Genomic DNA, 62095 nt, shown 5'->3' on the forward strand with positions numbered 1-62095 from the left:
GCATACCAGATTTGAATCAGATTGGTCATCTTGATTTTTAATGATTTTTTGCATTTCCCCCCTTAAACCCATTTCCTGGTATGCAAAGGATCTTAGGAGCGCTGCCTATTAGCTGATTTAGCTAATAACAACAACAACGGCGACAGCTTAGCGCTGTAGGGGATAATTCGAGGGAAACAGGTACGTGGGATGAAGCTATGTGAGAGGAATTTGCTCAAGTCCATCTAGAAAGCTCATAACCTGGCTATGCCGGGATTAACTCTATCATACTCACATTTGGTTCAGGACTGCAGTGATGCTATTAAATTTCTGAAAGAACTCTACTCTTCTTATCATCCCCAGCTAACAAGGAGACAACTATCAAAGTGTAAACCTAGTCTACGGCTTTGGAATCAGTGAATATGGATAGCAAAACCAAAACCCACCGGTGTAACTTATCAGATCGTACCATTATGTCCCCTCTAAGCTATCACCCAAAGCAGGCAGGTAAACTCCCCAGATCTGTTTTTGAACAGTTCTTATCAAAAAGCAAAGTCATAAACCATGAAATAAGCTGCATCTGTTTGCAAAGTGCAATAGTCAATTTATTTAGCAACTAGTCACATTGAGAATGTTGTCCCACTGAATTGCTCTCTCAGAGTAGGGTAACCATAAGAAAAAGAGGACAGGGCTCCTGTATCTTTAACTGTTGTGATGAAGAGGGAATTTCACCAGGTGCTGCATGCGTACAAATGACACCTGTAGAAATTTCCTTTTCAGTACTACTGTTAAAGATACAGGAGCCCTGTCCTCCTTTTCATATGCTCATCCTAGAGGGTCTCTCACTCTCTTAACTGTTTCCCTACTGTATTCCCAATCCAAATAAAAGCCTGTTAACTTATCTTCATACTTTAAAAAATAAAAAGTGCTGCTTTAGTAGTAGTAGTAGTATTCATTATGATGCAGGTCTTTTTCAAGCTAGCATATATCATTTTGGTAACAAAAATTAGAGAAGTATTCCGTATGCTGTATTTTGGATATTATTATATAATAAACAGACAATAAAATAATCCATTATGCAAACAATGAAAAAAATGAAGTCTTGGTTTTTATTTTTGGTATAACGTATATCTTCTTCAGCACTTTGTCTTTCAAATATTGCATGGCTTTCTCCCTAAATGTTTACAGTGCATGTTTATTCAGAGCTGAATCTCACTGTGCTTGATGGGGCTCACTCCCTGGCATAGGCATGCACAAGGGGTGTTACGGGTGTGCCCAGCCACAACTTAATGTCTCAAGCAATAAGCGCCGAATTAAGAAGGGCTGCCTCCAAGACAATATTGTTGCTCCCGGCAGAAGGAGTGAAAAGGAATCACTCTGCTGGGAGCCTTTTTGCTGGGAGCTGCACCCCTCAGCCATTAGGCCTCTGCTGGAGTGGTTGTGCTGACTGACCTCGCACCAACAGATGAGACCAGATGCACAATGTGCCGAAATGTCACTCCAGCAGCAGGAACGGCCCTCCAGCTGCTCCACTGCCACCGCCCCTGACAGCAGGAGCAAAAAGGACTCACTCTGCTAGGAGCCTGTCTGCCTGGAGCCGCATATCAGAATCCAGGAAGAGGTCCCCCGAAGGCCAATATCGCCTTGTAAGACCCTCCTCTGGCCAGTGGCCCCATAAAGCCCCACCTATGCTGGGTGTTGAGGAGCATCTCATCATCCACCCACACCACACCTGCAACAGCCCTCCCGTGGTTTGGCAAGCTGAATGCGGAGTAGGGTATCAGTGTCTACAGTGTTTAATAAATAAATGAATAAAAATAGTGTATTCAATAAATAAATAAAATTCCCTGGGTGCACACTCTAATGAAATTTGCTACACACACCTATGCTCCCTGGCAAGTGGGTATAGGATTGCTGTCCTAGAAGTGGTTTACTGTCATTTTGAAGAAGATCAATATGTCCCCTATGCATTCCTAAGATTTAAAATTAATGCCTGCATCTTTTCTTTATTTCTGCACTGCAGTCACATTTTCTCCCCATTCATGTTTGCTAGTAGTTGAAAGTAAAGTATCACTTCAAAATCTATAGAAGATATGGGCACAGGAATAGAGAAAATGGAGGTTAATTGGGATGTTTGTCCTGCTGGTTTTAAGCCAAGTGACCACTTTGAGGTCCCGCTTTCTTTTTGTTTAACCTCAACAGACAATTTTCATGTATAAAATGAGCAATGACATAGCTTCCTTTTCACTCCAGGATGTTGGCAACCTTGTGTCTTATCATTACAGCTATAGTAGTTCACTGATTTACAGCTTGAATGTTTTTATTTAGTATTTATTTAAAATATTTCTAGGCTGCCTTTCAGGAAAGAAGCCCGCCCAAGGCAGCTTACCACATTAAAATCCACATAAATAAATAAATAAATAAATAGCCCCAACAATACAGTGACAAGGCAGCAAACGTTCATAAAACACCACCAACAAAATGTTACTCAAAGCCTGCAACATAATTGCAGCTATAAAGCAGAACAGTCCAATAAAATATTGTCAGGGGAAAGCTAGAGTAAACAAGTGGGTCTTCAGGGCCTGCCTAAAATCCTGCAATAATGGGGCCTGATGAACTGTGGATGGCAACCTATTCTAGAGGTGTCGGGCCACTGCAGTCAAGGCCTGGCAAGTGATCTTTCAGGCTATGAAGTGGCATTTTTCGTCCAGTTGGACAGATTGCCCAAACATAACCATCTCTTAGATCACTGTTCTTCAACTGGTCCAGACCCGGGGCCCACTTCGGACTCCCAACCTGCAAGATGGCAGCCCTTTCACAATTATCTCCATGCCATGCCCAGCATGGCAACAGCAGCTTTCCCTTGACCCATCTGGACTGATCTCGTGACTCATTGTTGAAGACCACTGTCTTAAATCATCAACAGGGCTGTTGAATTTATACTTTGTGTATAGCACAGAAGCAACATCTAATAGTAACACTTTCTGGCATTCAGCCACAGTATTTTTGTAAGATCAGAGTAAGTTTTTACACAGATATTATGTATCTTCTACAACCTTTATCCAGGAAATACTTCTAAGTAGGAAAAGTATAATGAAAACATTGCTGATAAATTGGGTAACGTACTGGATGGTATCCAACTTGTTTCACTCCACCAAGGAAAGGAATCTGTCAGCAGAACAGGGAGGTTTTTGGTGATTCGCTCTACCTCTTTACATCCCCCCCTCCAAATCTGCTCCATAGTGTCCCTCAACCCTCCAGATCATATGGGAGAGGGGGTGGCACAGGGAAGTGCTGGGAGCAGGAAAAATGGCTGAAAACTGCCCCCTCCCCATTTCACTGACAGATGCCTTCCTTTAGCAAAGCAACACTAGTTGGATAGCAACCCATCATTTAATTTTCTCTTGGAACATAGATTTATGGAGGGGTGTGTGGATTCTGCTATTACCATAATGTTCATTTCTGCAAAAAGAAAAACCAAACAAGCACATTGCATGATCAAAATAAAATAAAAAAGCTGCTCCTTTTACTCTGGACTGGTTCTTGACATGTTTGCCTCTCCAAGTGAATTACAGGGTCTAGTCCAAGGTATTTTGTTGTGCCAAATGGTTTCAGTTCAGAATCTAAGTCAGGTAACCCACAATGTCCTGCAGTATCAGATTATCTGCAGCCACCGGTAGGGAAGAAGCTGTGTCACAGAAGTAGAGCACATGCTGTGCATGGAGAAGGTCCCAGGTTCAATGCCCAGCATTCCCAGGAAAACACTCTTGTCTAATGCCCTGGAAAGCCATTGCCAATCCGCGTAGTCTAGACAATACTGAGCTAAATGGACCAATGGTCAGACTCAAGAGATCCTGGCACACACCTCTCAGGTTGTATCGTGTTTCACTGTCCCCCTTAAAAATACTGCAAAACCAAAAAACCACTTGGGCTGCTTGTGCAGTGGATAGCCCAGAATGCATTTTAAATTATTGTTGCAGTGGCACAGATGTGGGGAAACGTTTACAAGACCATTGTAAACAGGTTGGTCATCGTGTGTGTGTGTGTGCTGGGATTCATTAGCAGTGTGCTAGGTTCTTGCCATCTCGTGCTTCATGGAAACCTCTCAGAAAAAATATGAGACTAGTCACTTCTAAAATGTGTTTTCCATTTATATACTTCCATGGGGACATTTGAAACAACCTCCCTCAGAAACAAGTAGCTCACCTCTCGCATAGGACCAACCTGTATGTAAAAGTGGAGCAAGTGGAAGAGAATAAGAGATGGAAGAACCAGCAAGGATTGAGCTGGTTGAGGTTCTCTGAGTTGTATCTCGAAACTTGGTCTGCCTCATATTTTATTGTGAACCATTTCTTGTTGTGTTTAAACAGGAAAAATGCACACTTCAGAACACATTTTTGAAAGTGCACACCCAAATGCACAATTCCTCATTACAATAAAGCTTGAAAATGTGTATTTTTTAAAAAAAAACTTTTTAAATTGCATGCTTTTAATGCATGTTTCGGAACATGTGAGCTTTTCCTGAAGAAGAAGAAAAAAAAAGAACTCGTGGTTATATCCAGAGGTGTGTAAAGGGCAAATTCAAGTTAAAAATGGAACATAATGAAATTCTCTAAAGAGAATTTGGTGGGCCCCCACAGGCAACTCATCATCAAACTTTGGGCATGAACGGAGTTAAATCCTTCACTTATGTAAACAGCAAAACTGTAGTCCTATGCACACACAGCAGGATGTAATCCCTATTTAATTAAGTAGGATTTGACTTCCAAGACCTTTCTATTCTCCCAGACTTTAAAAATTTATAGGCCACTGCAAGGTTTTATTTGCTCTTCCATCTTGGGCAATTTTCGCTTTACAGGCTTTTTAAAGAGGGCACTTAAGAGGAGGAGGGAGGGAGGCTCAGGATATCCCATATCCTGGTCCCCTTCCCTCCCTCCTGGAATGCCCCCTTCCTCCTCCTCTAAGGTCACTTTTCCAACCTTGGAGGAGCAGCCACAGTTCTCTCTGGCCTGGTTCAGACAACACGCTATGCTGCTTAACCACAAAATGGTTAACGGACCATTTTGCGGTTAAGCAGCATGGTTTAGCGTGTTTTCTGAACCAGGCCATAGTGAGGGATATGAGGGGCTGAGGGTCAGTTCTTTGACTCTCCAAGGCTGGAGCACTATATCCGACCTCGATGGGGTTTTCGTAGCTGTCCTATTATCCCTGGGACGCTCACCCAGGGACCATAGGATTGCTCATGCACTTGTGTTCTGAAGGTCGTACAGGAGAGATTTATCCATGTTTAGACAGAAAAGAAGTCCTTGTTGCTCAGAGATCTTCGGCTATGGGGAAGTATAGAAATAAATGATAATACAATTCCCAAGAATTGCATGACTTTTTCTCTCTCTTTAAACATGCGTAGGATCGAGCCCTTAGTCAACATCGTAAGATAAAATTCCAGATAAAGGTGGCTTTACACAGAAACACGCCCTTGCTCCACATTTCTGAGCCGGTTATAACTGGATTACGGCTGCAGACTCTACAGTTACTTGGGAGTAAGCCACGCCGGTTAGAGCCATGCGATTTAATCCCTCTTCCTCTTTTCCCCCAAACTAGCCGCAAAAACGTCCACCGCCTCATGCGCACGCGCAGGAGGAGAGAATCGACATTCCATCTGCGAAACCAGTGGGAGGGTCCAAACCCTGCGTAGAAAACCACACCCGCCGATATACACCACTCAGTCCCACCCCCTTTCTCCTTCTGTCTCTTCCATTGGTAGCCTTGACTTGACTGGCGGAAGTGGGTGCAGGCGCAGAGGCGACGTCAAAGGCCCCCTTTCCCCTGGAACGCGACGGAGCGTGAGGCAGAGAGCGGGGGGGCGTGGCTTTGCGCGGCGCTTGCGCAGCAGGTCCCCGGCCGTTCCTCACCTTCCCCACCCCACCCCGCCTCGACCCGCCCCCTTCCCTTGAGCCGGTGGGGTCGGAGCGCCCTAGCTGTGCGCGTCTGTGTGTGTCGATCGCCACGCGCGAGAGAGCGACGTCGCCGCCCCTCCTCCTGCTCATTTCGAACGCGCGCGAGCCGCGCAGTTGAGGCGCCACTCCTGAGGGGAGGTCGCCGCTCCTTCCCTTCTTCGCTTGGCGGCGGCTCTTGAAGAACAGTCTCCCGAGCCCGGGCTATGACCTGCCTCCCGAACTACCTGAGTGGCGGCAATCCCTGCGCCGCCCTCCGCGCCTTGCTCAAATCTTCGCAGCGGCACCACCAGCCTCCGCCGTCGCCGCCGCGGCTCCTCACCGTCTGCATAACGCCGGGCCGCGTCCTCCTGGCCGAATCGGCGCTGGCGGCCGGTCTGCCTTCATCGGCAGTGGCGAAGCGCGGGTCTAAGTCGCCCCCCTGCCCCTCTCCCAGCCCCTCTCCCTCCTCGCAGCGCTGCCGCCTCAGCTCGGGGGTCGACGCCGGGTTCCGCCCAGCCCGGGTGGTGGTGGTCGCCAAGACGACCCGGTACGAGTTCGAGCAGCAGAGGTACAGGTACGCGGGGCTCTCGGAGGAGGACCTCAAGCAGCTGGTGAGTTCGGATCTGCTTCACACACCCGGCGGAATTTTATTTATTTATTTATTATTACATTTTTATACCGCCCAATAGCCGAAGCTCTCTGGGCCGTTCACAAAAATTAAAACCATCATAAAACAACCAACAAGTTAAAAACACAAATACAAAATACAATATAAAAAGCACAACCAGGATAAAACCACGCAGCAAAATTGATAGAAGGTTAAAATACAGAGTTAAAACAGTATAATTTAAATTTAAGTTAAAATTAAGTGTTAAAATACTGAGTGAATAAAAAGGTCTTCAGCTGGCGACGAAAGGAGTACAGTGTAGGCGCCGGCGGACCTCTCTGGGGAGCTCATTCCACAACCGGGTTGCCACAGTGGAGAAAGCCCTCCTCCTAGTAGCCACCTGCCTCACTTCCTTTGGCAGGGGCTCACGGAGTAGGGCCCCTGTAGATGATCTTAAGGTGGTAGAGTCCCGCGGTGGTTGAATAAGCAGTTCCACCCTAGCATCGCCTCTTTCAATGTTCGCGTCTTACTGAAGAAAAAACCCCCGCTCAGTTAAGTGAAGGTCAGGGGTAGAAATCGTTCCCCTGGTATGTTACTTTTCTCCTTGCAGGGAACTCGACAGTGATTTCTCCTTGCAGGGAACTCTACTGTAGGAGCAGGAAAAAAAATAAAGCATCCCACACCGACAACCTAGTCTCAGGACACATGTAACAGTCACCTTGTTGAAGCAGGTCTTGATTTAAGTGCCACCTGAAATCCCATACATATACTGCCTTAAGTTCCCAGAAGATCGAAACGGGGATTTAAATGTATGTTTAAATAGTCCACAGGGATTAACAGAAATCCATAGCAGATTGTTGCATCAAAACCAAAAAGGAGTTTTATGGCACCTTAAAAATTAATACGGGATGATGGGTTAAATCCATTAGTTGCATCTAATGGATTTAGTCTGCAAAAGTTTAGTACAATAATAGACATAAGACACCAAGCACCTTGTTTTGCTGCATGTGTAAATCGTGCTTTGACATACAGTCAACGCAGGGAAGTAATGTTGTAAACCAGGGATAGGCAACCCAATTCCCTCCAGGTGTTTTTGACTACAACTCCCAGCATTCCTAAATTCTGCCCGAAATATTTGGAAGGCACAGGTTGCCTATCCCTGTTGTAGGCAGATACTGCACATGTGAGATAGCCCCATGACTCCACAGAACTGTTCTTGTTGCTCATGGTGATGGCAGTAAACCAGTAGTACCTGAAGATGTTTTCTTGCTGAAGCCCCCCCCCCCCTTACATCTATTATGGCCTATCATTAAACCATAGAACAGTAATTGAATATTATTGGTATGAAATGGGGAAGTATTGAAGTGGGGGACAGCTGGACTGACCCCTGTCCTCCTTATCTTTGTGATTGTGAATATCAGACAGTACATGTGTGAGATGGACTCAGAGCAAGACATCTACATGTTACCCTAGGATCAGTTGAAAATAAAACTGTCTGACCATGTTTAAAAGTGGAAGCATTTAGCAGAGATCACTTTTGAGGCTGACTGGGAGTAAACATTCCAAATGTCTTCCTACCCAGTAACTATTTGGGTGCAATTTTCCGAAATCACCTTGTGACTTACCTGTGGTGAAAGCCAAGACCACAGATGATGATGATGATAATAATAATAAATTTATTTATTACCCACCTCTCCCTCTGGATCGAGGTGGGGTACAACACAAATGCAAACATATAACTAATTAAAACTTTTAAAACTAATAAATTATTAAAAGCACCACATTATTAAAAGGATAGCCCATATTTCCTCCTACAACGGGAAAATGGGTGGGGTGTTTTGAGCAGAAAATCAACTGGCAAGGGGAAGGTTATGGGTTAAATGCATATATGCATTTCTCTCAGTCTCTCTCTCACATACATAGAATCATAGAATAGTAGAGTTGGAAGGGGCCTATAAGGCCATCGAGTCCAACCCCCGGCTCAATGCAGGAATCCCCCCTAAGCATACCTGACAGATGGTTGTCCAGCTGTCTCTTGAATGACTCTAGTGTGGGAGAGCCCACAACACATGTACACGGCACTCTTTGGCTTCCTAAAGCTGCTTTTCAAGTGTTTTTTTAAGTTGGTGTCCACTATTCTTTCCATGGGATATACATTTTTGATAATTCCAAGGATAGGTATTAATATTCATTTTTATTAGTTAACACCTGTATGTTTTAAGTGGTTTGATTCAGCTAATGAACATTAACAGCAGGAAAATGGATGTTCTAATAAATATATACTAGCTAACACTGGAGCTTGTAAGATCATGAATATAATTAATATAATTAATTCAGAGAAGGGGCAGCTATACATATTTGCATGTCCCCAGACCCCACAGGTCAGTGACTGCTAGCACACAGTACCATCAGTCCCTTGATTATTTAGAGGTTTGGTAACTAAACTAATATTTACTCTCTAGGAAAGTACCAACTACAGCTAGCTACTCAACCCCAGCTAGTCCTATGTTCTCTCTAGATATCATTGCAGCACATCTATCCAGCCAATGATAGTATTCACCATATGCAATTACACAATCGCATGCTGCAGACAGTTTCAGAAACATAAGCATATAAGAAGAACCCTGCTGTATTTGAGCAAAAGCCTATCTAGTCCAGCATTCTGGTCCCACAGTGGCCAACTTGGGACAGCAAAAAGCCAAATATTCAGAAGCATGTTTGGGACTGCTACTGGGCTGTGAAACTTTCTCCCAAGGGAGATTTGGTTTGCTCCATCTCTGCTATTAACAGGCAAAAATATTGACAAGAGCGCCCTCCCACTTTTGTTCTCCCTGGCATTGAGAGGCACTTGATCAATACCATGCATAATTGCCTTTTTGATCATTTTGAATGTTGTTTTCTGTACCTTATACATTATCTTTTTTCTCCCTTACTCTCAGTATAACATTTTCCAGGGGCTGGAGGTGCCACTGTGGGGAGCAGAGGGTAATAAAGTCTCTTTTTGCCAAAGCACTTGCACATGCCTAAATCTGGATCCAACCCAGTATCTCATGATTAGTCAGCGTGGATTAAAAATGATGTTTTAATCAATCTTAGAATTTCTCTAAAATAACCTAGTTGAAATTAAATCTGAATACAAGTTTGTTAAACATACTTGCCTCATAAAATTGAATCAGTGGCCCTCTCTTAAACATGCTTGAATTAAAGGCTGCTTTTCTATGTAAATGTAGAGCCATAGGGGGAAAACCGTGAGGTCCAACATGATAAATGTGTTATATGTACTGTGTTGCAGTTATGGGCTTGTTTCTGTGAGCCATGAATTGGCAAGTAATCACCTACATTGGGCTAACTCCAAGGAGGTACTATCCTCTATACATATTTAGTGTGAACAGGACTGCAGACTCATCTGGGAGTAAGCCCCACTGAAGACACAGGATCTTAGTTCTGAATAAACATGCATAGAATTGCACTGTAAGTTGATCATACACTGTGCCCACTTGGGTAAACTGGATACTATTTTTCTGAGCTCTGACTTCTTTATTTCTAAAATTAGGAATCTTTACTCTCTTGTAAACAATGACATTTTATCTTATAAAAGCAAACTGCTGTGCTTAGCAGCACTCTATGATGCTCTGGGCCCTTACAGTGCAATTCTATACATGTCTACTCTGAAGTAAGCCCCATTGAGAACTGTGGGACTTACTCCAAGGCAATTCTTTATAGAAGAGATGTGCAAACAGAGAAGGGCTTTACTAAACAAAAGCCTAGGGTGCCATCCTATACACGTTCAGGCAGAAAAAAAGTTCTACAGTTCCCAGCCAGCACAGCCGGCTGGCAGGATGATGGGAGTTGTAGGACTTTTTTTATGTCTAAACATGAACGGGGTTGCACACTTCATGATTTAAATTAGTCAGTTTTTTAGTTCCAAGTGCACTTAATGTCCCTGGCTGGATCTTCTAGTTCTTGGTAATCCTGAAATTCAAAGCATTTTTCTGGCGTCTTCTTGGCCTTATCAAAATTCTAAGTGAGGCATATGACTTACATATACAAATTGTTTTCTGTAGGCGTGTATTCCCTCCCAATCCAGTTTACTTTTTCCCTGGTACAGTTCCTCAGAGCCATGGGATGCATTGCTTTACAGTTGCTAGACTACTGTTTTTTTCTGAGCTTCAAAACAATTTGTTTCTGCAAAATAAGTGGCTGGCTGTGGAGCAGTACTTTCACACATTGATTGGTTGTTGTGGAGCAGGGCCAAAGTTCTGTGCAGGAAATATGGTGCTTTTAAGCTCTTACTTGTCATTCTAGTCTTGTTTTCTTTTTTTAGATGGTAGGACCAGGAATTAGAGTGGCAGTCCCTTAAAATGGTATACATCTACAGCTTATGTTCTGAACACAGGCTGCTTTGGCTGGGGTGGTTCCTAGTCAGTGATACACATTCCGCTCTGCCAGTTGGCAACATCTCTGTTGCTTTCTTTTCCCACAGCTTTAGAAGCTCTTTGTACTGATGTGAAACACTTTTGTCTATGCAGTACAGATAAAATAGATACTAAAGTAACTTCTTGGAACAGTGTTATAGTCTTTGAATCTTTCAAGTTCCATGTGTGTGGTGTTTCATAACTCATTTTGCATAGTCACCATTCCAAGAAGTTTTATCTCTTCATATTTTCCTTAAACTTCAACGTACTTGCGTATGATCACATATGAGTATTCCTCATAATTAGTTTCCTTAACCATTTGGGCTGTATGTGATTGAGAGAACTATTGCTCTCAATCACATACATAAAATACCTGGTTATTTTAGAAAATGTCAACTCCATGTTAAAAGCCTGTTTTCAATCCTCAGATGGGCTGTTTACTTTGAGTGTTTGGGGGGAGGGTTGCAAGCACCTTCATGGTTAATTCAATCAAACATTTGTTTCTTTGTTGTTTTTAAAGTAGTGCTTCCTCTTTCTGTCTTCCCACAATTAAATCACTTTGGAACGGGCCTGTGGATTTTTGGGACTGACACAATGGCCAGCCAATCAGTACTGTAAATCTGACTGCAAACAACATCCTGGTGCACTATCAGGGGAGGTGCGGTGGCCATAGGGCTTTCTGTGAACTTCTGCTTATTCGTCAACTTATCTAGAGAAAGCAGACCTTGCTGCAATTATTCATACCTTTGTTGCATTTAATTTGTACAATTGTAGTTTATTCTACTTTGGCATTTTGGTTTTGGTATTACATTGATGTTTGGAGTTCTATATATACTGCCCTAAAACACATTTTTTGGCTGAAGGTGCAATATAGAAAACAAATAAATACTTGGGATTATCTTTGAAGGTTGGAAGCTTCAGCTGGTGCAGAATGCAGGTTCTTAGTTACTTGTGGGGGCTAGTTGATCAGTACATATAACACTGATTCTGTACTGTCTATGCAGGTTGCAAGTGTATTTCTGCACTTAATTCAAAGTGTTGGTTGTTAAGTTTAAGGCTCTAAATGGCTTGAGAGCAGGTTATTTGGGGAATCACCTACACCTGTATGAACTCTCCCACAGCTTGCAGTTGGCCACAGAGGCCCTGCTCATATGCCCACTACTAAGAACCATCGGGGTGGTGGGTGTGGGAGCTGGGACCTTTTTAGTCAATGGCCCCAACACTGAGAAATTACCTCTCTTGGGAAGTTGTGTCTGGATGCTTTTAAATGGGGTCTTAAAATCTGGTTATCTGAAACTCCTTTTAATGTGACTTGGTGGAAGAATTTTAATGATAAATACTATTTTATTGCTGCTATTGTTTTTAAATAGTATTTTTGTAATTGTTTTAAAGTTTTGTAAAATCTATTGAGGGGAATTCCTGCTTAGAAAGGTGGTATATTAAATACATAAAATAAATCAAAATAGATACCACATGTTTGGTGCAAACTAAACTTTATTTTTTCATAGAACACTCATCATTGAACTTGTGGATATATGGATGCATCCCAAGCTAGCAATGTAATTTGATAATTGCTGTAAAGTTTTCTTTCTTTTTTTTTAATTACATTTATATCTCCTTTTTTTCTTCTTGCAAGGAACTGAAGGTGGCTTACATGATAGTCTTCCTCTCCATTTTATCCTCACAAATACCTTGTGAGGTAGTGAGTCAGTGACTGGCCCAGAGTCACCCAGTGAGTTTCATGGCTGAGTGAGGACTAGAATCTGGATCTCTAACCATTACACCACACTGGTTCTCTGTCTTCAAATTTTGTTATTTGCCCTTGTTGGGACCTGATTTTACTTCTTTATCTTAAGAGCTTTTATCTTAAATTCATTTTGCTCAAGTGTTCAATTTGTTTCTCCAGACCTCATAAGCAAAGGAAATAGGTAATGTTTTTGAATAAAGCTGAAATTTACTTTGAGCTAAAAACTAGAAATGTGTGTTTTAGATGTAGCGTAGCTATATGGTATTACTATAAAAATTCTACACTAAACTTGCTGGTTCATTTTCTTCTAACTATACCACACATGTTCTCATGTTAGCATTTTAAAAGTAGAACACAGGCTCGGATATAGAAAGACTGGGACTCCTAGATAATTTCTTTTTCTGCAATGTGACTCTGGCAAGATATTCTTGACCCTATGAGATTACTTTTGTTTGCACATCCATAGTTCCTGAAAAAGGTACTGATACTGAGTGTTTACATCATGTTATGAGAGGATAATCCGAAGGCCGGACTTTTTGGACACATCTTCAAGTGATTTTTTTTTTTAACTAAGTACACCACTTTATTTCACAATTGGGTTGAACAACTGATATCTGAAATAGCATTCTAAGGATGGCTATAAACCAGTATCTTTGAGCTATATAGATATCATTGATCTTTAGATTATTTCTGTTGAAATTCTCTTAAAACAAGTCTGACAAGGCCCTGGAAATTTAATTAGCTCTTTGAGTTTCCCAGTAGGCTTGTGGTATCCCTATCACACTTGAAATAATTCAATCACTTTCAGTACAACAAGCTGTAACTACTTGGGTGGCATGCTTGCAAGTAGATCCAGTGTTGATTTGATCTAACTTGTCATTTAAATTGCCCCATCTGCTTAAGGCAATGTTTCAACTTGGGTGTAAGCTTCAGAACTTCCCTACTTTATCATCCCCAACACTGGCTCAGTTCAGACAACATGTTTCTCTACGCAGTGGGAAAACTCCACTCAACGATTGAGTTTTTAGGAAGTATGCACCACACAACATGTTCTAATTCCACCATTGTGTGACTGTGGGCTCCCGTGAAGTTGAGTAAAAGGCAATGTAATGTTTGACAGTTCCTCCACTCTCTCTCCTCCTCCAGTCCTCCTGATGATATCCCATCAGCCATTGCTGCAATACAACAATCCCAACAGCTTTCCTAGAGTGGCACTCACTCTTTTCACTGCTCTTGCCAGAGAACTCTGTAGCCACTGGGAAAAGTCAACACAACGCAACGGAAAACTCCATGAAGCCCTCCACACAACACAATGGTTGTGCAGGAACTCTCCTCTGAACAACGTGGATATTTAGCATGGAATGTTTTCTTAAAAAACTCCACTGTGGGGTGGAGTTTTCCCTCCAGTCAACACATATCTCAGTGATGGTGTAAAAACTCCATTGTGGAGTTCTAAAACCACAGTTGAGAAACATGTTGTCTGAACTGAGCCATTATCTATTTCAAAAGTGAATATATGCAGATTCTCATGCACACTTGTATGCAGGCTCCTGCCACTGCATACAGTGATCTGGGGACTGGAATACTAGTCCAGTACAGATATTAGAAGAGGAACAGAACAGGAAATCTGGTGCTTAAAACCACACATTGGGCATTTTCATAAAAATAAAATAGCTTCCTTCTTTTTTAAATACTTAAGAATAATGCAATCATCTAAATGTCTTCTGCAAGAGGGCATTCAACCCCCTTCCCCCATTTTATCTGCTGGGACCAGGCAGGGGGGAGAAATGGTTAGCACTATTCAAATAAAGTGATAGATTCAGCTTCTTAGATCCTATCCCTCTTCGGAAGATTGAGCTTTCCTTTCAGGTTCCCTGACCCTCTGAAAAGACACCTGCACTACAGTTGAAGAACCACTAGTTTAAGACAACTTGCAGTGCCAGTATTCCTCATAGTGAGGCAGATACCAACTGATCTTTTTCAGAGCGTCTTCTATGCCTGGGGTATACTTCTGAAATGACTTTTGAAGTAGGTGGTGGACATCAGGGTCTGTGGAAATGGATACTTGTCAAATTGGGGTGGAATTCAACATTTTTATAAGTGAAAAGTAAGGATTGGGAGAGTCAGCAAAATGGTTGTTCTTCCAATACATCTGTGATTAAACCACAGTCTTAAAAAGCTGAATATATGATTGTGTTATGTACAAGGTGACTTTTTCAAACAGATTTGAAAACATAGCCCGATTGCAAAAAGCAGTATTACATATTCCAGTTAAATTGGATGAAGGCTTAAGTCAGCCTTCCTCAAGCTGTTGCCCTCCAGATGAATTGTACTACAATCTCTGGCTTCCTAACTATTTGCATGTGTGCTGGGACTGCTGGGAGTTAAAGTCCGAAACATAAGGAGGGAAGCAGATTGGAGAAGGCTGGCCATGAGCTGACTAGAATCAAACTAAGATTTTGCAGGAGTTGTATCATTCTAATTAAGTGGGGATTGTTTTGAAAGTATGTTAAAATAGAAATCAAAGTCATTGGTTTCTACAATAGAGTGATTTTTAACTCTTTTCTTAAAGCACAAAATATTTTAGAATTCACAAGGGCAATAAAATACCTTTTAAAAAAACCAAAGCAATATTCATAATGTATTATCTAAGTTACTTTGGGGATGTTTTTGTGGAAGGATTAATGTGGAGATTTAGTACATTAGTCAAATGGAAGCATTTAATTCTTGTCTATTTATATAATTTACAGCTGTATGGCTTTTTTACTTTTGTGTCCAATAAATATAATCCGGTACATGTGATGGATTTTGGTAGAAAGTACATATGCTGCGAGGCTAGCAGTTAAGTCTATGTCTCATTTTCCATTCCAGTTTCTGTCCTGGCATTTCATTGTACTGACCGGAATACCTACAGAACTAGTATGAAATTTAGTGACAACTATTCATCCAGCTTTCCATAAACTATTCTTTGAGTTAATAAGACATAGCTTATGTGTTAAAAATATAGCTTCCCTTGAGCCTGCAGCATTAGCCGTATTCAGACAATATTCTCTCAATTTAGTCAGATAAGTATTTGTAATTCTGTGCAGCCTTCAAAATGCTTACAGTCAAGTAAACAGGCTGGCCAGCCAAAATTCTGAAGGCTACAGAGAATTACAATGAAGTGTGTTAATTAAAGAGTGTAACATTCGTAATAACAAACATATGGACAGTTATATTTTCCTTTTCTGTAAATCACTAACTTGATCTGATATACTTAATTTTAATTTAGTTTTTGGTTTTTAAAATTCTTTTTAAAAAGTGTTAACTCCCAACTTTCTACCATCTGGGTGACATATCTAGTGTTCTGTTTTCTTAATCTTTTAGTAGTTTGATTGTTACCTTTTTCTTGCTTTTGATAATTAGTTGCTTTGGATACTCTTCTAAGCAGTATTGCAGGATTAAAAAAAATGTATAAATGCCTTTTGTGTATACCAGGGGTTCATAGGTGAGCTGAAAATTTAATTCTTGTGAAACCCCAGGGGAGCTGAAAATTTAATCTTGTGACTAGCAAAGTAAGTTCTGGGTGTACTCTACCACAGGAGTTGGAGAACTTCTTAAAAGCAGCCAAAATACAGGGATATCAAGTGCCTTTTCCCTCAAAATGTTTACCAAACTTCTTATGTAACATCGCCTCAATGAACAGAAGGGAGTCACTTTGCCTCTGTAGAGCAGGATACAAGACAGCCCAAGCTCATTAGAAATTGGAAACAATGGTCCAGCTCAAATAACAAGACGTGGTGTAAAGTGAGGATATTTAAAATTCCATTCCTGGTTTGTTCTAAACTGTGGTTTCCATTTTATGTACCTCATAGTAGTAAACTGTGTCCATTAAGCAGTAAAATGGAGGCATGTGATAATTAGGAGCTTTGTTGTACAGAGATTTCTGATCAACACTTTTGCAAATTATACTGAGCTCATCAGACTTCATAATGTTTTGACTGAGATCATCCAGTGAGCTCATTTTTTTCTTCAGCCATGAAAAACATGAGGTTTTAAAATTCTGTATGAATTTCTATTTTTATTAAACTATTTTAATTATGTCAAAATTATGCCTATCTTGAATGCCTAAATGCCTTGCCTATATAATTTCATTGCTTTATTAACCAGCATTTCAAATATAAATGGGTTTGGGACCATTAATCCATTCCTTCATTTTGAGCTTGCACACTGGCATTTCCATACTTCCGAAATATATAAAATTGAAATATATCAATTCCAACAGTAATTTTTACTGGGGTAAAATGCAAGTCATTGACATGTGTAATAAATTGATCTAATGATACAGTTCAAAGATGTGATGCCATGCAAAACTAATGAGTATTGAATGTTTAGGAGAATGATTGAAATCTTTGACTACATCATATCCCACTATCCCCATCAGTATATCATGACTGAGGCACATGTTTCCTAGGGTCTTCTAGAGAAATTTCAGTGCCTGTCTTACCTTTCAGCAGTGAGAGATCCAGATTAAACAGCTTTTAGAAGCTAATATTAATTGATTTTTTTTAGCTTCTGTCCAGTGTATTAATCACTGTAATGTATTTATAATAGTTGGCAAAAACATGAAAGAGACATACACTATCACATTTCAAGAGGCAAGCCTTAAATATTTAGGTGTCCACCATGTACAGTGTTGAGAATTTTTGAATTCTTGGATAATTGCTTTACATTTTTATGACTATGGATGATATAGGGATTTCCAACCTGGATAGTAGTATGTGCCCTTTATTTTATCTGGCTATTTAGAAAGGCACAGTAAATGCCACAACTATTACATGATACTTTAAAAGCTTTTGGGGGGTGTGTGTATTTGGGTGGTCAGTAATAACTGCCAACTTTACTAAAATTATATATAAGATGGTTTGCAAAGATTTCTGTCCTGAAAGGTGGGGTATAAAATAATAGTTGGTAATAACAATAGCAGCAACAACAATTTTGGTTTGTTATTCACAGCTTGCATTAAAGGGCTCTAATTACAGTGGACTACTAGAGCGACATCGGATTCATACAAAAAATGTGGAGCATATTGTAGATAGTTTAAGGTAAGGGTATGTATCAAGAATTTTTATTATAATCTATCTGAAATAAATTCAGTAAGCAGATGTTCTAGACATTTGGTGCATTATTCTACTGTCCTAAAACATTAAAGTGAAACTATGTGTACGCTGCCTAGGTGTTGGCTTTATTTTCTTTTTAGCAGTTGTACCACATACTGCTTTTGAAATTCTGAGCTTCATAAACATCTGTTGGTATAAGCAGGACAATTGGGCTGCTGTTTTGAAAAAGAACCAAAAGGCATATGCTGTTCTTTGAATCTGTCATCAAATGTGCACTCAAAGCTTTGTAGTATTTAATCAGCCTGACAACAATTAGTGTCTGACTGGACACAAAACTTGTGTTGCACTTTTTCTCTTAATGTGAGTCCACTCTCAACTGAATAGCATAGCAACAGTTATGAACTATTACTTACACTGCACATTTTAGTGTGTCATTTGTTATATATATATGTGTGTGTTATTTGTTATTTATATAGCACTGATGGTGCTATAATAATAGTAATAATAATAATAATAATAATAATAATAATAATAATAATAAATGTTTGCTGAGACCAGGTGGGCACACTTCCTGAATAACAAACCCAACAAATCAGTGATGCTGTTCATGTATGATCCTCTGCTAGTATTTCAGGTTTAGTAGGGCAAAGCAGGGTGGGTGGGGAAACATCTGGAATCCTCTTTTGTGTAAATAATTAGAGGCCTTTCAAGGAACTGGTAACCGCAGCTTGTTGCAAGTTATAGATACCTTTCATGAGATTCACTTTTAGTAGATTATACTGTACTTAGTATTCAAAGATGACTTGGCTTTTTTGCTTCCCCTTTCTTGTAGGGCATTGTCTAATTTGGATAAAGTAGCTTTTTAACTTGAAAGCTTACATTCCTTAAGGTCTGAAAAGATGAATAATAAGCATTTGCATTTCCATAAATCTTCAGGAATGAGAAGATAGAGGTCCGACTTGTAAAACGCAGAGAATATGATGAAGAGACCGTTCGGTGGGCAGATGCTGTTGTAGCAGCAGGAGGTATTAACTTGTGAGTGGGGAAGTGAATTTTGAGTTACAGTAAATATAATGTACCCTTTTGTAGGGGAGGGTATGAAGGATTGCATGATTTGTTGGTCCACAAGCATTAGCTGAATCAGTGCTAGTGATTTGGTATTAAACAAATGTTAGTCCTGGGATCCTTTTTACCAGACTTGAAAACTTGGCTTCCACTGCTTAAAAACATGTATTATCCTTTTCCAAAGTATATCTAATAAAAGTTTGTACTACTTAGTCTCTATATCGGTGGGAATTCTAAGTTGTACAATATGTAAAAATGTGTTCTTTTCTAAAAATGAGCATTTCCTGTTAGTTGCTCTAATTGGTACCTGATTGCATTCAAAGTAAGCTGATTGGATTCAAAGTAAAAGTGGTCCAGTTTGCATGAATTACTGTGGCTTAAACAACTGGGTTGTTTAAACCACAGTGTGTAGTGGGTGCCATTTGCCTAACTACCTACCCTGGGCATGGTTTGCATCATCTGAACCTGGGCAGCATGGCTTGTTAGAGGGTTTTAAAAATAATAATTTGAAGTAGAGATGTAAAATTTCAGGAAATTTTGAAGCCATGGAAAAAAACTGTTTTTTTTCTATTTTTTTCCGGGGGGGAAATGAAATTTTTTGGAAAAATTGAAATAATGCAATATTAGCACTTTTTACAGATTGAAAGTCACTTTGTTACTTTAGTAACATAAAATGTAATTATGTCCAAATTGGTTTGGCATAAAATTATTACATTTGGTATATTAAAACTAGTATATTCAAACAATTATTACAAATTTTATTTACTTTTTTTACTTTTTTTTGGGTAACAAATGGAGCTACAAGCTCCTGAACTGTTTGGAACACCTGAACTGTAAGGAACCTCTTTGGTTCAGCCAGTTTATGAGGAGCAGGCAAAAAACAATTTAAAAAAACAACCAACATTAGTAACAAAGAAAATTATTTATGTCTCCGCTAGTCCTCCAGTGTCAAGACATAAAGTACCCATTCCAATAAAAAACTGAGAAAATGGCGGGGAACAAGGTTCAATAAATATGCATGAAATTTAATCAGACACATTTTCTGAGCTATAGCTATGACTATTAGTTTCAGTCTCTGCTTCAATGGCAGTGCCTCCTAGAGGCAAAAATGCATCTTCCTCTTGCATTTGAGAGTTGTAGTCTCAGTTTGCAACCTAGGACTTGCTTGTCCTTGGTGCACAGGCATTGTAATAATCTGATCCTGCACAGTTTTTAGAATTCATTTGGAGAAATAAATATCTGAACACCTTGTCTTAAACATTTTATTCATCATGCTAAAATAAAACATCCCGTAATCCGTTTTTTCTTCATTTTTTTTTTATTTTTCCAATTTTTCAGACCCCCCCCCCCCCAAAAAAAAAGGCTTTGGAAAAAACCAGAAAAAATCCGTTGTTTTTTTTTCCAAATTTTTCTGGTTTTTTTCCGGGTCTTCACATCTCTAATTTGAAGGTTGTTTCCTCCTCCAACAAGTCGTGCTTCCTGGGTTCAGATGACATAACAAGCCACGCTCAGGTGGGTGATTAGGCAAATTACTCAGCACATGCCATGGCTCGTTTAAGCCATGGTAGTTATACGAACCGGGTCAATATGTTAGCTATTTACATTTTAATAGGGATTGTGAGTGTTGAATGGGCTCTCCCTCTCTGGAGCAGAGGCTAGACAGCTATCTGTTGGAGATGCTTGAGCTCTGGGATTGCCCAACATTGCTCCCGGCTGGAAGGTGCAGTCCAACATACCTGAAGGGTGCCAGGTTGAGGAAGGTTGTACTAGGTGGTATACAAGACCCTCTCCAATCCCATAATTCCAGACTATTCACAGTGGATTCTACTGTTTACATCTGTATTAAACTTGTCTGCTAGTTAGTTCTTCATTATTCATTAAAAATTGTACTTTGGGGCAAACCTTAAAGTATATATATAAGAAACATGCAGTGGAGATTATGTGCTCTATGTGCATCTATTTTACATTTTCTTTATAGATATCACTTCCTGATGACAATTTGTGTTCTGCAACATCATTTATTTTTGTTACTTTGTACAAAAAAGGCTAAATGTTTATGGACATAAACTTGCCTGTACTTGATACTTCAGTTTGGAATTTTAAAAAGTTTTTATGTAAAAGCTATTTCATCTCAAATCATATTTTCCACCTAGGTGATGGCACAATGCTTCTGGCAGCTAGTAAGGTATTGGACCGATTAAAGCCAGTTATTGGAATAAACACAGACCCAGATAGGTGAGCCTAAGATTTGAAAATATCTTGCAGTGTTGTTGATCTGTATACAATGGTGTTTTTTGTCAATTTATCATGCACGCGATCATATGGTTTACAAGCAATAAATTTTCTTTAATTTTCCCAGAACTGATTGCCTTTAGTAACTTCAGAAAGTGTACTGAAGTATATAAATGGTCAACGAGCGTTGATTCAATAAGAGTAATTTAGGCAGAGGGTTAATTTAGGTCAGTTTACTGCAATATGTTGTATGTTGGGTTGCCTTTGAGGATGGTTCAGAAAGTGCAACGAGTGCAGAACTCGATGGCCATGTTGTTGACTGGGACTAGGTGATGTCAACATATAAGCTCGTTCCTGGCTATCCTGCACTGCTTGCCAATTGGTTTCTGGACCAGATTCAAAGTGCTGGTTTTAACTTAGAAAGCCCTACATGCCTCAGGACCCTAATACGTCAAGGATTATTTCTCCCCGTATTAACCTATTCAGTCCCTGAGATCAGTTTCAGAGGCCCTTCTCTGTGTGCCCTCTCTGATAGAACCTTGAGAGGTATGGGAACAAGGCTGTGTTTATGGAACATTCTCCTTAAGAAAGGCTATCTGGTGCCAAAACAATTATCTTTTTTTGCACAATGCAAAGAAATATGTAATTTCCTAGGCATTTGGGCATTAGTTATAGCCCAATTGTTGTGAATGTGATGTTCATTCTAGGCGGTGAGCAGGAAGGAGATTTTCTGTATTTGCAGATGAACGCTTTGCATATTGTATTGCTTTTAGATTATTTTATATTTATTTTTATTAGTATTGTGCTGATTATAGTTTATATTTATCTTGTTTTGTCCTGTTATATTAATCATGGATTTCTGTATTGCATGTGTTAGTTGCTTTGAGATTGCTTTTTATGGTGGGAAGGGACACATACATTTAATAAATTAATAAATAAATTCAAGTCGTACTATCTTACATTCACTGTTGTTCCTTGCCTCGATCCAAGTGGAGAGGCAGGTAAGAAATAAATTATTATTATTATTATTATTATTATTATTATTATTATTATTATTTCAGTTGTTCTATATTTATACAAATGCTGAATATTATTTTTTCATTATTTATCCATTTTAATAGGTCTTAAATATATCCCCAGATGCCTCCCAGTTTATCTTTAAGATTTGCTTACTATTCCCATGTATCCTTAATCCCTGAGATGTTCTTGGTTCATTAATTCTTTATTCAATTTCATCCTAAATCTGAATATTGGATTATTAACTTCTGGGAAACATATTTTCATTAAAATCAATATGTCCGCCTACTGCAATGTTTTTTCATCATTTTCTAATACTGTAACTTTATTTATTTATTTTTCATCTTCATACCTGAAAGCTCAGTGCAGATTTCAGATGGTTGAGGATAATGTGCACCTTTGACATATGCCTTTCCCTAGTTCAGGTTGTTCTGACAGTGAAGGAGTGATAAGAATCCTGGTGTTCAGGTTTTAATCTATTTCTTGAAAGATGGATTGAACTCAGATTGTCTAGAAACAGCAAAAAGCACTCCTCCTCAAACACAAAGATACTTACCTTCTCTAGTCTAATCCCATGCAGTGTAGTATAGTTTAAAAACACTTCTAGTTATAGTTTGTAGCTTATTGCTTTTGCCCCTTGGTTTTACTCTTACTCTACATCAACTTCTGAACAAGAATGGTTATGAATGACTTGGCATATTTGGCAGCCTGTGTAAAATAGTTGACAGATTGCTCCGTCTCCCACAGAATGGTATCTAAAAGTTATTCAGCTAGTTAAAATTATGTAATCCAGCAGCATATTATTCCTCTTTTTAGAATGAGTGAGAGGAAACAGATCTTTGCCCAAAGAAAGTATCAGAGGGTTGAATCCAATGTCACTTGAGCAGACTTCCAATTGCTCTCCCCCCCCCACTGCAGCCTCACAAAGCTGCTCCAGAGGGTACCCCAACCTTCCAGAGAAGATTTGGAGGGGCGCAAGAGGGGTTGCAGTGGGGAGGGGAAATCCATTCTGCCCAGAAGATGGTCAGTATTGGGTACAACCCACAATAATCTGTCATACCTTCTTTTCGTTTTGTTACATTCAGATCTGAAGGCCACTTGTGTTTACCTGTACGATACACACACTCATTTCCAGATGCCCTACAGAAACTCTATCATGGTGATTTCAGGTAGGTAAGAGCTTATATATCTAAAGACAATTGTTTTTAAAGAAGTTTAATTTTAAGTTCTATTCTGTACATAATACCATACAGCTGTACAATGAGACAGATCTGAAGACTATCTCTTTGAACTCTACATGTATAGCAGGGCTTAGTCTTTAGGAGGGGTGGGGAACATGGCAGGCTTCATGCAGTCCCCACTACCCTCAATGCAGCCCTACCACCACCTCAAAAGTAAAAATATTTTTTAACAACAACAAAAGCATTTGTAGCAGGTAAAAGCTTTTTTTTTAAAAAAAAAACACTTAAAAAATGCACCTGTAGCACCAAAAGTGTTAAATTTAGTTTGAAGCCCCTGGGCCTCCCAAAGTTGCTGACCCATGTATAACCTTGTGAATGCTTATGCTTTCTGGCTGTGTTAAAACAAATGAAATGAGAAAATGTAACATCAACTAATGATAAGGATTTCTGGATTATGAATATAATAGGTGAATACAGTGTGTGATCAAGACTCAATAGTTTACCTGCAGAAGGGAGCCTATAGGGAAATGGTGAACTGTTTACTTATGCAAGCTACTCAACACACACAATGGTGGAAATCACTCCTAATAGTGAATTCAGCTGCTGAGTGGTGACAGTATTGTAGCCAAAACAGACTCACTGAGAAACAAAAGGTCGACACCAGCATGCTCAAAAGAACCCCAGCATTTGCAGAAGTACAAAAAAACTTTGGTGATGAATAAAACTCCAGTGATGAATGGTAAGTGGCCACAGAATGTGGAATTATATGATGGGGAATGAAATGGAGTATTCCAGAAGAGGGCATGGCTGGCTGGCTGGAATCCTCAACAGAAGCCCTCCGCAGTGCAACTTGTAAATAACAATGGTGGCAAATTTCTCCTCCCCTTCTCTATTTCCCTCACCATCTGTTCAGGAGGAGGGGATTGGAAAGAAATTCCTGATTTTGTGATGAGCTCTTAGCTGTGCTACCAGGACAGTTAAGCATGCGTTCTGACAACTTCTAGTGGTTCAGATGAGGGGGAAAATAACATTGAAAAAAGCTGCTGTTTACCCAGGAATCCATTACTAAAGCATTGAATTAAAACACACCATGTTGCCTTTCCTTAATAACTCTAGATAGTTTTGAAGTGTAATGTACTTCATGGCATCATGATGTGGTGAAGGTCTGAATTTGGGGCTTGTGTCAGTTATCCAAATATATAAAATATTGCTGTTAACAGTGCAGAATGTTGTCACTTTATACTAATCAAAATACCTTCAATTAGGACAAATGTTTTATGGGACTTTTCAGTGGACAAAAGTTCATAGCAGAAACTAAATCCTGTTATAGTGGAGTACTAATAATAACAGCTTGATTGCTGTGTGTCATGCTTATCAAATCCACAAGGTGTTCTTTGGCAACATACATAAATGGATCACACTTGTTAAAATTTTATCTATTAAATATTTTAAACTAGAAAGTAAGTAGGATTAATGAAAATCTGGGAATTTGAGGGCATTGTATATAGGTAACAAACCCATAGAACCTGTTCTAAATAATAAAGGAAACAATTATGGTATACATGAGTACTAGTGACATTGAAAAATTTAATGAAGAGGATCTGCAAGTCAAAATTAGATTTAAGTAGGATCATACTGTTTTCTCCATTAAGGTTATTGCAAAGACTACAAAAACAAGTAGTTTTGTTTTTGTCCTTAAATAGAAAATGTAACATTTAGATTGGGTTTTGGCTCAGGAGCAGTAAACAGATGCACACAAATGCTCTGAAATCTCCACCATTCTAGTATCAGAAAGCTACAAATAGCACACATTTGGATACCTAAAATCAGAATTGGCAGAAATCTGTTAATTATTAAGGTAGTGAATGAGATTATTGGCAGAAATCTATTAATTATTAAGGTATTGAACGAGAGTATTGATTCTCTACCCCCCCACACCATAAGCTAAACTTACATGTTAAGTACAATTGAACGATTTTTACAACATAAATATATTTAATGACATTAAATGCGACTATGTAAATTAACATTCTTGTACTGCTGATTCATTGAAAAAATTGTCGCCTATTTCATTTGTTTTATCCTCTCCTTTTAAAGATGGCAGTGGCGGCAGCGAATCCGGTTGTACCTTGAAGGAACTGGTATTAACCCTGTCCCTGTTGACTTGCATGAACAGCAGTTGAGTCAAGAACAGCATAGCAGAGCCCATGTTAATGGAAGATTTCAGGATCAAAGTAAGTGCAGTTTATATCCTAAAATGTAATTAACTTGATTTGGTGTGATAGGGCTTTGCTAGACCTGCCGGCTTATCCCGGCAGGGAGGCGGGGCGGCAGCGCGCTGACGCAGCTTCCAGACACCGGACGCGCAGGGACATCGGATCCCTGCAGCGTCCGCCATTTTTTTTTTTTTAGTTTAAAGGGGCCGCATGCGGCCCGAAGACTGCGGACTGGTAAGTCCTTTATTTTAAAAGGGGGGGGGGAAGGATGGCAAGGGGGGATGGCAAGGGGGGAGGGCGGGTGAGAGAGCGCCGCACGCCGCCGCCCGAGCAAGCAGGTGAGCGGCGCTTGCCCGGGCAACGCCTGGCATGGGGCGGCATTGCCCGGGCAAGTGCCGCTTGCCTGCTTGCTCGGGCGGCGGTGCTTGCCCGGGCAATGCTGCCCCATGCCAGGCCTTGCCCGGGCAAGCGCCGCTCGCCTGCTTGCTCGGGCGGCGGCGCGCGGCGCTCTCACCCGCCCTCCCCCCTTGCCATCCTTCCCCCTGCCCCTCTCTTCCCCCCCCCCGGGCCGATGGGCACAGCGCTCGTATGAGCGCTGTGTCAGGTCTGCGGCTTTTCGCGGCTACTCGCGAGTAAGCGAGTAGCCGCAAAAAGCCGCGGACCTTCCTAGACGTTTCGCAGCTCCGGCCTGAGGCCGGGGCTGCGAAAAAGGCGCGCCATAAGCGACTTTGCTTATGGCGCGTTGGAGGAGGCCTCAGTGCGGCCTGGGCCCGGATTCCCCTGTGCGTCATTTGGATGCACAGCAGGGAAACCAGGTCTCAAGGCGCACTAAGGCCTCGTCTAGCAAGGCCCTTAGTCCCTGATTCTGCCTTAAAACACTGGCATCAATTCTTAATACACCTTCTCAAATGAGTAGAAGAAACATCATAATCAGAATGGAACCCAAATACATCCATTAGGTGCAGGGTTCTTTAACAAATTGCAATCAGGTGTCTGTACAATGAATGTCTTCACATCTTGTCTGTAAATAAGGAAACTCTTTATTTCAGTCCTGATAAATCTTCACATATATGCACATACGCACGCACACACACGTGCACACACACACACACTCATATAATATTGCCGTATCTGTTTCTGGAGACACTTAACATCTTGGCTTGTATTTCATCTGTGTAATTTGCTCATGTCTGCAGGGTCTCAGATTTCTGAACCACACCTCTTGCCAGTGAGATCATTAAATGAAGTCTTTATTGGAGAGTCTCTCTCATCCAGGTATGCTAGACATCTCAGAAGCATTACTGTTTGACACAGCCTGTAAGCAATATACAATCAGACTTAATATGCTTTTGCTTCCCTACTTACTAATTTATGCAACTACATTCAGACTTAATTACTGGATCCAAATTCTATATTTCTTCCATATCCAAATCTTTGAAAAGACAATTAAGTCCTCTTTTTCTTTTCTTTTTTAGTTTAGTAGTTTCATGTTGCAAGAGACCTTATTTGGATATGTCCATTTTACTCTAAATTTGCTAAAAGGAAGAGCAGATCAACTTAATTTAAGTTCCTTCTTTGCTTGTCATATATTGTCTTGCATGTCTTGCATGTCAAGCATTGGTATTGAAGTTCTGATCTTCTTAGTCCAGTCTTTATAACTGACCTGGTCATCAAGTGGTACAATAGCACACTAACTATTTATAAGACCCATTCTGTGGTCTCACACATAACATATCTTCTTATTATGGTCAGAGACATGCTCATCCTGTGATGCAGAAGTATGGAGATTTTTTTTTTTAAACACAGTTTAAAAATTGTACTTTAAATTGTGTTCATATTTCTCGTTGCAGAGAGGAGTGTGGGATTGGGGAGAGATTGTTCCTTTTCCCTTGCTGGAGGGAATTTGAGTGTTATTATTATTATTTATTATTATTTATTTATTTATATAGCACCATCAGTGTACATCTTAATAGCACAAGCAGTGCTACCTGTTTTGCTGAAGACATTTGAATATTGAATGGGCCCACAGGTTATGAGAAGGGAACTGGAAGTGTATGGAGATGGTTGAATGCTGAGTGTTTGATGAAATGGTAGATCAGAGGAGTCAAAGGTGAACCGCCCAGAGAGCTTCTGCTATTGGGCGGTATAAAAATGCAATAAATAATTAAATAAATAAAGGTGAGGTTTAGATGTGCTAGACCAGCCAGGATATAATTTGTTTTTTACTAGAACTCCCAAGACCCATCAACCAGAGCCAGGTGCAAAATAGTGGCTCAGGTGGGTGGTCATACACTAAGAATTAAGAGGGTGTTTCTGAGCACACAATCAGCCCAGGAGTTTGTGATCAGTACCAAGCTCACAATTTATTTATTTACTTATTGCATTTTTATACTGCCCAATAGCCGAAGCTTTTCACACAAAAATTAACTCGTGGTTTCCCCTCAAGCATTCTTTTTCAACAACCTAATTTGTGTGTTGGGTGGGAGTTGTTATATTAGATCATTGGGAGTCAAGCACTTCCCAATCTACTGAAAACCTTTCAGAGATCTACCAGTAGATTCTGATCTACTTTCGACTCACCCTTGGTCTGGACCCTTTATATTTAAACTTGGAGTATGTGTGTGTCTATGTGTAATGTAGCAGGAAACACGAAATTGTCCACTATAAAGAAACATAGTTGTTGTAATTGATAAGTTGAGTGCTTAAGTAAAGAAAATAGTTAGGACAAGCTGATGAGCTCTATTCCATAGAAGTGTGAACTGAATACTTGCAGGGTGGGTGGGTGGATTCTCCCACCTGCAGCTTATTCTCAAAATTCCTTTTTGATCTTAATGGCAATAGATCTTCACATGTTTGTAGAAAGAAATAATTAAAATGAATATGTTCATATTGCACAGTGGAAAATGTTATTAACCTGTTCTGCTAACTACAAATAAACCCACAATATTACACTAGAAAATTCTAAAAGGCTTTCAAAATGGCTTGCTATCTTACTAACAATTTGCTCTATTTTTGAAACCTGATTTAAAAACTACTAGTCAAAAATAAGTATTGACCTTTCCTTTTAAAACTGCTGTACTAAATTCACTAGTGACATTTCCAGCCATGTTTGAAATTGGCCCTTTTAGATTGGTACATGCCTGATGTGGGGCTGTGTTCTGTCTTATTCAGGGTGAACTTTAACTCCTGCAAACCCAGTTTTAAATTCTCCCTTCGTAGGGCCTCGTACTATGAAATATCAGTTGATGATGGTCCATGGGAGAAACAAAAGAGCTCAGGTCTCAATATATGCACTGGAACTGGATCAAAAGCCTGGTAAGTTTGATGTGGTTCTAAAGTGTCAGTTGTGCCTTTAGATTTTTCAAAATGAGTAATGAGTAACACGTTTATATAGAAGAGAAAAGGTTGGAACCAGACTAATTTAAGCTCTGTTAATTTCAATGAGTTTGGATCTTAGCGACAGAACTTTCATAAGAACTGACTCTTGAAAGAATCAAGTCCATTGATTTCTCTTAAGATGCAATCCTTTGCCAATTTACTAGGAAATAAGCCCGATTAAACTTACTTATTGTAAACATTTTTATGCTGCCATTCTGGACAAAATCTTCTCAAGGCAGTATACAATAACAGAAAACACAAAACTGAAACAATATAGCATTATTAAAACAGTTACAAAATTCAGAGAAAACTACATTTTAAAACATAAAACAACCAGCATAAAATTACCTGTACGGGGCTAGCTGTATATCCTTTGATGATACTTGTTCTTGAGTAGACATGGATAGGATTGTGCTGTAATGCTTCTGGGTGCCAGGCACCTTTCTCTCTTTGCCAGCAGTGCAGCTTACCCATGCTGAATTGCAGGTGGCTTTTGGTGCTTTTTACAATTTAAAAAGCAGATTGTGTGATGCGGTGCAAGTAGCTTGTGACAGAAGATCAGAGGAGCAACCCTGCCCCAACTCTAATGCAAGGTTGGGGAATTGCAGGCCCAGGAGCCAGATCTTTCCCTCCAGCGCTCCCCAGATAGCCGGCCTCTTACCCTGGCATCAGCCCTTTTCTTCCAACTACTATTTCTTGGCTTTTGTGCATTATAAAAGTTTGAAATGTTTCCCCTAAGGCTGAATTACTGGGAATAAGAGTTCTAGGCTACAATATGCTGGTAATTGTTTGGATTTTTGGCCCCTTGCCATAGACCCCGCCCATCACTGGAACCTGCCCCCAAGAGCTCTGAAATCAGATGTGACCTTCAGACTGAAAGGAGTTCCCCATCCCTGCTCTAATGGGTGTGAATAACCAGTTGTGAGGTTTGGGGGTTAGGGTTTTAATCTCTTATAAAGCCTCAGATGACTTTTAGTTGTGCTACCTGCAGACCAGATCCAATTTAAATGCTGACAAAAGGCATATACCGTATTTCTTCGATTGTAAGACGCCATCGATTGTAAGACGCACACTAATTTTAGTACCACCAACAGAAAAAAAAACCTAAGACACACCCGCGATTCTAAGACGCACCCCATTTTTAGAGTTTATATGGGGAAAAAGTGTGTCTTAGAATCAAAGAAATAGGGTAGTTACAGTCCTGGGACTGTGTCACTTCAGAATTCAAGAGGGGGTGCTGGAGTGCTCTCCATACAACTCAAACTCCCTGTTCATGGAAAGGTAGCACATTATGGAAAGTAATAGCTGCCCTACCCTTCACTCTGCTGTGAGGAACTTCACTGAAAAGTGTACTGGGTACAAAATTCTTAAGTCAGACATTGCAGTAAGTGGTTGACTGGAAATATTAGTGTTTTATTCATTTGGCTTAAAGTCAGTTCTGTTCAACCTATATTTCAATTTTATAGGAAAGTATTCTGCTTTTCAGCCAAAAATTGGCTCTGAAAACTATGCTCAGTTAAAAACAACAACTATATAAACAATTAAAGTGTAATACAGGATGCTGAAGGGGGGTGAAGGGGGCTCTCAACTGAGGTGGTCCAGGTACCTAAGCCCTTGTTTCTATCCTTTTTTTAAAGGTCTTTTAATATCAACAAGGTAGCAAATCAGGCTGTAGAAGAAATCCTTAAGATTGGTGAGTTACCAATGACACACTGTTAACACAGAAACAAGAAATTATCAAAAGGTGCCTTATTTTATTAGCTGTGACACATTTTAGAAATACTTCTTTTTTTCTCTTCAGAGGATGGTCTACAAACAAGAATATAAACACTTAAAATATACATTTTTGTGAAGCGCCCAGGGAGCTTTGGCTATTGTGCGGTATAAAAATGTCTTATAATTTTGTTGTGTATTTTAAATGTTTATGGTTTTGTTCCCCCCACCCCCATGTATATTTTAAACTTTGTAAGGCCGCCTTGAGGCCCAGCATTGGGCAAAAGGCAGGATACAAATACAAATAATAATAATAATAATAATTTGGTGATTCTCTCTGTCCCGTACAACCCCTGTGCCTCAAATCTGCTTCAGAAAGGACAGCCGTCTGCAGTAGATTTGGGAGGGGTCTTCTTCCCTATTCTGCTGGTGAGCAGTTTCTGTCAGCAGAGTTACCACAATTGGATATAACTCAAAGAAACTACAGGATAACAAAAACATGTTCAGGAAGGAGATGTTGTGGATATCAAAGCTTATTTCTATCAGCTGAGTGACTACAATTGGATACAACTCCCTGTTGCCAAAAAGACTAATTCTGAAATGGAATGGTTCACTAAGGGAAGCCCTGTTCTCTTATTTAGAGATATTTGTAAATATGTTTACAAATAAATAAATCCTAGATTACTGAGACATTCTCCAGTAGGTTTCTTGAATGGCCTTTCAGTTTGGAGTATGGAGAATTTCTTGTAGGGACACTTGACCACAGAAGCCACATGCATAGTACTGCATTTGGAGAATGCTGAATAAGAGAGGTCTTTTTGTGTTTTATGCAATTTAAACTATTTTTAAGGTGGTTGTATAAAATGTATAATTTTGAAAGCTTTTATGTTTGTAGTTCAGCCTCTGAAAGATTTTTTTCCAAAAGATAATGAGCTCAAATAACATTAGGGTGTGGTCTTATGGCAATGACCATAAGCCTCTGAACTCACAGGCTTGCAGGCATCCTATGCGGAGTGGGAGAAGTGGCAGAGGTGATCTTCTTCTCCCACTCTGTAGATGGGCTTTTTCGCCTATCTTGCTGGGGCACATTGGACTGGGAAGGAAGAAGCTTTCCCTGTCTCCTCCCCACCCACTGACATGCCTCCATTGCTTCTCCTCCAAGGTCACCTTTGTGTCCTCGGAGAGCAGCTAACACATTTCTCTCCATGCTGGCCTCAAAGGGGAGGGGAGGGGGCAGAGAGTGCAGATTCCTGGATCTGCTCTTGGAGCGCCGTCTTGGACCTCGGATCCAGGAATCCGAATTATCCTACAGCTCCCCAGACTCTTCCTGGGGGCCATAAAATTGCTTTTTCCGGCATCTTCTGATAATTTCTTCTCTTGTTTTTGTGTTGCAAAATGTGCCTTCCCTCCCTGATCCCTGTTAACTACCACATGCAGGAGATGATTTTATCTAATGAAGAGTCTTTTTCTCCCCCTTTGGTTCAATAGCTAAACGTTATGACAGCTTAAATCTTCCATTGAACAATGAACTAATACAGAAAGGTGAGCTTTTTCTACCATGTTTGACTTTACCACAATTTGTGTGTTTGTGATATTTAACTTTTGTCATTGCTTAGTTTTTAATAAAACATTAATTTATTTAGCTCTGACATTTTAAGTTTTAAAGGTTTTATTTACTACTATAAATAAGTCATTTTAATTTATAGTTTTTAATTTAAAAATCCTTACAATTGGTATGAATAGAACTGATGCAAGCAAGTTTATTTTCATAAGTTTTTCAGGATAGTAGAATAAATTTGTTATGAATCCGTCCTTTGCTGAGAGTTTTCAAACAATAGTTCCAGTATTTAGGAAGCCTTTGGCTGTCACTTTTAACTATTTATAGCTGATCAAAACAATTTAAACAAAGCATACACCGAAAATTTGTTCTAGGTGGATTCAATTTTTGGTTTTGTACTAACAAGAATTGGTAAGGATGAAAAAAGTTGGTCCATTTTTCATTTTTATTAGAAATATACTTGTAACATCACATCAAAATAACTTGCATAAAATTTTAAAAATTCTTGTTAAACATCATTGCAGAAGATTCTTAGATTTTAATATTTTAAGAAACAGTATTTCCTAAACAGTATTTGTTCTTAGACTTCTAGTCAAAATAGTTTAGAAGGAGACATCTCAAGTCCCCATTTAATTTTGAATAGGCTGTTCAGCTGACAGGTATATAGGCAGGGCGAACTGCTTATAAGAAGCTCCTTTGTTCCAAAATCAGCAGATGACATGCTAACCCATGGCTAGGCTGCCTTTTGCAGCAAATGGTTAGTGTGTGTGTTTAATCCCTGGTTATGTATCCACCATGGTTAGGAATGGTTCACACAACACACTAAGTCATAGTTTACACAACATACTAAGCCATAAATGGCCATGTTCAGAAGACACTTTAACCTCGGCTTTAACCACAGTGAATAAGGCAAACAATTGGCATTCACCATGGTTAAAGCCGTAGTTTAAGGTGTCTTCTGAACAGGGCCAGTGTTTAGCTCAAAATGGTTAACCACTGTGGGTTAGCCTGTCATTTAAACAGTGTCACTTAAACCTTTTTGTATAGTAATTGCCTCATAGTTAACATTAACTATTGTCCCATAATTGGGGCTCACAGTTTTAATTATCTTACTATTATGAAACATTCCTAAAAAAAATAAAATATACCCCACAAATACTAAAATATACACATACATCTTTCAGGCTAGATAAAACTATTCCGAACCATACCTTTGAGAAGGTAACTCCTTGCTCAAAATTAGCTAATTAAATCTGTCAATTATTTTTTCTAGACTTCTATATATCAAGCTTTTGATGTGTATACCTTACACAATATTTTTTGCTTATTCATTGGTAAGCATAAACTTTGAAGTACACTTTTTACCTGTAATAATACAGTCTCATGGCTGATTATTACTCAACCCTTTGGCCCAGGTGATAGGGCCTTAATTCTGTATTTTTCTTTGAATACCATCCAAGCCATCTTGACAATTCTTTTTTTTTTATGCCAGTTGCTCAGAGTTCATTGTGAACGTGTATGTGTTTTTGTGTGTCTTTCTCTTAATACCGCTACAACGTTTTACTCATTTATATTTTGAAATCCTTAAATTATTTATCATTAAATAATTGGCATTGGCATTTTATAATAAGGTATCCTGTATTGGTGGGTTAGGAATTTCTCAGTAGCCTTCCCAGCAGTTCCGATAAAGCAAAACCAGCTATTTCTGAAAGATCCAGGACATATCTGTTACATGAAAGCAAAAAGTCTATCCATTAGCACAACTGATTTGAGAATGTAATATTTAGTGTGCTGTTTGTAGAACTTGATAGTCTAACTTCTGTACTTACAGTAACAAATGGATATAATGAATCACTGCTGTATAGCCCAGAGGAACCCAAGATGCTTTTTAGCATACGAGAGCCTATTTCAAACCGTGTTTTTTCAAGTAGCCGTCAACGGGGCTTCGCTTCTAAGTAAGTATTCACTAAAGGTGTTTTATTTTATTTTTCTTCACTTAATTAAGCAATTACATTTCAATACTGCCCAGTAGCTGAAGCTCTAAATTGATAATGTATAATTTATACCAAACACTGAAAGCAGTTTATCTGAAAATAGGAATCTTACATGTGTGACTGAGAAGTTTTATATTTCATTTTACTAAATCTAAAAAAGTTACAGTTGTCAGTTTGGCTGACATTGTTGTCCAATAAGTATCCAGGAGGCAGAGGAGACACTGCAGCTTTGAAGTCATGAGGAGTAAATATTTATTTTTAATGTGAAATCTAGACTTCTGGCTTCATTATCATTGCCATCTGATGCAAATGATTACCAGCTTTTTCATGCACTATATATAAAGTGCTTTGGAGTTAGCATCTTGTTTAGGTGGAGTACAAACAGAACCTCTATAGGTATGCACGCTAACCCAGTGTTTATATAACTGAGAATCTAGTTCTGTTTCTGTTCCTGATACATTCTGTGTATCTCAGTGAGAAATTCTCACCATTTGAAATTGGTGCAATAAAATGCCTCCCTTTGGCCTTACCCCCTCCCCCCTTACCTCTTCTCCCCTTTTAGGCAAGAGATCATTTTACTCAAAGAAGGCTCCACTAATAGGGACCAGGGAATCAAGATAACAAGCACTTTCTGAGAAGGTAGAATCTCTCTCTAGTAATAGGTCTCTTTAAAGGTCAAAACAATAGAGAACAGAAGTAAGAAATTAGTGAGAGAACAGCACTAAGACCTGGTTTGCACATAACAGTGGTAAATCATAGATTAACTGACCCACAATTTGCTGCACTGTGCGCTGCTGACTCTCTAAATATGCAGCATCTGATTAGGTTGCTCCGTGACATCTGAATCAAGATACCATGGGTTAATCGTGGGTTTAACAGGCCAAAATTAACCTACAATTAGTTTTTAGGTTAGCTTTGGGTTGTTTAATCCACTTTTAACCCATAGTATCTGGGTTTGGTGTCATTGAGCAACATCTGATCAGAGACTGCATATACAAAATGGCAGCGACATGGACTGTGGTAAATTGTGGTCCTAGGTCTCAGCTCAGCTGAAAGCCCAAGGCCTTCTCACATCCCACAGCTCATATTCTGCAGCCTAATCTGTCAGAAGGAAGGCCGTTTCTCTGTTATAGGAGAGCATTCAGCAAGGATAGGCAACTTGTGGCCTTCTAGATGTTTTGGCCAGTAACTTCCATCAGCCATAGCCAGAATAGTCAGTGGTGAGGGATGATTTATTTATTTATTTAGATTATTTATATACCGCTCCCCATTGAAAAATTTCAATGATGGTATTAGTAAGCCAAAATATGAGGAAGGCCACAAGTTGCTCTCAGGCTCAAGAGGTAGGGGTCATGAGACCAGCTTTCCCTCCACTTTGCCTTCTAGGTGAAGTTCCTCTCCAGTTTTGTACTGTGGCCATGCTTTTGGCAGGAAAAAAAAAGCCCTGGGCAAAAATAGTACTTATTTGGGAGGAAAAACAGAAGGAAAAACTCCTATGGCCATGTTTAGAATCTGTGGACTAGTGTAGCAGAAAACATTTGAGCATGCATCATGCCAAGGAGATAAAGAGGAACCATAACAACCACTGAGTGCAAGAAAAAAGAGGGTGGGAGCTGTATAGCCTCCACACACCAACTAGACTCAACGTTCCTTTATCTGATTTGGATGGGTGGGTATACAGGATATGGCCACCCATTAGCAGATATTCTCTGTGCAACTGACAGAGCAAAAAGCAAAATAAATACATTAAAAATAAAATATACCAAAAAAATACAGCCTAAAACTTTTCTTCTAGTGCAGATGGAACAATTAGTAGCTCAGATTTAAAAAAACACACACGTTAAAACTGTAATGGGATATGAAAAAGCAGTGTAATAACCTGGGTAGGGTAAGGACTGTTTTCTTATGTGTGGAAAGGACAATGTTTTGCACTACTTGTCTTCCGAAAGCTGCCTATGCAGAAACGTAGGTATTCATTTGTAGTGTCATGTGAATGCACTTGCAGGTACCTTGTACCATACCATAGCCTGGGAAAAACCAAGGTGGCCACATGTGACCCTCCATTCTTATGAATTCTATATCTCAATTCCAGGGATATCTGTGCCTTCCACCAGATATATTTGTGGAGGAGGGTAGCAAGGTGTCCACTTCGGTCCCTGCACATTCTTTTACACTTTGTGGAGATAGATAACTTCATCTTGGTCAAAGCAGCTTCAGACAAATGGTTCTGCATATGACCTTGGGGATCCTGTCTTGCTGGGGTAATTAGGCTATGACATAGACTGCTTTTTGATATCTCTAAGCTGAATGTCCTTCTGCCTACAGAGAGAGAGAAAAGGATATTCTTACCTGTTGAATGTCTGTTTGTCTTGTAGGCAAGAGGGCATGTAGTCCCCCAGCTCTCTTTGATGTCTGAAATTGTAAAGAGTTGGTTGGAGATTTCTTCTCCTGCTTGAGCAACCTGCTCATTGTTATCGCCCAGAGAGCTAACCGCCCAGAGAGCTTCGGCTATTGGGCAGTATAGAAATGCAATAAATAAATAAATATTCTGTTTCTCGCCTGTTTCTGTAATTTCCTGGGGTGGACCCTTCCTGGAGATCTTGAGAGAGGTCTCACCTCCTCAAGAAATGTGTGTTAGCCCTACGAATTCAGTCTCAGAGGCAGAACCTTCCCTGAGCTGAATGCCTTCTTGCTTACAAGAAGAAAAGACACTCACCAGGTAAGAGCTTCTCTTTTTGCTTCCCTTGATGCTAGGCTGGCAACATCTTTCTATACTAAACAAGGACTGATTATGATAAAAAATACTGGAACGTGTTGCTTCGAGTCCCTGATATATATATATGCCATGAAACTTGCTCACTTGATTAGTTGTCTGTAGTAGTTTTCTTTAATATATTTTCAGAGTTTGCATTCGCTCTCGTTGTTGGGATGCCTGTATGGTTGTAGATGGAGGAACTTCATTTGAATTTAATGATGGAGCAATAGCATCAATATTGATCAACACAGAAGATGCACTGCGTACTGTTTTGCTAGAAGAATGAAGAAACAGTGGAAAGTATTCAAAACTTAACAACGCAAAGAAAGGGATGCTGCGTCATTTCAGATGTGAAAATTGCTCTTCTGTGTAGAGATGCATTTGAAAACAAAGATTGAAATGGCTTTTCATTCCTTTTGGATGAGAAATTCTTGGGAAACCAATGTTTGTCATTTATTGCACACCTTTATAACAGGAAAGTTAACTGAAGGTTTGCATCTCAAGCCTGCAAAGTCATGACTCTTCAAAACCTTAATGAATCTGACATGATGCTTTCAAAACCAAGGCAGGGATTAAACAAATTGGTATTAATGTTAAACTGTACAATTCTGTAGAAGCAGTCTAGTATTGGTTTCAGCAAAATGTTTTGATTCTTCCTATATACTACATCAGTTTCTAAAAACAAATGGTATCAATGGTAATTAACCTAAAAAAAAAAGGTTAGTGTTGAATTTACTTACCCCCAAATTTGAAGTAACCCTTTTGTATACACCAAGAGTTTTACTTTTCTAATTTTGTCATAATGTTTGAAATGGACTTCATCACACTGGTTTTTTCTACAGTCTAATATTCATACCTGAAATCCAGGAGTATCTTGTGTCAAACTTTTCCCCCTGTTTGAATGATGCAGTGCCTAGCTTCTATGGCAAGAATGAGTCTCACTTGAGATTATCCCCAATTCCTAGTTGCCTGCTGACAATGTGTGTTTTTTTTCCTCATAGGCTTTTTTTCAGTAAATGTTTTTCAGTGAATTTCCCACCCTCCACCCTCAGAAAGTATGTATAGTAGCGATCTTAGGCATGATGTTACATCATTACAAAACAAGAACTTCATCTGTTTAATTAGGACCAGGAGCAGATCAGAAGGGAGATATTCCCCCTCTGGTCTGGGCTGAAGCCATGCCCCCAGGAGGCCAGCTGGTGTTATCAGTTGGCCAGAGAAAAGCGTGAGCAATGGGTGCACTTGAGCAGCAGGCCAGATTACCTTGCCATTTACCTGTGCTGGATGATGGTTTCCCACCCCATCCCCACAGCAGCCACAAATGGGCCCGGCGAAGTGGAGACCGAGGGCTAATTATTGAAAGTACACAATAGCATTCCTTCTAATATTTCAAACTTGTGTAGAACGGTGTGTGTTCACTGCCCTCAAATTAAATGGGTACAGTTGAAGACCAGTTTCCATTTGTGAAGTGGGGAAATATTCAAGCAGCTTGGAAAGCACTCATTTTTCAATTAAACCTGTGCTATATGTCCTTTTTAGAAAAACAGAATGACCAGTTTGCGCAAATACCACATTGCTGGGGCACCTGGTTTTTTTTTGGGGGGGTGTGTTGCCGTATAATTAAGGTGTACAACAAACCATAGAACTGCGACCACAACCAACTACTCTCCCTTGTTTTATTTAAATTAGTGGTATAGCTATATTTGCAGAGATGGTATTCAGTAGTGTATTAGTTGGCACTACTTAAACCAAGGCACAATGCCAATTGGCTGCAACTAAAAAAAAGTTCTTGCAGGTTCTAATAGGGTTGTGAAAATGCTGCCAAATAACATTCACTGTTTACATTTGAAATAGTAATGAACCCTCAATGTGTGTCAAGTAAAAGTGTCCCCCCTTTTTTTAATTACACAGCTTACATCTTCAACACTTAACACCTAAAATTAAACATGTTGGAAGCAGTTTTGGAAAAAAACACATTGCTTTACAAGGCTGAAAGCTAGCCTTTTAGTGCACACAACAGTGAAACAATTACACTGAAATATGTATAGACGTCTTTAAACTACACTGTGAAGAACTAAAAAACATAGCGGAAAACTCCCACTTAAATTTTGTGCGCTACAAAATGGCACATCAGTTTAAAGTATTGGATGGTCTTTATAAGGCTGAGGCCCAAACTATAGGTAATTGGAAGTACAGCTATACTGAGATCAGTGGGACTTAATTCCAAGAAAACAAGTTTAAAACAAGGAAGAAAAATGGCATGAAAATTCCTGTCAATAGTGAATGAGTTTGAAGGTTAAGAAAGCTGTGAAATTAGTCCAATAGGGTTGCAATTTATTCTGTGAGCTTCCTAATCTAAAGTTTAAAGTGCTGAGCTTGGAGCATGATCAACTTGCAACTTGAGGGTAATGCCACATTTGGGAAATCCCAATAAGCCCTCTCCCCTGATAACACATGAGGCTTGTGTGCACAGATTTTGCATTCCCTAAAGTGCCTGTGCACTGTCTAACATGCATATATAGGTAAGAGGGAGGTGGCTCAGTTGGGCCAACGTGGTACTGTGCTCATGAGCCTGCAAAAAAAAATCCATTATATTCTACTGTGCCAAAATAATTTAGGGTTTAAAATCTGTTGTATATAAAGATTACTATTTATCTTATAAAGTTTGAAACATGATCAAGTGGGCATGAAGCTCTGTCTTAAATGCGATGCAATCCTAAAAATAATCCAAGCAACAACTATCTTTTGAGGTGATCTGATCAGAATTAGGAATTTGCAGATACCAGAATAGATGCGATTTCACATATGAAGTGTTCCTGGATACCCTCTATTGGTCTACATTAGGCATCGGTGAGCATCATAGTGGGCTTTTTGAGTGCTCATGTTAAACATTTGAAAACCTTCTGAAAATCGTTGGTTGTACAGTGTAAACCTTCAAAAACCCACTTTTATCAGCTGTTCCTCCCTTTCCAGCCATTTCATATTGTGGGGAGAGGTGTAATAGGCAGTAGATGACTCCCGAGGCATTCCCTGGCAAATGACACCTGGAGAATTTCCTGTTGGGAATCATAGAGCACAACTTTGATGCTTGATGTGGTCGCCGTCATTGGGCTCTACGTGGCCTCATGTCTCCAATCTGAAGCGAGGGCTTTTTGGCTTTTGAAAGTGGGGACTGTCAGGAGAATAGCGGGAAGGGAGGTGGATAAGAGCTGCATTCATGTTGAGCCATGTTTCAAGGGGGCTGTACCAGATTCAAATTGGATGCACCCTATTTGGGCAGGGAATGCCTTACTTCAAGCCTCCCCATTCAATACTTATCCCATCTTCAGTTTTGATGTGGTCTATCACATAACTACTGGTGCTGTTCTTGTGTGAATGGAACCTCAAACAATAGATCTGTAATTAATCTGACTTAAAACAGTGGGTGGGGGCTGCAAGTTTCTTTGGGGAATGCTTTAACCCCCTTTTCCAATTTGTCCTCCCCCTTCCCCTGGTTGCTTGTGTGTGCAGTGAATCGGAGCTTGTAAGGACTGCTTTATCTTGAGAAAGCAGTGCAGAAGGGGAACGGATTAAATGTTCCCCAGTCAAATTAGAAGCCCCTCCTACCCATGGTTGCCCTTAAATGTGTTGGGAGACCAACTGCAGAGCTTCCTGCCTAACAGGCATTTTAGCTCAAATAAAAACTGCTTGTGAGAAGTATGACAATCTTTAGTAAGACAATTCATTTTTAAAGGTGCAATCCTATGAATATATTGACTGAAAAACATCCTACTTTTTCCATCTAAACATGCATACGATTGCACCTTTAAAGAATTGCCTAAATTGTGTTGCACTGAATTTATATGATAGGCTAGAACATGTGGAATGTGTGCAAATAAAAACATAATGTGACTATTCCTCCCAAAATTGTTTAATTCCAGCATGTCAGACTAAATGGTGTTAATGTTTTAACCTGGATTCCTCATTTTATTAAAAACAAAAGCATTGAGATTTGGGTTTACTTGGAAATAATGTATGGTGTGGTTGGTAATTAAATGTAATAAAGGTGAGCTTTTGTTTTTCTGCTGTTTTGTTACTTCATCTGTAAATAGCTGGTATTTAGCCAAGCAGAAAATGCTTTTTAGAAAGTTGTGTTTGAGTTACTTTTTCCTTTCACAACTCATTTTTGAATCAATCTATTTGCAGTTCTTTATAAATACTGAAGCTAAGAGTATTATCACCAGTGTAAAAAATCTTTTCCATACTTAAAACATTTATGCTGTCAGTACTGTGACGGGAGTAGGGGAAAAGTGATCCATATAATCATTTTTTATTAACCGAGTACAGTAAAAACACACACCTCCCATCATCCCCAACCTGCTGCTCTCCAGATGTGTTGATGATGGGAGTTGTAATCCAACACATTGGAAGGGCATCAAGTTGGGGGAAGACTGCTCTACGTACATGGGGTGGGTGTGGAGAATGAGTAAGAGAACTTCAGGCACAATGCTATGTATGTTTAGACAGGGGAAAAAGTCCTATAACTCCCCGCTCTGCTGGCTCCAACTGAGTGTTGAACAAGCCATGAATTTACTGCCTGCAGCTAGGCAAAGCTATATGTCATCTTAAAACATACACTAAATGTTTCAAGTAGCCTTTTAGGTCTTGCATCACTGCTTAAAACTCTCTTTAATAACCAGTTCCCATGTATTTTCCAAGGTGACCAAATGGGGTTCAAAGGGACAGGGCTTTGAATAGTCTACATGGGGTAGTTACCAGTGTTAAGTTTTTCTCTTGACCTGTGAAATGATTTCAGAAAATTCTGTAATTAATACTTGAATTGTCTGCATTTCAGTGTTTAGCACTTAAGTAGAGGGCTTGTTCAAGCATTACGTGGTTTTCCCAACTCTTAAATCTCATTATCTGTTTGAATCTCCTATCCCTCATTTCAGACCAGATGTTAAAATTTGGAGGATGGGGATTGAACAGCATAATTCTGTGAGCTAAAGATTTTGTTCTGATAGGCCTTTTTCTCCCCCAACTTCGAATGACCTACTTAGATAATTGCTGAAAAAAAGTTAATCCTGCAAGGTTTAAAGCTTTCTGCAGCTACGTCTTGTATCACCTTAAAGACTAACAAATTTATTATGACATAACTTTCATGAGCTATAGCCCATTTCATCAAATGCACAAAGTGAGTTATGAGAAGTGAAACACATACATTGTTGTAGGGATGTTGTAAACAGTTATGTCAGAGGGAATTGACAATATCCTTTGACACCATGTGTGTAGACTTGAAACTCAGGACAACACATTATGCATCGGATGAAGTTGGCTGCAGTCCGCAAAACCATAATAAATGTGTTTGTTTTCAAGGTTCCACAAAACTTGCTTTGCTGCAGCTAAACAGACATCGCTACTTAATTCCCATTTTACAATACAACACAGAGCCTGCTACACTCTTCTAGTACTTGAATCTATTTGAGATCTTTTTAACAACTCTTCTTCAGTTAATTTTATACAGAGAGAAAGAGGTGTAAAAATAGAGGTGTATTCCCATTTCACAGGCTCATCTTAAAAGCAGTTTAGTCCTGTACCAACTTAATACTTCATGTATGCATTTCCACTTCAGAGATAAATCGTTGGGTAAGGAGGTATGGAGACTGCAAAGGATACTTTCTTTCCAGACAAGATTCTGGTATTGGCAGACCTGGCAAATTACCAAAGAAGTGATGATTCACTAGACCATATTAATATTGCTTCTTAACCACACACTAAAACAAAACTAAAGATGTATACTTAAAACCTAAACTTAAAATCACATTTTTACAGCAGTCTGACAATATTATGTATGACTATGTGAACATTACTTTAAGGAAGGTTAGAATAGCTGAATTAGGTAACAAGTGGAGTACATGAAAATTTGAGTTTATTATCTAACAATCACACTTAAGTTGTTTTAAAATAGTGTTTCCAGAAATAGGCATTCCAGGTTAAATATGAACTTTTGTACATGATTGGGATGTCTTCAGTAAAAAAAAATAGAAAATACAGTGTTTAATAAACCACTTGATACAGCTTTTCCCAAAATTGAATTTAAGTTAGCTTAAGCAGCTGTGGACTGCACGGCAAACTACAAAGTTAAAACAACTTCAGAAGAACTCCATAGTCCAGGCTTTGAGGAATTATGACAGCTGAAAATGTTTTCAAGCTTTGTTACAGACCAACTGCATTTTTCAAGCTCAGTCTGCACTGGATTCCCCAAATCTCTTGGTTCTTTTTGCAGCTGATGGTGGGTCTTGCGATAGGTGTAAAATGGGAGGAGTTGATCTTTATATGAGGAAGTGTTGCCTTTAGAAGTTGTAGGGAGCTGGCAGTCACTATGCCAAAAACCTGGACCATTTTGAGCGTAGCTATTTCACCAAGATCACTACAATAGAAAAGAAAATGAGTGGGGGGAAAAGTTGGCTGCTACATGATGTAGTTTTTCCACATTTGAAATATATGCCGTACAGTAGAGGCTATGGCCCTAACTAACCTTCCTTGAAGTGCTACTGCAATCAGTGGGACATATTTAAGAAAGCGTGAAAACGGTTCTAAGCGCTAAGCTTGTTTACAAGAGTTTATTGCTGAACATTTATTTAGAATTTTGGGGAATAGACAAGGTACAGAAGACATCGTTACAGATGACCATTTTACCACACATCTCTTGGCCTGTTTAGACAATACACGAAGCCTCAGTTAGGCACTAACCCTATTGTAGCAAATTACTAGTGAACATTTTAAAACCGTGGTTATGTAGCTACCATGGTTAGGAATAGTTCACACAACATACTAAGCCATAATGTTTAGCTCAAAATACTTAACGACCATGGTTTAGCATGTCATCTGAACAGGGTCACTACGTCATGGGTCACATGACATGCTGAGCTCAAAATGCTTAACCATCATGGTTACCCTCTATGCAGCTTCACATACTAACAGATGACCCCACTACCCCAGCACAGGTAGGCTGTCTGTCTTGGCCTGTAGTCTGTCTGTCTTACTTGCTGCGCTAGATGATGAGAGAAGGGATCTTTCACCCATGTTTATATTTTGTAGTCTCTTAACACGGAAGCATGTTTTACTCACTTGTTACAAGGGAAATTTCTTAACAGAGCCAAACCCTATGTGTCTACTCAGAAGGAGGTCCCATTGAGTTCATTGATACTTACTCTCAGGTAAGTGGGTATGGGATTGCAACCTAAGGTTTCAGGGAAAAGCGGTGGTGCATCATGGTAGAAAATAGAAATAGCTGGTGGAGGAACAGTATGTTTCTTAATGAGAAACAGATATGAGTTGTTACTATTTCACTGGGGAGAGAATGGGCCCATTGCATTGCTGGTAGGCTAAAGTGGTTAAGGAGGTGATGAGTGGCTGTTTTTGAAGGGGGGCTGCTGGCCCACAATCTTTGAGAAAATAATAAAAAATGAAGACAAAAGGGTAAAAATAGGAGGGCCTGCCCTGAAAGGCGGGATACCTGGAAGACCAGGGGAGGCACAGTGGCTTCCACCCCTAACTCCACAGGAGAATCCAGAACATTTTTAACGTAGGATAACTTTTCTCCCATACTTTGACACTGGAGCAGACTATCTCTCTTTGTTTTCACCAACATTAGTAAAGAACTCCACATAGAATCCACAGAAAAGAAGAGAACAAAGATCTTCAATGTCAGTAGGTTAATGTCCTTGGTGGATGATGTGAAGTAGTTATTATGAAGACTTTAACCACCATGAGCCACTTGCTTTCAACTTTGAAATGTACTGAACAACTCAACCCTAAGTATATTGATTAAGAAGAAAGTCCCACTAAGTTGAGTGAAAATTGCTCTCTAGTCGTTGTGCTTAGAGGTGTAGTCAAAATCAAGTTTATAAAGATAGGTTTGGAATAGCAAAACTTTACTCACAGTAAGGCTGCAGGAGGTATCTGATAGCATCGACTAAGACCCAAGTGCTCAAGGTAAGCCAACTGGTGGAAGTATTGAAAGCATTCTGGCTTCAACATAACACTGTCACTGCAATAAAAGTATTTAAGAACTCCAGTTTCCAAATATCTAAACTGATAGGCTAACAGAATAAAAGGAACATATTTCACATAAATCTAGTTCTAAGTACATTTATTATCAAATTCTACTCTTGTGTAGAAAATGAGTTTAGAAGAAAAAAAGTAAGCTATGCGAGTCAGTATTTTAGAATAGGAAAGCGAGTCAATGAAAGGCAACCCCATCCATTTAATAATACTTCAGGAGGACCGTATGTTGCATGTAAAATGCTAAATGGCTCTTTTGGCATGTAATGTGTTTTGACCGAAAGTAGTACTATTTGGTCTTAATTTATTCTGCAACTCAGTATTTATTTTATTTATTTAATTTCTATACCACCCTAATAGCCGAAGCTCTCTGGGCAGTTAACAAAAATTAAAACCATAAAGTACAACTTTATAAAATACGGCAATTTAAACCACAATACAAAATTACAACCAGAATAAAACAAGCAGCAATGTAGAAATTTAAAATACAGATTTAAGACTGCAGAGTTAAAAAATTAGGATGGTAAAATGCTAAAATACTGGGGAATTAAAAAGATATCTTTCCACCAAGATATAACGAAGAAATGTTTGATAACACTCTCAACTTCTTACCTTAAATCTAAATGGACTAGCCTGGGACACCTCTCTACTAACGTTTTAACATCTGAAATATAAAAACAAATACAATCAGCTGATCACACATTTATATGCAGCACCTTTTCCATCTACAAATAAAGGCCTATGCAAAAATGTCTTTAATTTACTCCACTGAATGTACACATACACCTGCAGTTAAACCAGTCCTTCCCAACCTTTTAGACTACAACTACCATCATTCCTGAGCCTTAGTCATGCTGGCATGGTGATAAGGGAGTAGTAGTAGTCTGAAATACCTGGAGGGGACCATGCTGGGCAAGACTGAGCTATGCACACATGTCTAGTTTAAAATATTTACTGCATTAGAAAAGCACAGCAGACTTTCCACACACTCAGATTCCAGTTCTATTTCTGGAATGGAATTCTGTTTGGATTCCATGATTTTAAAAAGCCTGTTTAGTCCACAAGCAGTCACAGACTTGCCACTTGTACAATTATTTAGAACACTGATTTTATTGCAAAGCAAGTTGTTTCAAGTTCAAATGACTTTTCCACTGGCTTAGGCTGCCGTTCCACAAGCCACTTAAGCCCGTACGGAAGCCGTCTGGAAGTGCCGCACGCCTGATCCAGAGAGCTGAGCACGGGCAGAGGAGAACATGAGGCTAATCAGGTGTCTGCTGATTTCTCCATGTGGAGCAATTTCAGCATCCGCAGGGATATAGCCAAGTGGACAAGGTACCACCCGATTCAGTGCATTCCTGGTTACAAGTCACCACATTCTGGGATCAATTCACACTGTAGCTCAGCAGCAAAGCATATATTGTGCATGCAAAAGTCCAAGGTTTGATCCCAAGCATCTCCAGGTAGGGAAACACTCCTGTCTGAAACCCTAGAGATGCTGCCAATCAGCACAGGCAAGGGGTGAGCAACCTGTGGCCCTGCGGCCGCACGCAGCCCTCAACCTAATTTCAAAAGCCCCTTGGCATGCAATCAGTCCAGATCTCTGGCAAGTGGGATCCGTCCATTCCCAAGCAGCTCACTGCGTGGGAAGGAAGGAGAGAGAAAGGGGGTGGGAAAAAGGGGGTGACACACTTACTTTTGGCTCTGCTTTCAACCCTGATCACGGTCAACAACAACAAAAACAGTTGCTTGCCCCCGGTATGGACATTGCTGAGATAAACAGACCAATAGTCTGACTCTGTGTAACGAAGCTTCCTATAGTCCTATGATGAAATGCAACTTCCCCCAACTCAGTAGCCTCCAGATATTTTTGACCATCAGCCCAAGCTAGCATGGCCAACAGCCAGGAATGCTGGGAGTTGTAGTCCAAAACATCTGGAGGGCACCAGGTTGGGAAAGGCTGAAATCTTGTGGGAAACGTACCATTACTTCTGCATACATGAAACTACCTCTTCTAAAGTAGGTGGGAAAGTTACTGCAGGGAGAAGCAACATATCGTATCTCCCCTGTCCACAAGGTACGTTACTCACTTTAGATAAGTCTGTTAGAAGTTGGGTTTAGGCAGTGTCCCAAGACTTGGTGTCAAGTTCTACTATGATGGACAATGAATGAAATTCCAGGAATTCAGGCAGCCCTAAATCGCTTTTGAAAGGAACCAGCTTTTTTCATTGTTCCCACCAGGTCATTATTTATTTATTTATATAGCACCATCAGTGTACATGGTGCTGTACAGAGTAAAACAATAAAATAGCAAAACCCTGCCGCATAGGCTTACATTCTAATAAAATCACAATAAAACAATAAGAAGGGGAAGAGAAGGCACCAAACCTGAGCTAGCTATCTCAAGCCAAATCTGACTTCTCACCTGACATCAGTAGATTCTGCCTGTATCCACTGAGGTTCAGCTGTATTACTTTGGGAGGAATATGATTGACTGCTGCTTTCACGTGATCAATTGTGAAGTCGCACCAGGCCAAGTTCAGCTCTTCTAGCCTGTGTGCAAATGGAGAAAATATACTTTTAAAATACTTCAGGATTGACTTATTACTTAGAAAGCACCTAAAATCTCTAGGTCAGAGCTTTCCAAACTGTGTATCGCGACATGTTAGTGTGTAGGTGTGTCACGCGAACGTAACGAGAAACCTCTGAGTCTATGTGAAATAAGCAATACCAACTTGCATGCATTTTTATGCAGCAAAGGTGCCGATTAGTATGGTGCACTAGTATATTCCCCTTCCATCGTATTGTGTATGCACACCGTGGTCGAGGGATCAAACAGGCACTGCACATAATTGGGTCGAAACAGCTGATTCCACGTCACTGAAGTGACGCATTTTGTTAGAACCCCATCTTAACCACCGCTCGATCGCAGCTCGACAAAATTGGTTCAATGTGAAAAGTCTTGGAAATGTATGTTATTATCTTGCAAATCATATATTTTTAAAAATATAAATGAAAGGTTTTCATGAGATATATTGTGTCCCCATACATTTCGTTATTACAATTTATGTATGTGTCCGTATCTCTTACAAGGGGTTAGTTTAACCTCTGGTTTGCTAGTAAAACTGAATTACTGTGTCGCCAAATGATGCATGTCTAAAAACTGTGTCACCAACATGAAAAGTTTGGAAAGCTCTGCTCTAGGGGCTGCACAAAAATAAAAAGGCCCTGCTCAAAGGCTTTACAAAACAAACATGAAGATGTATGCGATGTTTTCTATTTAGCAAAAGTTGGGTTGTATCCACTGGGGTCATTCTGGTAATGCAAAGCTTCTAGCACTTGTACAAACCCTGTTTTCATCCTTCCACGAGTCAAATCCAACACTTGGATCCTGTTTCTGCAAGGTGTTGCACAACATATTACAACTTCATTAGACGAGTTGTTGCTTGTTATAGTTGTGCTAATTGTTCTGCTAGTGGCTGTTGAACCGCTGTAAGCGGACAATGCCAATTCTCGTAATTTTTTCTGCTGGTGCGGCCTTTTCCAACCAGGTGTGTTGGACTGCAATTCCCATAATTCCCAGACAGCATGGCTGTTGAAATCCAACATACCCAGAGAGCACCAGGTTGGGAAAGGCTGTACTGGTGGAATTTATTTATTTATTGCATTTATACCCCACCTTTTTTCCTCCAAGGAACCCAAGGCGGCGTACATAATCCTCATTTTAACCTCACAACAACAACCCTGTGAGGTAGGCTGGGCTGAGAGTCTGTGACTGGCCCAAAGTTACCCAGTGGGTTTCCATGGCTGAGTGGGGACTAGAACCCGGATCTCCTGACTCACAGTCCAACACTTTAGCCACAACACCACACTGGCTATAACCCATTTAAAACAACAAAACCCAGGATTACTGCATGGCAAAAGGGAGTTCCCAGCACAATGCGTAATTAATTCATGGAATCCGTTGCCAGAAACTGGGATGCTGGTCACTAGTGGAGATGGCATAAAAGGGGACAAATCCATGCAGGATGGATTTATCAATGACCACCTCTGAACAGAGATTCCAGATCGCTGACTGCCAATTAGGGGTGTCCAAAATTGATGAGTGGTTGTCCCACCGCTACCCACCCCCACGAACCATGGCATGCGAGCACTCGGCAGCTGCCTGTCCGGCTTTCCCCCACTGCGTTAATAGCAGCCACCATTAATGCAATGGGGAAGTGGGCAATTTCCGGAGGCTATCCCTACTGCCAACGGGAAGCAACAGGAAGGCGGGGAGGGGGGCTGTGCCCTTCTTGCCCTGCTCATGGGATTTCCCAAAGCACCTGGCTACCCAGAATGTGACACGGAATTGAGAACTGGAGGGATTTTTGGGTTCTGTCCAGCAGGGGGCGCTGCTTCTTGGTAGGTCAAATTAGACTCATGATTGATCCAAGAATATCAAATGACAAAGCCCCAATCAGATTTTAGCTTCCAGGGGGAAAAGAGAAGGAAATATGTATTTGCTTGTACCTGACCAGAAGTGAGTGAAGTGCTGTTACCAATAAAGTGAGCTGACAGTCTTAACTAGAATGGAATGCCCACTTTAAAAACAGACTAGGAATGAATAGGTTGAGGGAACAGGAATATGTACTTGCCCAAACAGGTACCAGTCTGTTTGTAAAACTGATCAAATTAAACCCACATTCCCACAATGCTTGGACAGTGAGCTGTGTTGAGTTTTCCTTCGCATTCCAGTAGGCCCCGATATTCTGGTCTAGCAAACAACTCCTTCTAAACTCATTTTTGTGTGTAAAATGCAGTTTATGGTTTAGCAGGACACCGGAGTGAAAATGGCAACAAACAAACATGCAAAAGACATAACGTTATGCATGCTTAAACAGAAAAAAGTTCTACAACTTTCAGCGTTCCTCATGTATGACTGCCTGGGGAATGCTGGGAGTTGTAGAACTGTTTTCTGTCTAAACAAGCATAGGATTGCGTCCAGAGTGGCATGCCGATCTCTCTCACAATCAGAGAGATCTCGGCATTGTGTTTCGCATTTCTGCCTACAGATCCAGCGCCGGTGCTAAATTCATGGTTGTTTCCTGTTAATAAAAGTCAGTGGATATTTATTACCTAGGACAGCTGTTCAACATCAGCTCCAAAGTTTCTGCAGAAAACCCAGAACATCCCGAGAGGTTTAGTCGCACCAAGCTGGAATTCTGTGCTATATTTCTAAAAGGGAAAAACAGACAAGAGCGTCCAAGAGTTAAGCAGCCTGATCACCAGGTTAATCTCCAAGCCAGCACCTGTGGCATCTGAATTTGGATGAGCTCTGGTTAGTTCAAACCAAGGGTGGGGAATCTGTGGCTCTCCAGATGGTTCTGACTGCAACTCTCATCATCTCCATCCATCGCCCATGGGGACTGGTGCTGATAAGTTCAGCAACATCTGGAGGGTCACCCATAGGAGGAGACCACCCCCAGGTCTCCTACTATGGGTGGTTCCTTGGTGTTGACCATCTCTGGAAACTCTAGCTTCTCTTCAGAGCATTTCTCCACCGGAGGCATGACAGAAATATGCCTCGATATGTAGATTAAGCAATTTGTGTTTTCCGAAAGTTCACCCAAGTCCTTGCATCCCTGAAATGCCTCAAATTCTGAGAGCACAGATTTAAATTTGGTTGAAGTCTACTCGTGCAGAATGTTAAAGAATTCTTAGCCAACTCACTTAATTATGTCATCAGAGAGCACCAGTCCTTCCAAGCTGAGATTCTGTAGACTCTGGCACCTGCTGAGAATACTTTGAAGATCTGCAACTTTTATTGTACAATTGGATAGATCCATGTGTTGTACCTGAAGAGGTCTGAACATAGGAGGGGAAATGAAAAAAGCAAAATTAATTTTAGAATCCAATTAAAACACACACACATACACACTCAAAATATTTAAACATGCAGGAAACCTACCTTAAGAACGTATAGAAAGCATTTGCGATATCTGTTAATATGCTAAGTGGCTTCATTTATTTACTGAGGCCCATCTACAGATGCAACACAATAAGGTGGCAAAGTCTTGCAGCAGTAGAATGGGTGGTACCACTGCAGAATGCAGTGTGTGTGTAGAGTTAACATGAACCCATGGAAAAGTCCCACCACCACCAAATGCTGGTGAAATTTAAATCTAGCAATACTTAATTTATCAAACTTAAGCTTATTTTACTGCTTTAACAACTTCAAATGCATCATAACATAATTGTCAAATATAAAATTGTACTAATTTATTTATTTCATTTATTTAAAACATTTATATCCCGCCCTATATCAATAAGATCTCAGGGCAGCATACAGATAAAAGCATACAGTATAAAACAGTAAATATACACAGCTAAAAACAAATTAAACCATAAACCAAGTTTAAAACGATATATAATTTAAAAGCAGTAAAACTATTAAAACAGTTAAAATTGGCATACTCATGAAATTTACAGAGCAAGTTATGTGTATTTATTCAGAAAACCCACTCTGTTCAGAGGAACTTCGGCCATAGCTAGACAGGGTGATATCCTGGGGTGATCCCCGGATCATCCCTGTGCGTCATGATGCACAGGGGATCCCAGGAGCAGGGAGGGATGATCCCTCCCTTGCCCCGGGATATTGCCCTACCTTTTCAACTTGCTTTTTCCGCGGTCTCGGGATGATCCCGAGACCGCGGAACATGCGGGTGTGCATCGCAGTTTGTCCCGGCTCCTCGTAGTTACTCGTGGTTACTTTTTCTTCAATGCTACAGATTGGCTCAGTTGAGGCAACACATTTCTCAAAGGTGGTTTTAGAATTCCACGGTGGAGTTTTTATATCACCGTTGGCAAATGCGTTGTCTGGCAGAAAACTCCACCCCACAGTGTAATTTTTTGGGAAAACACTCCACAGTGAATATCCACACTATGCAGAGGAGAGTTCCTGCACAACCATTGTATTGTGTGTTGTGTGGAGGGCACCATGGAGTTTTCCGTTGCGTTGATTTGACTTTTCCCACTGGCTACAGAGTTCCCAGTATAAAGATCTAAAACGAGTTCTCTCCAATTCCCAGGCCACTGGTACACACTGCCTCTCATTTTTTGACAGAGGCTTCAGCTCATCACAAGGTAGCATGGGCCTGAATATAAAGACAGAATGAAATTGAAAAGAAAGGGAGGGGGTTTCTTTGTTTCAGAACAGAGATTACCTGCTTGTTTTAAACAAAGGATTCCCAATGCAGGACCTTGGACAACGGAAGGCTGTTATGCCCAGTGGCAGCAACTGGCCAATCACTCCTGGCAGAAGAATTTTACCTGCAAGATCAAGTGTCTGCCAGAGGGACTCGTCGACCCTAAAAGGAAGAAATTAGTTGAGCGGTTAGCAAATACACCGAAATCTTAAGCAGAATTGTAGTAGTCATTAGCAGGCGTTCACAGTGCAATCCAATGCACAGTTGTCCCACTGTCCAAAGGGGTTTACTGCTTAGTAAGAACATCTAGGATCGCAGCCTAATTTGGATCGCAAAAGCACCGGCTCATACAACTGTTTACACAGTTTCAACGTTCTGATGGAAGCAGATCACATTTCTCCCATGTTGATCGTAGCTCTGCCTGAGAAATGGATAAATCTCTTTGCAGGCAGAGTATTCTCTCATGTGTCTTCCAGTTTTAGGGGCAGGATGGAACCATAGTACAGCTATGACTTGCCCTGTGTTCTAACTTCATCCACTATGCGCGGACAGGATATCGTGCTATTATCTGTGAATCAAGACTTGCGGAACTTGTTTTTGAAGACTCATCATATCGCACCAGATTAAGAGACCCTCTGTGTGTGTAATCCCGTCGAACGTAACATGACAAAACCCACAGAAATGCCAAGTGAAGACCAAAACTATTAAGCTACCACTTAACAGAAAAAAAAATGCTCCTTGAGCATTTAGACATAAATCCATTTTAGAAATGAACAGGTTCTTACGAAAGTCGATGCCATCTCTGGCAAACCTGGGAAACTTTCAGCAGTTCGGTCAAGGACAGATATGAAAAGATTCCCAGCAGCAATTCATCAGGCAAGGTATCCCAAGAAATACCTGGAAAAGGGACAGGAATGTTACAGAGTTTTACACTTACACATAAAATATTCACAAAATTGAATTCCCTAAGGCGGCTTTATAAACACAAATTGTTATTAATACGATAGCCTTTTAACTGAGACATTTCAAACTTTTAAAACACATGAGCTCTGAAACGTCCCCACAGGGGATCTGGTTGCTCATTAGCTAATTTCTTTTTATATATTCAACAGCATTTTCCTATTGGAAAGTTGTGTTTTATTTAGAGATGTCAGAAAAATGGAAATAATGCAATATTAGCACTTTTTACAGATTGAAAGTCACTTTGTTACTTTAGGAACATAAAATATAATTATGTCCAAGTTGGTTTGGCATAAAATTAATACATTTGGTATATTAAAAGTAGCGTATTCAAACAATTATTACAAATTTAATTTATTCTTTTGCTTTTTTAATTTTTTTGGTAACAAATGGAACTACCAGCTCCTGAACTGTTAGGAACACCTGAACTGTAAGGAACCTCTTTGATTCTGCCAGTTTATGAAGAGCAGGCAAAAAACAATTTAAAAAAACAACAGAAGAACCCACCAACATTAGTAACAAAGAAAATTATTTATGTCTCCGCTAGTCCTCCAGTGTCAAGACATAAAGCACCCATTCCCATAAAAAGAACTGAGAAAAAAAAGGGGGGGCAAGATTCAATGAATATGCATGAAATTTAATCAGACTCATTTTCTGACCTATAGCTATCACTATTAGTTTCAGTCTCTGCTTCAGTGACAGTGCCCCCTAGAGGCAGAAATGCATCTTGCTCTTGCATTTGAGAGTTGTAGTCTCAGTTTACAACCTAGGACTCACTTGTCCTTGATGCACAGAAATTGTAATAATCTGATCCTGTAGTTTTTAGAAATCATTTGGAGAAGTAAATATCTGAACAACTCGTATTAAACATTTTATTCATCGTGCTAAAATAAAACATCCCGTAATCTGTTTTTTCATTTTTTTCAATTTTTCGGAAAAAAACCAAAAAAGGCTTCGGAAAAAAAAGTTTCACTCCCAAATTTTTCCGTTTTTTTCGCTGGGCCTTCACATCTCTAGTTTTATTATTATTTTCTCCAGAGCATTGGTAAGTGGTGTCTGTGTGTCCATACATGTATTCTTCAACAAAATGGGACCCCCAAATTTAGGCCACCAAAAAGCAATGGGGTAAATACGGCGTTAGGTATGGATCGAACACATTTCAGACCCTTTCATTAATAACATCCCTTCGTTAGGAAAATCCAAAATAGATGTACAAATAACTTTTGTTAAAAACTCAAAACATGCTTCTATAATAAGATAACAATCCTATACAGACTTACTGGGAGTAAGTTTCATTGAGTAGATGTACGAAGGAGTAGATGTACGAAGGATTGCATTATAAGAGACCATTTATCTGCCCCCTGCCTTTCCCTGATTCCAGCTACAAAGGCTGATGTCTCTGTTGCTATTTGTATTTTTAAAAACCTTTCAAAATCCTCTTTGTTTGGCCTCATTATGAATTATTATAGGATTGTTTAATCTTAGCATATGTTTATTAACATGAGATGTTTCATTAGCCTATGTGCATGACTATTTAAATCGCATTGTGACTTGCAACTGTTAAGAGAATTATTTGGAAATGTTGCCGTTTTATTGTGTAAGTTACTGTAAGCCACTTTGATCATTGTTTTACCATAGAAAAGCAGCATACAAAGAAACTGACGCTAAAAATAAGTTATAGAACTCATGCCTATTTGTAAAAATATAAACATTCCTAAAATAGAAAAAACACAATGATATTGTTATCACATCATTAATACATGGTTATACAGCATAACTCCAACTGACAAAGTATCTCTAACAGGAAAAGGAGGCTCCTGTTTTCATAGATGTAAAAGATTCGTGTGCTCCTTATAAACTATGAAAAGTAGTTGCCCGTACATATCGTCAAATATATAACCTCAAGCTCTACATGCATAGCTATCGTCACCTCTAATCTTACCTAAATGCCTTCTAAAGCTCATTTGCCCAGATACTGGCGGTCTAAAAGGCAAGTGAAGCATTCCAAAGCCAGTCAACTGGTTTTTCCTTCATTTTCTTAAAGCGGACACAGCAGTACTACTATTTTATTCTGGTTGTACTTTTATATTGCGGTTTTAAGCTTCCACATTTTCTATTTTATGCTGTCCCTTATGGTTGTAATTTTTGTGAATCACCGAGAGAGTTTTGGCTATTGGGCGGTATAGAAATGAAATGAAATAAATCTCATGTTTTCAGCAAAGTTTTGGGGACCCAAAACTTTGACTTATAGGCATGTTACATGTGCAGTGAGTAGGTTGAGAACTTATTCCTGCACCCACAATTTTTGAAATATTTTAAGAGCTGCCATTTTAAGAGCGTTTCTCCCTATTTGTCACAATCCAGTGGTCCAGACACCAGGGTCGTGTTCTATGTGGTGGCGGCTCCCCAGCTGGGGAATGCCTCCCGAGACAGGCTTTCCTGGCTCCTCATCAGTTGTCATTAGTAGCACAATCTTATGCATGTTTAAACACAAAAATGTTTTACCACTCCCGTGGCTGACTGGGGAATGCTGGGAGTTGTAGAACGTTTTTTAAAAATCTAAACATGCGCAGGATTGCTCCCTAAGCTGTTTTTACTTCAACCTGCATGTTCATTCTGAATGACACTTTTAATGTTACTTGTGTTGTTGCTATTTAATTTTGAATTGTTTTTGTTTTATTGCCACGCCCCGAGAACTCTGTTGTTAGTAAAATAAATAAAAGTACTACCACCAAAGCCTTTATTTTGGATCCCGTGTGCACTGGAGGTAGAGTAGCAATCCATAGCAGCAGGCATTGACAGCACAATCCTATAGACATGGCTACTCAGAAGTATAAGTTCCACGGAGTTCAATGTGGCTTACATCTAGGTAAGTAGGTATGGGATTGCAGCTGAAGGCAGACTTTCACCAAGATTAAGAGAGAAAAGTTCAGGCACTATAACAGTCAAATGCTGACCATGGCAAACAGTGTGGCAGGGAGCACATACGCTAATTTCAGACCCAAATCAAGTTCACTTCCTAATTATTTTTATCTCTATGTTATAAAGGCACTTACATATACATTGAGAGAGAAGGAGACCAATGGACCTATCTTAGAAGAGAGGACATAAGCTAGAAACGAACACAAACCTTTCTACAGACAGTAGAAGAACCATTACTGAAAAGGATTGTTAGAAATTAATTAATTAATATAAATTGAATTTCTGCTTAATTTAACTGATGATTTCCACTTCTGCATGAAAACACAATTTAGGGTGCAATCCTGTCTGGATAGCTGCCAGCCTCCGAAATCAGGAGGCTACTGACTATCCTATGCACAACAGCTGGAGGGGATCCTCTCCCTTGTGCTCTAGCTGCCCTGCATTTTTACCTAGATGGGCAATTTCACCTGTCTAGGCACAGCTTCAGGGAGGAGGAGGGAAGGGTCCTGGAGATGCAATATAAGGTTGTGTAAAGCAGCTCCAGAGTCTCCTCCTCTCCCTGCCCCCGGGACCGTGCCCTTTCCCCCATCTCTGCACTCCGTTTCCGAGCGCAGAGATGTAGCCAGCACGGCAAGAACCATACCAGCTACAAGGGGGCAGGGAGCTAGAAACTGAACAATCCTATACCCTCTAGACAGTGTCTAATGACCACAGGATTGCTTCCTTAACCATCCAGATGAAACAACTCCACCCACAGTTAATTTAGACCCTGCTATCACAATACAAAGCCGATCACTATTTGTTTAATCTTTATCATTTTCAGTTAGCGAAGTATGTAATCTTGAATGTGTTTTTGCACTGTTTCTTCTTTACCTGCTGCCGTTTCTCGAAGCAGCCTAGGTCTGCGGGCGATCACAAATTCTGTGTCCTTCGCTTTCTGCCGTTTCAGGGGTGGGCCCACGCACACCAGCTGCTCCTGGGGGGTGTTCTCATTTCCTAGCTTATCTATGAGGACAGACACCCCCATGCCTGAGAGCAGCTCCGAAGTCTTGCTGGGATGCCAGCCCCACGTGAAACCCGTGCTGACGTTGCTGCCTGAATCCGGAATTTCCTGGAGATGTCTCCTGCAAAGAGAGCAAAGCCCCACAGTATTAATAAGCTATCCATGGATGCTCTTTAGCAGACATGTGAACAAAGACAGAAAATCAAGAGAAGAAGCGGTTATAAATACATCTTTTGAAATTACCATTCTCAAAAATGGCATGAGAGAGAGAGGTGTGGTCTTCTCCTCTAGAAAATTACTGGAGGCCGGTGGTCACACTTTCCAGCTATGAGCATATACGTAAATGCAGGACTGTTTGGGACCTCCTTGCTGTTTGGCCATAACTTCAGCTTCATTAATGCATCCTCAAATCAGGCCCTCCCAGAAAGCTGCAGTATGGGTGGCTCTATTAGCCCACTTTGGTGAGCTGAGCACTACTCCAGCATAAACAAATCCATAAGGCCATGCTGCTGGTGGCAGGAGCTCAGAGGCAACAGCTAGTGGAGGAAGCAGAGAAACAGGGTTGTTCTTTTTAAAACTTTGCTCAACTTAATGGGGAGATTACACAGGTCCCAGACAGCCTAATCCTCCCGCAAAAAAAAACAAAAAAAAACTATCAGACAACCATCTCACCAACTTCTCACTCCCCACCACGTACTCAATGAATACAGTACAAGATGACACTCAGCTGGTGATTCAATAGTCATATTGGCTTTAGAGAGAAAAAACACCCTCCTGTCCTTTGGCAATTGGACTTAATTGTCACAAGAAGAGTCCTTGGGTTCACGGAGTTGCTGGATGGAAATCCTGGGTGATGAGGGGCCATAGCTCTTTGAGAGACCACCGGCTTTACCTCTGGATGGTCCAATGCCTGGCCTGATGTAGCAGGGCAGGGAAAGGCCCGGACTGGAGACCTGCTGCCAGTTGCAGCAGAGTGGCCTTCCCCCAACCTGGTGCCCTCTAGATGCTTTGAACTACAACCCCCCACATTGCTAAACATTGGCCATACTGTCTGGGGATGATGGGAGTTGGTCCAACACACATGGAGGCCACCCGACAGGAGAAGGCTGCAATAGTGTGAATTGCGTTGCTAGATGGACCCATGGTCTGACTCTGGATAAAGTAGCATCATATGTAGTTAGGAACAAGGAAGCTGTCTTATTATACTGAGTCAGGCCACGGGTCCATCTAGCTGGGAATTGAAACTGGGACCTTCTGCATGCTGGGCAGTAAGTCTCTCTCTGTGTGTGTGTACCCACTTACACGTATGAGTACATCCATTCCCTTCCATGTGGAAGAGAACAACATTTTCGTGTTTGCATGATCTCCACAATCTTGTTTGGGTATGTACCTAAACGACATGTTGCTCCATTGTGTATAGGCAGAAAAAGGGTCACCTAAACCCTTCAGTGCAAGCGCAGATGTTTTTTGTATTCCACCACAAAATTTCCTAATGCAGCAATAGTGCACAAAATCACGACTGATGTTCCCAATTCATGCTCTGGCTGATTGGCTTGCCACATTTACGTTTTCAACTGATCTCTAAGGAAAAAGAAAAGGAGGAAAACATGCACAAACACATAAAACAACTACACAACAATCCGCCCTTCGGTACAGCTACAAGTTTGCCCGATTTCCCATATGCTACTTTTCCACCTGGCAATGTGTGCAAATGCTCAAATAGAGTAATAGTAACCGTTCTGGAGATCCTATCATTTCTGCATTTAAAAGGCACAGGTGAGAGGCCTTTGAACAACAGGGAACAATCTAAAAAAACTACATGTTGGCAATCCGCATATGACTTGGAGCACAGAAACATGCATATAGGGGTAAAAGCCTGCACGATTGAGGCCCCATTGATTTCAATGGGTCAACTTTAGGTAGGATTTATGTTAGATTTTACCCAGGGTTACAGCCTTAACACTTTCCAACAAGGCTGTTGCACCCGATTTGCAGGCTGCAGCCTTTAACTGGAAGAACTGAAGGACGAGCAAGTGCGCGCGCAAGCCGGAGTCCGCTTTGGGCGGGATCCGCTCACCCCACTATTTCTTTCCCATCGCACCACCTTGCCCCTCTGCGCCCCTCCGCCTTTACCTGTGCATGGTGCTCGAACGGAACGATGCATCGAGAGCTGGGGCCCCCGATCCCTCGGCTTTCCCGGCTCCTATGTCTTGCCTTCCCTTCTTGCAATACCAAACCCAACAGAACGCGCAGCGGCAGAAAACCAACAACAGAGGCTCGCGCGCTCGACCCGCCCGGGCTAACGTTCTCCGTGCTTGCAATGGCTCTTGGGAGTTGTAGTACCTTACGGTGGGAAGTTTGTTTCTTCGGGTCGCAATCCCATGCATGGGAAACAGAAAATAGTCCTACAACTCCCAGCATTCCCCAGCGCGCAGGGCCGGCAAAGGAGCACTGGGACTTGTAGGACTTTCTTTGTCTAAATATGCATAGGATTTCCCCCTAATTTTTTTCCTTTTTACTATTAACAATTCTATTGGCGGTTTGAAGAAACGTTAATAAATATTATTAAGAACGATGATTGCTCATATACTAGTTTTCAGTTATTAAAGGCTGTTTTCCTGTGATTGTTTTGCACTGTTTGTTGTTGTTTATTCGTTCAGTCGCTTCCGACTCTTCGTGACTTCATGGACCAGCCCACGCCAGAGCTTTCTGTCGGCCGTCGCCACCCCTAACTCCCCCAAGGTCAAGTCTGTCACCTCCAGAATATCATCCATCCATCTTGCCCTTGGTCGGCCCCTCTTCCTTTTGCCTTCCACTTTCCCTAGCATCAGCCTCTTCTCCAGGGTATCCTGTCTTCTCATTATGTGGCCAAACTACTTCAGTTTTGCCTTTAACACCATTCCCTCAAGTGAGCAGTCTGGCTTTATTTCCTGGAGTATGGACTGGTTTGATCTTCTTGCAGTCCAAGGCACTCTCAGAATTTTCCTCCAACACCACAGTTCAAAAGCATCTATCTTCCTTCGCTCAGCTTTCCTTATGGTCCAGCTCTCGCAGCCATAGGTTACTACAGGGAATACCATTGCTTTAACTATGCGGACCTTTGTTGTCAGTGTGGTGTCTCAGCTCTTAACTATTTTATCAAGATTTGTCATTGCTCTCCTTCAGAAGTAAACTGTGGCGTTACACCCCACAAGTCAATTCCAAATGTATGTCTGCAGTTTGTAAGTCTGGTTTTTAGAATGTTGGCCTGAGTGGGCGGAGTTAGAATGTCTTGGGAAGGGGGAGGAGTGAGATATAAGGGAAGGACTGAGGGGATTGGGAGTTCTTGTTCTTCTTCTTGATCTTGATCTTGTTCTGGTCAGGGAAACTTTCCAGGGAGACTTGTTAGGTACTCTTAGAGTCTGTAGTGCTCTCTGTATTTATGGTACTTAAGTTCTGGGAAATTTGAGGGTCAGTGTAGTGAGTGGTGTCTGTAGAGTGTGGTGTGCACGTAGTGGAAGTATATTAATTAATACTGATAATAAAGAAAGTTCAAGAGTGATTGTGTGAGAAAAAGGAAAGCGCGAATGTGAATGAGTGACCGGATTGTATGGAAGGTTTCAAAAAGGTTTTTAAATGTTATTTGAAACAAAGCTTATGAACTTTTAAAAATAAATTTTGATTGTTTGTTTTAAAACTACCACAAAAATCCCACGTGTCTGTTTAGCGTTTATCATCTTAAGTTTACACATATAACACCCACTCTGACAATCATTCACCTAAGCAGATATAACTCACAGCGCATTATTATATATATTAAAATCCATTCTCCATTTTAAACCCCTTTCTCCACATAGTTTGGAGGAAGGTGGGCTTTATCCCTTGCCTCAGGCGTATCAAGCGGTGGTGCTTGGCTTGAGCAGGGAGTAGCCTCGGCCGGGTCTGGGGTTCAGAGCCTGTATCGCCCCATAAGAAGTGGTGGTAGTGGTAAGGTCTGGTGTTCAGAGCCTGTGTCGTGGCATAAACGTCTTCTGATTTCCTGGCTGCAGCCAGCGTCTGCAGTAATCTTTGCGCCCAGAAATACAAAGTCTGTCACTGCCTCCACGTTTTCTCCCTCTATTTGCCAGTTATCAATCAAGCTGGTTGCCATGATCTTGGTTTTTTTGAGGTTTAACTGCAACCCAGCTTTTGCACTTTCTTCTTTCACCTTCGTCATAAGGCTCCTCAGCAACTCCTCGCTTTCAGCCATCAAAGTGGTGTCATCTGCATATCTGAGATTGTTAATGTTTCTTCCTGCGATTTTAACTCCAGTCTTGGATTCGTCAAGCCCAGCACTTCGCATGATGTGTTCTGCATACAAGTTGAATAGGTAAGGTGAGAGTATACAACCCTGCCGTACCCCTTTCCCAATCTTAAACCAGTCCGTTGTCCCGTGGTCTGTTCTTACCGTTGCTACTTGTTTGTTATACAGATTCCTCAGGAGGCAGACAAGATGACTTGGTATCCCCATACCACCAAGAACTTGCCACAGTTTGTTATGATCCACACAGTCAAAGGCTTTAGAATAGTCAATAAAACAGAAATAGATGTTTTTCTGGAACTCCCTGGCTTTCTCTATTATCCAGCGGATATTGGCAATTTGGTCTCTACTTCCTCTGCCTTTTCTAAACCCAGCTTGTACATCTGGCAATTCTCGCTCCGTGAATTGCTGGAGTCTACCTTGCAGGATCTTGAGCATTACCTTACTGGCATGTGAAATAAGTGCCACTGTCCGATAGTTTGAACATTCTTTAGTGTTTCCCTTTTTTGGTATGGGGATATAAGTTGATTTTTTCCAGTCTGATGGCCATTCTTGTGTTTTCCAAATTTATTTATTTATTATTTATTTATTACATTTCTATATCACCCAATAGCTGGAGCTCTCTGGGCGGTTCACAAAAATTTGCTGGCATATGGCATGCATCACCTTGATAGCATCATCTTGCAATATTTTAAACAGTTCAGCTGGGATACTGTCGTCTCCTGCTGCCTTGTTATCCGCAATGCTTCTTAAGGCCCATTCAACCTCACTCTTCAGGATGTCTGGCTCTAACTCACTGACCTCACCGT

At 40.4% G+C, this 62095-nt stretch overlaps 2 protein-coding genes across 5 annotated transcripts; one reads left to right on the forward strand and one right to left on the reverse strand.

Annotated features, from left to right (window-relative positions):
- Nucleotides 1-5975: 5975 nt before the first annotated feature.
- On the forward strand, nt 5976-40952 carry NADK2 (NAD kinase 2, mitochondrial). Of its 3 annotated transcripts, none has more exons than XM_063128165.1 (12): nt 5976-6526; nt 17680-17768; nt 18720-18808; nt 21002-21083; nt 23183-23266; nt 25376-25512; nt 26691-26769; nt 28666-28809; nt 30510-30565; nt 32074-32127; nt 33975-34098; nt 37040-40952. In XM_063128165.1, exons 1-12 carry the CDS (start codon nt 6140-6142, stop codon nt 37176-37178), a joined length of 1464 nt encoding a protein of 487 aa, XP_062984235.1. In that variant the 5' UTR covers nt 5976-6139; the 3' UTR covers nt 37179-40952. The 3 variants fall into 3 exon arrangements, with proteins under 3 accessions (XP_062984235.1, XP_062984236.1, XP_062984237.1); XM_063128166.1 differs by having other exon boundaries at nt 5977-6526; nt 28714-28809; XM_063128167.1 differs by lacking the exons at nt 5976-6526; nt 17680-17768 and having other exon boundaries at nt 18736-18818.
- Nucleotides 40953-42782: 1830 nt separating this feature from the next.
- Nucleotides 42783-59273, reverse strand: SKP2 (S-phase kinase associated protein 2). 2 transcript variants are annotated; one of them, XM_063128153.1, is made up of 11 exons: nt 59141-59272; nt 57251-57543; nt 56878-57128; nt 52908-53019; nt 52141-52284; nt 50648-50782; nt 50054-50152; nt 47361-47488; nt 45551-45602; nt 44817-44924; nt 42783-43301 (listed from the first exon to the last, which is right to left on the reverse strand). In XM_063128153.1, the coding sequence occupies exons 3-11, from the start codon at nt 57029-57031 to the stop codon at nt 43088-43090; spliced, it is 1146 nt and encodes a 381-aa protein (XP_062984223.1). In that variant the 5' UTR covers nt 57032-57128; nt 57251-57543; nt 59141-59272; the 3' UTR covers nt 42783-43087. The 2 variants fall into 2 exon arrangements, with proteins under 2 accessions (XP_062984223.1, XP_062984222.1); XM_063128152.1 differs by lacking the exon at nt 57251-57543 and having other exon boundaries at nt 59141-59273.
- Nucleotides 59274-62095: the final 2822 nt, after the last annotated feature.

This window comes from Elgaria multicarinata, chromosome 6 (assembly GCF_023053635.1).
Source record: "Elgaria multicarinata webbii isolate HBS135686 ecotype San Diego chromosome 6, rElgMul1.1.pri, whole genome shotgun sequence".
In the NCBI taxonomy this organism is placed as follows: Eukaryota; Metazoa; Chordata; class Lepidosauria; order Squamata; family Anguidae; genus Elgaria; species Elgaria multicarinata.

Excerpts from the sequence above, each read along its gene's own strand:
- NADK2 (XM_063128165.1), top strand. The coding sequence starts at position 6,140 with ATGACCTGCCTCCCGAACTACCTGAGTGGCGGCAATCCCTGCGCCGCC. Across the intron at positions 28,810-30,509 it reads GGAACTGGATCAAAAGCCTG|GTCTTTTAATATCAACAAGG; the intron begins GTAAGTTTGATG and ends CTTTTTTTAAAG. Across the intron at positions 32,128-33,974 it reads CAATGAACTAATACAGAAAG|TAACAAATGGATATAATGAA; the intron begins GTGAGCTTTTTC and ends CTGTACTTACAG.
- SKP2 (XM_063128152.1), bottom strand. Across the intron at positions 52,285-52,907 it reads CAGAGATGGCATCGACTTTC|GGTCGACGAGTCCCTCTGGC; the intron begins GTAAGAACCTGT and ends TCTTCCTTTTAG. Across the intron at positions 50,783-52,140 it reads CCTTTGTTTAAAACAAGCAG|ACCTCTTCAGGTACAACACA; the intron begins GTAATCTCTGTT and ends TCCTATGTTCAG.